General features: G+C 40.0%; 5 gene segments (V, D, J or C); all 5 read right to left on the bottom strand.

The window, feature by feature from the left end:
* Positions 1-18,569: 18,569 nt before the first annotated feature.
* LOC133255502 (T cell receptor delta variable 1-like) lies at positions 18,570-20,053 on the bottom strand. The segment is given in 3 exon segments: positions 18,570-18,647; positions 19,244-19,665; positions 19,881-20,053. Coding segments are annotated over 3 exon segments (576 nt in total).
* Positions 20,054-25,733: 5,680 nt separating this feature from the next.
* Positions 25,734-26,435, bottom strand: LOC133255503 (T cell receptor alpha variable 23/delta variable 6-like). The segment is given in 2 exon segments: positions 25,734-26,164; positions 26,305-26,435. Coding segments are annotated over 2 exon segments (483 nt in total).
* Positions 26,436-37,629: 11,194 nt separating this feature from the next.
* Positions 37,630-38,510, bottom strand: LOC133255504 (T cell receptor alpha variable 8-3-like). The segment is given in 2 exon segments: positions 37,630-37,976; positions 38,089-38,510. Coding segments are annotated over 2 exon segments (393 nt in total).
* Positions 38,511-40,542: 2,032 nt separating this feature from the next.
* Positions 40,543-42,069, bottom strand: LOC133255303 (T cell receptor alpha variable 21-like). The segment is given in 2 exon segments: positions 40,543-41,468; positions 41,666-42,069. Coding segments are annotated over 2 exon segments (474 nt in total).
* Positions 42,070-55,653: 13,584 nt separating this feature from the next.
* On the bottom strand, positions 55,654-58,436 carry LOC133255890 (T cell receptor alpha variable 19-like). The segment is given in 2 exon segments: positions 55,654-57,765; positions 58,010-58,436. Coding segments are annotated over 2 exon segments (369 nt in total).
* Positions 58,437-72,089: the final 13,653 nt, after the last annotated feature.

The raw sequence follows: 72,089 nt of genomic DNA on the forward strand, positions 1-72,089 counted from the left end.
AGAAGATGTGATGTATATATACAATGAAATATTGCCCAGCCATTAAAAAGAATGAAATAATGCCATCTGTAGCAACATGGATGGACCTAGAGCGTTTCATACTGAGTGAAGTAAGTCAGACAGAGAAATATCATATGGCATCCCTTGTATGTGAGATCTAAAATGAAATGATACAAATGAACTTACTTACAAAACAGAACAAGACTCACAGACTTAGAAAACAGACTTATGTAATCAGGGGAAAAGGATAGTTAGGGAATTTAGGATGGTCATGTATACACTGCTATATTTAAAATAGATAACCAACAAGGACCTATTGTAGTACATGGAACTCTGCTCAACATTACGTGGATGGGAGGGGAATTGGGGGAGAATGGATACATGTACATGCATGCCTGATCCCCTCACTGTTCACCTGAAACTATCACAACATTCTTAATTGGCTCTACCTCAGTACAAAACCAAAAGTTCAAAAGAAAAAAAAAAAAAACTTAGTTGTAAAACCTTTGTACTCACCTGTGTTTGCTTAGCCATAAATTATTTTTAACTGTTTTATTTCAGTAAAACCCCTATTATGGTTCTCCATTGTTGACGTCTCTTTCATTTTTCCATTTGTCTTTAACCTTCCCATATTTAAAGGTTACTTCAAAAGTCCACATAATTCAAGCATTTATAAGAGAGGTTGTTACAGTCTGGAAACTCAAGAATGTTTCCTGAGTGAATAGTTGAATCTTTATTCATGAATTTAGTGAAAGAAAGAAATTGTGCTGAGCCACTATTCTGAAAACAATCTTCCAATTTTATGGAAAGCATGTTAAAAAGACTCTAACAGGATAAATAAAGGGTTATAATTATGGGCAAGTTCAACAATAGGGAAAAAACATTCAAAATCTAAGATGGAGGAAAATTATATTCAAGACATGGGAGTAAACATCATGGTAATCATGCTTCATTCATTTAACAAATATTCATAAGTATTCACTGGGAGCCTGTTCTGTGGTAAATCACACACACACACACACACGTCAGCCAACAAGCACTACTAATGAAAATATAAGAACAAATAAAAATGAATTATTTAAAGTAAGTATGAGTGTATTAGTTTAGTGTCTGCCTGGAATGCCCGGAGACACGGGTTCAATCCCTCAGGAAGATCCCCTGGAGAAGGAAAATGGCAACCCACTCCAGTACTCTTGCCTGGAGAATCCCATGGAGGGAGGAGCCTGGTAGGCTACAGTCCATGGGGTCGCAAAGAGTCGGACACGGCTGAGCGACTTCACTTTCACTTTCATTATACTAGCAAAAAGCAGAAGAAAAGCAATTACTAGTACATTTTTTGTTTGTTGGGTTCTTCGCCTTTGTTTTTAGAAGATGGTAAAAACCACTACCAAACGTCCTTTGAAACAATACTGAAAAACAAAAATTACTCTGTATGACCATGAGGAATCTAAAAATGTATTCTTGACTATTGGCTCTTTTCAGAGTTCTTAATTTTATAGGATTATATCTCTAAGACCATATGAGGTGAAGTTATCTTCCTTTGCTTAATGAAAACCAAAATAATGCCCATAACTTACTTTCAGAAAATCCAGATGACTTGACAAAAGGCTAATACCTCTGTATGATGAATACTTTTAACAGTCCAGAAATGGAAGAGAAATTCCTGAATCTAATAAAGAGTATCAATGAAAATATCAAAAATCAATACTAGTCTCTAAAGGATCACAAACAAGACAGGTAGACTATCACTGCTTCTATTCACCATCTTCCTGAAGGGCCTGGCATCAAACCAGGAAAGGCAATAAGATGTATTAAGGCTAAAAAGGGAGAAGTAAACCATTTTTATTCATAGGTGCATGTAGAAGATGCAAAGGAGTCTATAAGCAAACTACAGTGCTAGAACCAATAGGGGAATTAATACAGTCACTGCTGCTGCTAAGTTGCTTCAGTCCTGGCCGACTCTGTGCGACCCCAGAGACGGCAGCCCACCAGGCTCCCCCGTCCCTGGGATTTGCCAGGCAAGAACACTGGAATGGATTGCCATTTCCTTCTCCAATACATGAAGGTGAAAAGTGAAAGTGAAGTCGCTCAGTAGTGTCCGACTCTTCGCGACCCCAGGACTGCAGCCCACCAGGCTCCTCCATCCACGGGATTTTCCAGGCAAGAGTACTGGAGTGGGTTGCCATTGCCTTCTCTGATACAGTCACTATAAACACAAATGTAAATTTTATTTCTAGATACTAGTGAAATCACTAGAAAGTGAAATATAAATTTCATTTATTAAATACATGGGAATTAATTTAACACAAAGGTATACAGTCCTCTACCAAAAAAAAAAAAATAGACAGGATCTACATAAAAGGGAATAACATAAGACTCCATATATCAAGATGTAAATTGTCCAAAATGAATCCATAAATTCAACACAAGCCCAATCTAAATATTAGCAATGATTTTTGGTAGACGTTGAGAAGCTAATTCTATAAGTTTGGTGGAAATTCAAAGACCTAAAATAAACCTTGAAAAAGAAGAAAGTTTGAATTGCATTTCCATATATCAAAATGTATATGAAGCCCCAGTAATTAGGACAGAATGTTCTGTTGGAAAGAGGATAAAACAAAGATGAGTAAGCAGGATCATATCCAAAAATAGGTCCATATGTACACATCATCAATTGATTTTCTCCAAAATTGTCTATGCAATTCTATGGGGAAAAAGATGGTCTTTCTGGGATAATAGCTAGTGTCAGTTGCTCAGTCATGTCTGAGTGTGTCTGATTCTTTGTGATGCTATGAACTGTAACTAGTCAGCCTCTGTCCATGTGATTCTCCAGGCAAGAATACTGGAGTGGGTTGCCATGCCCTTCTCCAAGGGATCTTCCTGACCCAGGGATTGAACCCAGGTCTCCCACATAGCACGTGGACTCTTTACCATCTCAGCCACCTGGAAAGCCCCCACCTTGTGCTGCTACCACACAAACACTAGAATGTGCTCTCAGTGATATCTTATTGTGGTTTTAATTGCATTTCTGGCAACTGGCTATTTGCATCTTTTGAAAGTACCTTGACTCCTTCCTCATAACATAAAAAAATTAACTCTAGATGGATACAAGATCTAAATGTGATCATGAATCTATGATTCTATATCTATATATCTATATATATATATATAATGAAACTATAAAACTTCTTAAAAATACAGGAGAATTTCTTTATAAATTTGACAGCTTAGATTCCTTCAAAAGCACACATACAAACCCAATCAGAAAAGAAAAAATATTAAATTTCACTCTTTCAAAATTAAATATACCTGTTCCCCAAACACACCACCTAGAGAATGAAAACACAAGTTATAGACTGGGTTAAAATATTTTTGTTATGTATATCTGATAAGGGCTTCCCAGGTGGCTCAGTGGGTAAAGAATCTGCCTGAAATACAGGAGATACAGGAGACGTGGGTTCAGTCCCTGGCTTGGGAAGATCCCCTGGAGGAGGGCATGACAACCCACTCCAGTATTCTTGCCTGGAGAATCCCCATGGACACAGAAGCCTGGCAGGCTACTGTCCATAGGGTGGCAAAGAATAGGATATGACTGAAGTGGACTGAGTGCGTATGCATGCATGTATCTGATAAACAACTTGAATACAGAATTACAAACATGCCTATACATTTTACAATGGTAAAAATAAATAATCTACAACCTAAAAATACATAAGCAAATGATGCAAAGTGAAACTTCTCAAAAGAAATCACCCAAATGGCCAATAAGCTTAGGAAAATGTGTTCAACACCATTCAGTTCAGTTCAGTTCAGTCTCTCAGTCATGTCTGACTCTTTGTGACCCCATGAATCACAGCATGCCAAGCCTCCCTGTCCATCATCAACACCCAGAGTTCACTCAAACTCATGTCCATCGAGTCAGTGATGCCATCCAGCCATCTCATGCTCTGTCGTCCCCTTCTCCTCCTGCCCCCAATCCCTCCCAGCATCAGGGTCTTTTCCAATGAGTCAACTCTTCCCATGAGGTGGCCAAAATATTGGAGTTTCAGCTTTAACATCAGTCCTTCCAATGAACACCCAGGACTGATCTCCTTTAGGACAGACTGGTTGGATCTTTTTGCAGTCCAAGGGACTCTCAAGAGTCTTATCCAACACCACAGTTCAAAAGCATCGATTCTTCTGCATTCAGCTTTCTTCACAGTCCAACTCTCACACCCATACATGACTACTGGAAAAACCATAGCCTTGACTAGACAGACCTTTGTTGGCAAAGCAATGTCTCTGCTTTTTAATATGTTGTCTAGGTTGGTCATGACTTTCCTTCCAAGGAGTAAGCGTCTTTTTATTTCATGGCTGCAATCACCATCTGCAGTGATTTTGGAGCCCCCCAAAATAAAGTCTGACACTGTTTCCACTGTTTCCCCATCTATTTCCCATGAAGTGGTGGGACCAGATGCCATGATCTTCTTTTTCTGAATGTTGAGCTTATGCCAACTTTTTCACTCTCCTCTTCCACCTTCATCAAGAGACTTTTTAGTTCCTCTTCACTTTCTGCCATAAAAGTGGTGTCATCTGCATATCTGAGGTTATTGATATTTCTCCTGGAAATCTTCATTCCAGCCCAGCATTTCTCATGATGTACTCTGCATAGAAGTTAAATAAGCAGGGTGACAATATACAGCCTTGACATACTCCTTTTCCTATTTGGAACCAGTCTTTTGTTCCATGTCCAGTTCTAACTGTTGCTTCCTGAGCTGCATACAGGTTTCTCAAGAGGCAGGTAAGGTGGTCTGGTACTCCCATCTCTCAGAATTTTCCACAGTGTATTGTGATCCACACAGTCAAAGGCTTTGGCATAGTCAATAAAGCAGAAATAGATGTTTTTCTGGAACTCTCTTGCTTTTTCAATGTTCCAGCGGATGTCAACACCATTACTCATCAACCAATGTAAATTAAATCCACCTTGCACGCCTTCTCTCCTCCCTGAGTCACTCAGTTTTGTCCAACTCTTTGCAACCCCGTGGACTGTAGTTTGCCAGGCCCCTCTGTTCATGGAATTCTCCAGGTAAGAATACTGGAGTGGGTTGTCATTCCCTTCTCCAGAGGATCTTCCAGACCCAGGATCTAACTCACGTCTCTCACACTGCAGGCAGAACCGTCTCAGCCACCTGGGAAGCCCCCACCTTGTGCTGCTACCACACACACACTAGACTGTGCTCTTAGTGATATCTTATTGTGGTTTTAATTGTATTTCTCCAGTGATTTATGATGTTGAATATATTTTTATATGCTTATTTGCTATCTGTATACTTCTGTGGTGAAATAACTCTTTGCCCATGGTCTAAGTGAAATGTTTGCCTTATTTAAATACTGTTTAGCTTTGAGAGTTATTTATATATTCTAAATATTACTTCTTTGTGGAATATATGGTTTCCAAATAATAGTTTTTCACAATTGGTAGCTTGTCTTTTTATGCTCTTACAATTGTTTTGCAGGGCAAAGATCTTAATTTTAAAGTCTAGCTTGTCATTTTTAAAAAATTTTATAGACTGTTGTTTTGTTGTCAAGTCCAAAGGCTCTTGGCCCATACATATATCAAACTTTTGTCCTGTATTTTTTCCTAAAATTTTTTATAATTTAATGTTTTACATTTAAGTCTGTGATCCATTTTAAAGAATGTATGTATGAAGTGTGACACCTGAATCAAGGTTAATTTTTCCTGCCAATGGATTTCAACTGTCTCCAACACTATCTGTTGAAAGGGTTATCCTTCCTCTATCGAATTTATCTGGCACTTTGCCAGAAAAGGTCAGTTGGGTATATTTGTGTGGATCTATTTACGGGTTCTCTGTTCATTTCCACTGAACTGTGTGTATATCCCTGCACCAGTACCAAATAACCTCGATGACTCTAGCCTGAAATCAGATTGACCGATTGTTCTGACTTCTTACTTCTTCAAGATTTTAAAAATTATTCCAGTATCTCTCCCTGTACATATAAATTTTAGAATAATCTTGCCTGTATTTGTTTTTTAAAATCCTGATGGGTTTTAGCAGGAGTTTTATAACATGTGTATATAAATTTGGAGAGACCTGTCATGTTTAGTGCTTTGAAACTTCCAGTTTGCAAACTCATTATGTCTCTTCATCTGTATTCTTTAATTCATTTCATCAGTGTTGTGTAGTTTTCAGCTTAAAAATTCTGTTCAAGTTTTCAGTACAAAAAAGACCATTCAGGGTCTTTTTTCAAGTCATTATAAATGGTATTATACTTTTAATTTTGAGGTCCACATGTCCATTGCTAATATGTAGAAATAAAATTGATTACATACATTTATCTTATTTCCTTATTACATACATTTATCTTATTTCCTTATTGAGTTCAGTGTTGCTGAACTCAATAGGTCTGAGAGTTTTGGCGGGTATATTCTTTGAGATTTTCTATATAGATAATCATATTGCCTGGCATTTTCGCTTCTTTTCTGGTCCAAGACTGTCTTTACATCTGCTTTCTTTATTGCACTGGCTCTGACATTTAGCTCTGTGCTGAAGGAGAGGGATGAGAGTGGATGTGCTTGCCTTGTTCCCAGTCTTAGGGAAACATATACAGTCTTTTGTTAGTAAGCATACTGCTAGCTATGGAGGAACTTCCCCACTCTGCCTGTGTTTCTCAAAGTCTTCACCATAGTTGACTGCTGAATTTTGGCAAAAGTTTATTCTACATAGATTAATATGATGTAATTTTTCTTCTTTTATCCTGTTAATATGGTGAATTTCATCAATTGATTTTCAATTTGAAGTAATGTGCATCCTTGAAAAAAATCCATTTGTGCTTGGTATATTACTCTTAATATAGATGAATTTTACTTGTTAATATTTTTAAGAAACTATATGTCTGTATTCATGAAATATGTTTCTCTGCAGTTTTCTGTTATGATCTTTGATTTTAATTTCAGGGGAACACTAGCTTCATAAAATGAGTGATGAATTCTTTTCTCCTTTTTTTTTCTGGAAGAAATAGTGTATAATTCATGCTAATACTTCAAAAGAATTATCTAGTAATACTGTCTGAATCCAGGGATTTTTTTTTTAATTAAAAATTCAATTTCTTCATAGATATGGTGACATCAGCTTTCTCTGGCCCCTGCCCTGAGGAGAGATGAGGAGGAGCGACCCCTGGAGCCCACAGTGAGGTTTGGGGACAGACAGCAGGTGCTTCCAGAGCACTGTGCCCTGCACAGAAGTAGGTTCCTACATCTGAGAGCTGGGCAGCCGTGAGGTGTAGGGAGCCGTGCTTTCTGGTCTCTCCAAGCCGACCTGTCAGTCTCCGCTCCGTCTTCACTTCTCCACCCTTAGCTAATATCATCAAGAGGACAGGACTTCCCCCAGGCCTCTGCTTATACCACTGTAAGCTGCTTAAAATGCTTGAGGAATTGCAGTACGTGGTGAAGTTCTCTCCTTCTTGTAGAGGCAAGAATTTAGGAATTTTACTTATGTGTTGTCCGTTCACTTCTGTTGAGAAAACAGTGAGAAGTATCAGAGAAAGTCTAATCAGATGTCTATTCTCTCAGCTCCAATGGTCTCTCTCATTCTTCTTGTGTATTTTTCTCCTTCTTTCCATGTCTCCCTGCCCAACTCCCTCCATCTTTCCACTTTTTAGTTTCTGAGTTTTTCTCAACATCCTGCTCTCTATCAGAAAATTTCATTCTTACAGTTTCCTGCAGATAATATTTCACTGTGCAGAATTCTCTGGAAGCAATCAGGGAAACCCCAAACTCAGGTGGTATTTGTATCCATAAGATCAACACTGGTGCTATGAGCAGCATTTCCCTCTTCTCCCTCGTCAGGAAGAGTTGCTGAATCTGCCTCCTCCTAAAGGGTTTCCCTGGGACAAGCTTTTCCAGCCCCACACACGTTTCTGTGGTCTACACTGCCTTTTGCAAAGAAAGGAGTGACTGCCATTTGAGACAGCCAATCAGACTTACCCCTATTTTACTCACACATCTTAAAAAGCAAGGCGGGTTTGCGGATGCTGCCCCGCTGTGGCTGAATCTAAAATTGCTGACTTTATAACCAATTCTTCACAGAATGCTTTCTAATTTAAGTGGTATATATGTTTGTCAAAGCTTGAAAAGAAAGAGTTTACTCACGCTAATATTGTTTGGGGAGGAACAATTTGCCTTTTAAAATGGGATTTTTTAAAATTTAAAACTAGGGCATCAGGGGAAACAATGGAAACCATGAGAGACTTTATTTTAGGGGGCTCCAGAGCAGATGGTGTCTGCAGCCATGAAATTAAAAGACCTTTGCTCCTTGGAAGCAAAGCTATGACCAACCTAGACAGCATACTAAAAAGCAGAGACATTACTTTGCCAACAAAGGTCCATCTAGTCAAAGCTATTGTTTTTCCAGTAGTCATGTATGGATGTGAGAGTTGGACTATAAAGAAAGCTGAGTGCCAAAGAATTGATGCTTTTGAACTGTGGTGTTGGAGAAGACTCTTGAGCAAGGACTCTTGAGCTTGGACTGCAAGGATATCCAACCAGTCAATCCTAAAGGAAATCAGTCCTGAATATTAATTGGAAGGACTGATGCAGAAGCGAAACTCCAATACTTTGGCCACCTGATGGGAAGAACTAACTCATTGGAAAACATCTTCATGCTGGGAAAGATTGAAGGTGGGAAGAGAAGGGGATGACAGAGGATGAGATGGTTGGATCACATCACCAACTCGATGGACATGAGTTTGAGTAAGCTCCAGGTGTTGGTGATGGACAGGGAAGACTGGCGTGCTGTAGTCCATGGGGTCACAAAGAGTCGGACATGACTGAACAACTGAACTGAACTGAACTGAGGACATTAGCAGGAAATAAAATGTTTCATTTCGCATTTCCAGTTTCATCAGAATTATACATGCGTGTCTCTGCATGTTCAAATATAATGTATTAGATCATAGACAGTTGAAGAAGTATAGAAAAGACTCATAATTTATTGTTAGACAACCTAAGATCATGAAATGGAAGATAATAAGTACCTATTTTTCTGTTGTCATACAGATTATTCTGGTTGTGAATTATACAATTTGGAGCTCATATTTATTGTCCCACTGTGTTACTGTACCACATACTAGTGATTTTTAAAAATCAGTATAATTTGACAGGAAGCCTTATCTATCAGATATGACTTTCTCTAAGACTTCCTTAAGCAACACTCTCAGATAGAATACATTCGTTTTCTATCTGAAAACAATTTCCACAGAATTTGTTGCTTATCACAGCACTTACCAGCCCATAGTATGATCTGTTAAATGAGGGAGCTGGCCTCATGATCTAGAGGGTGTGTACTGGATCACCTGCAAGAACTGAGCTGTCCTATACAGCAGCTACTAGCCACATGAGGCTACTTAAATTTAAATTAATTGAACTTAAATAATATTAAAATTTTAGTTTCTCAACCATACTGGCCGTATAACAAGGGCTAAGTACCCACACCTGACCAGAGGTGATCGAATAGTGCAAATATAGGGCGTTTCCACCATCTCATAAAGTTCCACTGAATGGTGATTCTCTACAATGTAGGGTCTATGAAAACAAGGAACTCTGCCTGTTTGGTGTCACAATTAAAGGCCTAGATATGTGGTATGCACTTAATAAGTGTTTGTATATTAACATCACCGTGTTCCCAGAAACAACTTGAATACCTGATAAATAGTAGATACTCTAGTATTTGTAGTATAATACATAAGTGTATGTGTCTGCATGTGTGAGTTTGAACTCAAAATATTCCAAAGATCAGTCTAAAAACACCCTTCCATGACTGTAATCTGGAGTTGCTTGTAGCTATTTAGAAATGTTGCTTTTGGAAAATTTTGTTAAAACTGCAGTTCTGTCATAACAAGTTATCACAGATTTGATGGCTCTTAAAAAAAAGTGGTTCCCTTACAATCTGGAAGGGCTTCCTTGGTAGCTCAGTTGGTAAAGAATCTGCCTGCAGTGCAGGAGGCCTGGGTTCGATCTCTGGGTCGGGAAGATTCCCTGGATAAGGAAATGGCAACCCACTCAGTATTCTTGCCTGGAAAATCCCATGGACAGAGGAGCCTGGTGGGCTACAGTCCATGGGGCTGCAAGAGTCTTAGCGACTAAACCAATCTGGAGGTCAGAAGTCTGAGACAAGGTGTCAACAGAAACATACTCCTTCCGAATGTTCTAGAAGGGAGTTCTTCAGTGCCTCTTCTAGCTTTAGGTGACTCCAAGTGTTCCTTCACTTGTGACTGTATACCTCCAACCTCCTCCTCCATCGAGAAGCCTCACAAGGCTTTCTCACCTGTGTGTTTCTTAAAAGAAAAATTGTCACTGTATTTAGGCCCTACCTGAATAGTCCAGGATGACCTTATCTTTCTATCCTTAACTTTGTTTACTTTTACAAAGTCTCTTTGTCCAAATAAGTCACATTCACAGTTTCTGTGAATAGAATGTGGGCTTATCATTTGGGAGCCTGCTCTCCATCGCACTACAGGGTTTTTAACGTCTTTGCAGAATTGTCATGAAAATATATGAATGACAGAAATCTCAACGTTTCTTTCAGAGTCAAAAGTGAATCTGAATCTGAATTACTGCATAATATGGAAAGAGAGAGAGAAGCAAGTTTAGGATGGCTGGAAAATGAAAATACCATGAGATAAAGTTTTTTGAAATGCACACTGTTGGGAAAACTTTTTCTTCTCAGGCATGTGGGATTTGGACACCAAAATGAAGACAAATCTAGCAATGCTATGTTAATGAAGGCTTCTGCCCCATCCTAAAAGAGCAAGGGGTCTGGAGAGCACTTGGGGTTGCTTTTACAGTTCCCTGACGTTCATGCACATCAGGAGCCCTGCTGCAGTTTACACAGAAGGATGCAAACCAAGACAGAATGGTCACCCACTGGAGAAGGTTGCCCTTTCCCAACTCACACCATTGTATTTACTGTATGTTATCTCTGGATCTTGGGGTGAGAAATAGAAATTTGCTAAATGAAGAGAAAGAGACCTAGCTTTGCTTTGGTCTATGGGCAAAAAGGGATCTCAACATACTTAGTAGGAAATGACTCTGCAGAATACATGTATAAGATAGCCCTTATTCGCTAATATGCTTGTCAAAGCAATTTTAAAAGAGGACCAGACAGAAGAATATTTATAATAAACTGTTACAATTATTATCCTATGAGATTTTAGATAAGAAACAAATAATGCTGCTGCCTGAACCGACCTTGAATAATGAATACACATGTTCATTTTCACGATTACATGAAAAATTCATTCTAGCCAAAGAGGACAGCATCTGCAAAGGCTTTGATTTAGGAAAGAGTTTAATATGTCTATAAATGGTTAGAATTTTAAAGTGGTTGATGTACGTTAGAGAGTATGTGGTGGAAAAGGGGGAATGACAAAACTAGAAGTAATTTAGGGGAAAACTGTACATTGTCTTTATTTCTTAATATAGAATTTTATCTTTATATCTTCTAATGGTTCCTCATTACCCAAAGATGAACAGGAAGTGATAAGATTATATATACATTTTATAATAACTCTATGGTCATGTACAGTTCAGTTCAGTTTAGTCGCTCAGTCGTGTCCAACTCTTTGCGACCCCATGAACCGCAGGATGCCAGGCCTCTCTGTCCATCACCAACTCCCAGAGTCCACCCAAACCCATGTCCATCGAGTTGGTGATACCATCCAACCATCTCATCCTCTGTCATCCCCTTCTCCTCCTGCCTGCAATCTTTCCCAGCATCAGGGTCTTTTCAAATGAGTCAGCTCTTCCCATCAGGTGGCCAAAGTATTGGAGGTTCAGATTCAGCATCAGTCCTTCCAATGAACACCCAGGATTGATCTCCTTTAAAATGGACTGGTTGGATCTCCTTGCACTCCAAGGGTCTCTCAAGAGTCTTCTCCAACATCATAGTTCAAAAGCATCAATTCTTCGGCGCTCAGCTTTCTTCACAGTCCAACTCTCACATCCATATATGACCACTGGAAAAGCTATAGCCTTGACTAGACGAACCTTTGCTGGCAAATTAATGTCTCTGCTTTTTAATATGCTGTCTAGGTTGGTCATAACTTTCCTTCCAAGGAGTAAGCGTCTTTTAATTTCATGGCTGCAATCACCATCTACAGTGATTTGGGCGCCCCAAAAAATAAAGTTTGAGACTGTTTCCACTGTTTCCCCATCTATTTCCCATGAAGTGATGGGACCAGTTGCCATGATCTTAGTTTTCTGAACATTGAACTTTAAGCCAACTTTTTCACTCTCCACTTTCACTTTCATCAAGAGGCTCTTTAGTTCCTCTTCACTTTCTGCCATAAGGGTGGTGTCATCTGCATATCTGAGGTTATTGATATTTCTCCCAGCAATCTTGATTCCAGCTTGTGCTTCTTCCAACCCAGCGTTTCTCATGATTTACTCTGCATAAAAGTTAAATAAGCAAGGTGACAATATACAGCCTTGACGTACTCCTTTTCCTATTTGGAATCAGTCTGTTGCTCCATGTCCAGTTCTAACTGTTGCTTCCTGAACTGCATACAGATTTCTCAAGAGGCAGGTCAGGTGGTCTGGTATTCCCATCTCTTTCAGAATTTCCCACAGATTATTGTGATCCACACAGTCAAAGGCTTTGGCATAGGCAATAAAGCAGAAATGGATGTTTTTCTGGAAATCTTTTGCTTTTTTGATGATCCAGCGGATGTTGGCAATTTGATCTCTGGTTCTTCTGCCTTTTCTAAAACCAGCTTGAACATCTGGAAGTTCACGGTTCACGTATTGCTGAAACCTGGCTTGGAGAATTTTAAGCATTATTTCACTAGCGTGTGAGATGAGTGCAATTGTGTGGTAGTTTGAGCATTCTTTGTCATTGCCTTTATTTGGGATTGGAATGAAAACTGATCTTTTCCAGTCCTGTGGCCACTGCTGAGTTTTCCAAATTTGCTGGGCATATTGAGTGCAGCACTTTCCCAATATCATCTTTCAGGATTTGAAAGAGCTCAACTGGAATTCCATCACCTCCACTAGCTTTGTTCATAGTGATGCATTCTAAGGCCCACTTGACTTCACATTCCAGGATGTCTGGCTCTACGTGAGTAGTCACACCATCAGGGTCGTGAAGATCTTTTTCGTACAGTTCTTCTGTGTCTTCTTACCACTTTTTCTTAATATCTTCTGCTTCTATTGGGTCCTTACCATTTCTGTCCTTTAATGTGCCCATCTTTGCATGAAATGTTACCTTGGTATCTTTAGTTTTCTTGAAGAGATCTCTAGTCTTTCCCATTCTATTGTTTTCCTCTATTTCTTTGCCTTGATTGCTGAGGAAGGCTCTCTTATCTCTCCTTGCTATTCTTTGGAACTCTGCATTCAAATGGGTATATCTTTCCTTTTCTCCTCTGCTTTTCGCTTCTCTTCTTTTCACAGCTATTTGTAATGCCTCCTCAGACAGCCATTTTGCTTTCTTGCCTTTCTTTTTCTTGGAGATGGTCTTGATTCCTGTCTCCTGTACAATGTCACGAACCTACATCCATAGTTCATCAGGCACTCTGTCTATCAGATCCAGTCCCTTAAATCTATTTCTCACTCCCACTGTATATTCATAAGGGGTTCTATTTAGGTCGTACCTGAATGGTCTAGTAGTTTTCTCCACTTTCTTCAATTTCAGTCTGAATTTGGCAATAAGGAGTTCATGATCCAAGCCACAGTCAGCTCCTGATCTTGTTTTTGCTGTCTGTATAGAGCTTCTCCATCTTTGGCTGCAAATAATAAAATCAATCGGATTTTGGTGTCAATCAGCTGGTGATATCCATGTGTAGAGTCTTCTCTTGTGTTGTTGGAAGAGGGTTTTTGCTATGACCAGTACGTTCTCTTGGCAGAACTCTATTAGCCTTTGCCCTGCTTCATTCCGTATTCCAAGGCCAAATTTGCCTGTTACTCCAGGTCATGTATAAGTTAGATTCAAGGAGTTGAGAGTAAAGCCAGGAAGAAACCTAAGAGGTCCCTGCAGTTATACAAGAAAGATGTACCAAATGGCTGAATTAGAAGAGTAGCAAAGAGTTTAGAAATGAGGAAATGGATGTGGGTGCTATACAAGAGATAAGCTGACATGACCTTGATGTTTATTGAAGGTGTATGTACTTCATTACACTCTGGTACCCATCTGCCATAGACAGTATGTTTATTCTAATAGGGCTATTTAAAAGGGCATGGCTGTATCTCTATTAATTATCAAAATTAAACAGTCTGTTTCAATTTCACATCTACTTGAGGATCTATATGCAGAACAACCTAGGTATATTTCCAACAGCCATGGCATTCCTGCAGCTAGTAAAACAGAATTCTGAAGCATAAAAATTATTAAGTCACTTTCCCAAGATCACTCAACTAATGAGTGGCAGATCTGGAAATATAACCTAAGTTGTTGTGTTCTGCTAACACAGCACATAAGTATCTAATCATGTTCTTATTGTTAATGGGAAGTTTGTTCATTAGAGTGCTATGTTGAGAGATTGGGTGTATTACTAATATTATAATATTAAATAAATATACAAAGTCATGTTTGCTATGATTGTTTATTTTTTTCCCATTATTGAGTCCTGCTCCCACTTCTCAACATATTTCTATACTACAAGAGAGACAGAGCAGTAGACAAAATTCACTTTTCAGAGGAAAAAACTCCCACCTTGTGCAACAATTCCAAACTTTCTGTCCAAGGTAGCTTATTACTCTCCAGGTTCAATATATCATTTGAAGTCAATCAAGTTCACATCTGGCAGGCAAAAGATTAAAAAGCAGCCAGTGCTCCTGAATCCCCTCACTCCTGATTTCTGCATTGCCGAAGTTTACTAACTGCTTCAGCAATGGCAGCTCCTATGGTGACTGGGCTTCTGCACAATTTGACCCATGATCACTGTGGGGAGCAAGGAGGCTGGTGTAGGCCCCACAAAGTGTTTGAGTGGGACACCAGGTGGCAGTGCTTCAGCTTTCATGCTTGCTGCATCCACTGTGCTGGAACCTGATTCTCTAGGAGGGAAGATAGAAACATTTAGATAAAGCATTCACCAAAGGGTGACATTCCGGTAAAGATGTAAGGGAAGTTCAGAGATACACCATGTAGGTGTTTTGGGTAATAGCGTTACAGTAGAGAGAGCAAAGGCAAGGGACACAGGTCTTGATATAGAAACATGTTTAAAGTGTTTAAGTAATAATATCTCTTCTTTCTCTGAGCCACTTATTCTTCCTAGGACACTATTGCATAAGAAACTTGCTAAAGCATTCAGCTGAATATTCATTGGAAGGACTGATTCTGAAGCTGAAGCTCCAGTACTTTGGCCACCTGATGCAAAGAGACAACTCACTGAAAAAGACTCTGATGCTGGGAAAGATTGAAGGCAGGAGGAGAAGAGGACAACAGAAGACGAGATGGTTGGATAGCATCACCGACTCAACAGACATGAGTTTGAGTAAGCTCCGGGAAACAGTGCAAGACAGTGAAGGCTGGCGTTCTGCAGTCCATAGGGTCGCAGAGTTGGGCACGACTGAGCAACTGAACAAGAACAAAGCATTCAGCACTGTTAACTGGTTAGTGGATGATTTCCTCATATACTGATCCTGGGGCAATTGTACCTATGGTTTGGCATCTTCTTTTCTGGTTCCCTTTAACTTCCAGTTTTAACCAGAAATGTCACCACCATTAAGACATCCAGCCACCCTGGGGTCAAGTGCCTCTCCATAGTCCAAGTCTTTCTCTTTAGAAGCCCTCTAAGATGTTACATACTGCCTGGCAATAAAAATTAGAGATGCTTATCACAGTTAGAAAAATTATGTCGCATTTCTCACAGATTAAAAACTTGGGAACAATAAAATCAGAGTTTTGATATTTAAATTAGATAATGAATCTGAAATGCATCCTACATTGCCTGAATTATAGTAAGCACAATAAATATCAACTTTCTTTTTTCTACTAAAACCTACCTTTCCTTCAATGTCCAGCTCTGTAACCTTCTACTCCTTTTTTTTCCCCTCCATATCAGGTCAGTGATGGGAGTTTCTAGAAAGATACTTAATCACTTATTTTCCTGGAGACTCATTACTCTTCTCTATATTTTTAGGGTTATATCTACTAGCTACACTGATGCATTGACACTCTCAGCATGCAGAAAAGACACGAAAGGAACACCCAGAGGAGGTAGGTATTATTTTGATTTCTCTAATGAATAATAAAATCAAGGTCATTTTTGTATGTTTACTGGCTATTGGATATAATATTTCTAAATTGAATCTCCAAGATTTTTCCATTCTGTTTAACTATTTTCTTTTCTTTTTGATTTATGAGCTTTTCATATATCCTGCACTTGAGTTCTTTTTTAGAAATATCCATTGCAAATATGGTCTACCAGTCTGGAATTGACTTTCTACCCTCTTGGCAGTTATTTTTTTAATAATGACTATTTAAAAATACACTTTTGTGTTCATAAGAAGCTAGCTTGAAAGTTTTGTTTGTTTTCTTTAAGAACTGTAGAACTGCTTTCTTTGGGTGACTGCTATTGCTTCTGATAAGACAACAGGTATCATTCAAATGATGTTTCCCAGAATACAATATATCAATCTTCCATGAGTATTGGAAAGATTATTTCCACTTAAATAGACCCTGGGATTCTTCTTCAATGTCTTGCAAACTTCTGCCAAAACCATGATGGCCCTCCTGCAGAATTCCTTATTCATCTTTATGGCATTTTACATAACATTGCTGCTGAATAAGGTGCTTGTTGTAGAGGAATTCAATACAGCAGTGAGTGGAGATGCTTCCTATATATAAGCAAATAGGTTATGGAATGGATAACAGAAGTAGTTATAAATACCAGCTACAGTTATGTGGTCATTTGCAGTAACAAAAAATGTTAATGTTTTTTCATTTTGATATGAATATATTCACGTATACATTCAGTTCAGTTCAGTTCATTTGCTCAGTCATGTCTGACTCTTTGTGATCCCATGAAACGCAGCACACCAGGCCTCCCTGTCCATCACCAACTCCCGGAGTTCACTCAGACTCACGTCCATTGAGTCAGAGATGCCATCCAGCCATCTCATCCTCTGTCGTCCCCTTCTCCTCGTGCCCCCAATCCCTCCCAGCATCAGAATCTTTTCCAATGAGTCAACTCTTCACATGAGGTGGCCAAAGTACTGAAGTTTCAGCTTCAGCATCATTCCTTCCAAAGAAATCCCAGGGCTGATCTCCTTCAGAATGAACTGGTTGGATCACCTTGCAGTCCAAGGGACTCTCAAGAGTCTTCTCCAACATCACAGTTCAAAAGCATCAATTCTTTGGTGCTCAGCTTTCTTCACAGTCCAACTCTCACATCCATACGTGACCACAGGAAAAACCATAACCTTGACTAGACAGACCTTTGTTGGCAAAGTAATGTCTCTGCTTTTCAATATGTTATCTAGGTTGCTCATAACTTTTCTTCCAAGGAGTAAGCGTCTTTTAATTTCATGGCTGCAGTCACCATCTGCAGTGATTTTGGAGCCCCCCAAAATAAAGTCTGACACTGTTTCCACTGTTTCCCCATCTATTTCCCAGGAAGTGATGGGACCAGATGCCATGATCTTCGTTTTCTGAATGAAAGCTTTAAGCCAACTTTTTCAATCTCCTCTTTCACCTTCAAGAGGCTTTTTAGTTCTTCTTCACTTTCTGCCATAATGGTGATGTCATCTGCATATCTGAGGTTATTGATACGTATACATTAATTATTTTTAAATCCCCTGTCTCATTTGCTTGCCTGTAGTAACATAAAATGTGCTGCTGCTGCTGCTAAATCACTTCAGTCGTGTCTGACTCTGTGTGACCCCATAGATGGCAGCCTACCAGGCTCCCCCGTCCCTGGGATTCTCCAGGCAAGAACACTGAGTGGGTTGCCATGTTCTTCTCCAATGCATGAAAGTGAAAAGGGAAAGTGAAGTCGTGTCCTTAGCGACCCCATGGACTGCAGACTACTAGGTACCTCCGTCCATGGGATTTTCAAGGCAAGAATACTGAAGTAGGGTGCCATTGCCTTCTTCAATAAAATGTGCTAATATCTCATTGTATCTCAGTTATTAAGATACAGGATTCAATGCAAGAATGTGATTCAGCTAGAAGAGGAAAGAACATCACCCAAAAAATGGATAAATGAACTTGGTATAATCTTTGCAGGAGGGAGTTAACTTATATTGGTTGAATTATTTCATCATATCAGCAGGAAGAATAGTTTTCCTGTTGACTTTATGACAAAGTTGTGTTGTTAAAAGAGGTACTGATGGATGCCTAGTTAACAAATCAATTAAATAGTTAAGCTGTTGCAGTAACTTTGTACTGCCCTAACCTAACTATCTAGAAATCTATTTGGAAGGTACTTGTCATGAAGTAGCCATATTTTAAATTCTGCTGGTTGGTACAGGGCTCCAGGCACTGTGGCAACTCACACACGTTGCTGCTGATCAACTACATCATCTTATTGATGACACACAACTCTTCCACTTCCCACCAGATCTTCAAATCTTCTGTTCATCCTGGGCCAAGTATGCATGTAGCATAACAGCAGGTGACACTCTTCTCCTCAAGGTCCCTCGTTCTTGTGAGACACTAAAGGAGGTGAGAGACAAGTTTTAGTGTGTTATGCAGGTTCTATTATCCTCATGGTTCTAGTATGTCCTTATGAGTCACAGTTCATCCATGCTTTTGTCTGCACCCAACTTTCCCTCAAATGTTACTCTTGCTGGCTAACAGTGAATTCAGCCTCAACACCAGATACAAAGATAACAGCTTTGTATAGACTCCTCCAGCTCTAGCAATTGCCTGAATTCTAATCTCGATAACTGATCTCCTATTCGACACCATTAGTGGTTCTGCTTTTCTGACTGTAACTTCAGTGACACAAAGTCTAAGAGGAAAGGACTAAGGAAATGATTTTCATGGTGATTCCAGATAACTATGACTAGACCCATGTTTGTCATGTGAGGGTCTTTAGGTGAAGCTGCCAGTTTGATGTATTATGGGGCAAGTATTTAACTTTAGACAACGCATGTTCCATATGATTGTTTGAAAGTCAAAAATTCAAGACCGAGAATGTATTAGTAGAAAGTTACTCTGGACACCTGTTTCCAAATGACATGGAAGGAGTTTTTCTTTAAAATTAAATCCTCTAATCTAGACCACAGATGAAGCAACCACAGGAGTACCATTTCTTGTCTGAGGTCTGCAGGTGTGCATTTCAACTGGGGTTCTGCAGCAGGGGAGCTCTCTCTTATTAAGCTCTGGGGTTTTTGTACAGCTTTTCTCATTACTTCAAGCACTGTGAGTTCCCAGACTGCACAAAAGTACTTTGCAGAGTCTTCCAGCTGTAAGGCTGAAATGGTGAGGCTGATGGAGTTCTGTGCTTTCTGAAAGTTTACAGAGTAGCGGGCGTTCCTTGCATTTGGGCCAGAAGATTCCTGACGAATAAGGAAAGTCATCTCTCCACTGGGAAGCTGCTTGTACCAATAAAGGTAGTGCGTGTACCGACTCAAACTTACTTCATACCGACAGTTCAGAATGACAGATTGCCCTATTTGACTGGTTACGTATGGCTGGTCTTGAGTAACTTTCTGGGCCACACCAGATCCTGTGGAAAAAAATCAGAAAACTGAGCTGAAGTAGTGAACAAAATAATGTAGGAATTAGGCTAATTTGGCACCCAAAGAAAACCCAAATTGAAATCATAATAAATATGCTTTTCCCCAAACCTCCTTTCCTCCCCAAGTCCCTGTGAAGCTCCACATGTCTGTGTGCAGGCCTTTCACCCCAGACACTCGCACGCATGATTGGAAGCATCCCTACCAGAGAAGGTGACGGCCAGGAACACCCAGAGCAGACGAGAGAGCGGCATGAGGCTCTCTAGAAGAGGAAAGAACATCAACTCTGCCTCAAGCTGAGAGTTCAATGTCTTTGAATGCCTGGCAGCCCAAATACATAGTACCCAGTACCTGTGTGACTCCCCCCAACAGGAAATAGGAGTTGTCATGTTTATAGACCACGTGGTCTGTGCACAGATGAGAAAAAGTCTGACTCACCACAAACCTTTATTTTGTCTACTTGTCTTTCTCTGGTCATGAATTACCTGGTAACTAATGACCTATGCATATCTGAAATGGGCCTGAAAAAAACAATCCTCATGAAAGGTTTGAGTTGAGCAGAACAGAAGAATAAACAAGTTGACATGTATTGGTAATTATTCAGCAGAATAACTTTACCAGCCCATTTAAAACATAATTTAGTATATGCCATGAACCCTTCTTATAATCTATTTACTGGTCATCACTTAGCCTATGCCTACTGTCCTCCATCCAGAGTCTAATGACTCTTTTAAGAAGCTCATAGACCTTCAGCTTTCTTGGTGAAAGGCAATCTTCTCCAAATAGTATATCTCTTGTTTACTGGGTTCTAGGGCTCTAGTTAGGTTTTCCTGTAAATAAGTTACTTCAAGATCAAACAATAACAAATCAGTCCTTCTGACTTTCAGAATCTATTCCAATATCTATGCTTTTATGAAATTATAACAGGAATAAAATATTTTTTGTACAGCTTTTCCCATTACCTCAAGCACTGTGAGTTCCCAGACTGTACAAAAGTACTTTGCAGAGTCTTCCAGCTGTAAGGCTGACATTGAGTCTTACTTATTAGACTTTGAGAAGGATCAGGGGATTCAGACCTGCTGCCTCCCAAACTAGAATCATACTTCTTAGATCATGTGTGCTAGAGTTGTCCTCACGTCACGTTTTCTATGTCATTGGCCCAAAGAGTTCAGTCTCACTTGTTAGTGGCTCATTATTTTTCTCTTTGTGAAATAAAGTCAATAGAAGCATGCCAGATCTTTCTGTGACACAATGCTATAATGCACTCCTGCCAAACTTGGTATCTACAGGCTGCAGACACTTAGTACCTGTCAATACCACAGAAGCTGGTGACTGAAGTTCTGTATACTGTTACAGGATCATATAGAATGAAACTGTCAATCTTCCATCTGGTTTCTTTGTTTTAATGGAAGAATTAACATAAAATAGTCAAAGGCAAATAGACAAGTAGAAAGGAAAGTACAGACAAGTTCTCTAAAACAGTGCCAGTCCTTTAATTTTAAGACAAGATAACTAGTGATGCAGGAATAAAAGTGTATATTTAGTTGAGATGTCTACTCCTCTGTCTCATTTCACCTCGGAGTGCTGACAGGCAGCTGATGCCCTGGTTTGCAATTATTTATAACTAAGTAGAAGAGACCATGATGCCCACAGCAGCCTAGGCAGTAGCATGATAAAGTGAAATATATATATATATATAAACAGAATAACTACAGATATAAATTTAAAGAAATTGATATTGATAAATTTTTATCAAAACACAGAACTTACTCTGATTTTACAGGCACTTTTTTGATGCATAACTCTATGAAATTTTATCACATGTGGGTTCTTGTAACTGTCACAGAAATGAAAATACAGAACTTCCATCACTCTAAAAATTGTCCCTTTGCACGCATTCTCACCCCTGCAATCCCTGATCACCCCTGGCAACTACTGATCTCCTTTTCATTTCTATAGTTTTCTTTTTAAGAATGTCATGCAAGTAGAATTATACCTTATGTATGGGATCATTATGGATGATAACCATACTATCCAATGTGTTATACATCAAGCAGCCTTCTGAGATAGACTTTTTTCCACTCAGCATAACACTCTTGAGGTCAGTCTAGCTTATTGCATGTCTCAGTAGTCTGTTCCTTTTAATCACTACAGACTTTTCCCAACTAAGGATGGTTTGACTTGTGCTTATTGACTTTATGGTGGTGAGAAAGCCATATGCATTCAGTTGAGAGCATACTTTGAATTTTGCTATTTTCCTGGGCTAGCACCATGCAGCATGATATTCTCAGGTGATGCTGGGAGTGAGCTGAGCTTCTGCTGCTGCTAAGTCGCTTCAGTCATGTCTGACTCTGTGCGACCCCATAGATGGCAGCCCACTAGGCTCCTCTGTCCCTGGGATTCTCCAGGCAAGAACACTGGAGTGGGTTGCCATTTCCTTCTCCAATGCATGAAAGTGAAAAGTGAAAGTGAAGTTGCTCAGTCGTGCCCGACTCTTAGTGACCCCATGGACTGCAGCCTACCAGGCTCCTCTGTCCATGGGATTTTCCAGGCAAGAGTATTGGAGTGGGCTGCCATTGCCTTCTCCGAGCTGAGCTTCTAGTCAGCCCCAAAATCAGGAGCATAAACAGCCTTTCTGTACCCATACAGCCTTTCTGTTTTTCACTCTCAGCTCAGCAGTCAATAAATTACATGAGATTTTTCTATACTTTACTATAAAATAAGCTTTGTGTTAGATGATTTTTCCCAACTCTAAATTAATGTAACTGTTGAGCCTAATAAAGCTAAAATAAGATGTTTGGAGGGTTAGATGTAGTAAATGCTTTTTCTCCTTAATACAATATTTTCAACTTACAATGGTTTATTAGAACGTAACTCCATCATAAGTTGAGGAAGATCTATAAATAATATGTTTATTCATCAGTTTACCCAATGATGATGTTTCCAGTTTAGGGCCATCACAAATAGAGCTACCATGAATATTCATCTACAGATTTTTGTATGAACATAAGTTTTTTGTTTCTCAAGCATTAGTACCACAAGTGTGATGGCTGAGTTGTAAGGAAAGTGGATATTTAAGTTTATGTGAAAGTGATGTACCGTCTTCTAGAATGACTATACCATTCACCCACCAGCAATGCCTGAGTGATCCAGTTTCTCTGCATTGTTGCCAGAACTTGGTATGGTCAGTACTTTTAGTTTTACCCTTTATGACAGTTGTGGAGTGCTATCTCATTGTGTCTCTAATTTACATTCCCTAACTGCTACTGATGTTGAACATTTGTTCATATACTTATTTATATGCTTTTATCCCTACTACATATCCTCTTTGGTAAAGTGCCTGTGTTAGTCTTTTGTTCATTTCACAACTGGATTGTTTGTTTTCTTCCTGTTGAGTTTAGGAGTCCGTTATATTCTGAATACCACTCTTTTGATGGAAAAATAGTCTGCAAACATTTCCTGCCATTCAGTGCTTTGTCTTTTTCATTCTCTTAATAGTAACTTTCACAGAGCAATCGTTTTTCATTTTAATGAAATGTAATATTTTTCATGGATTGTACTTTTGGTGTCATGTCAAAAATCTTTTTGCCTAACCCTACTTTATAAAGATTTTCTCTTATGGTTTCTTCTAAAATATTTATCGTTTTACATTTGAATGTATGATCCATTTGGAGACTGAATTCAATGTTTTATATAAGATGTGAGATTTAGGCCAAGTTCCAATTATTTGCGTATAAATATCCAATTGTCCCAGTAGCATTTCCTGATAAAACTGTCCTCTGTTCAATTGTCTTTGCACCTTTGTAAAAAAAAATCAATTTTCCCCACTTGTATGGGTTGACTTCTATACTCTTATTCAGTGACATGAACTTGCCAATGATTTTTTAATTATCCTTTTAGCATCTGTAGCATGGTTTACTTTTTCATTCCTTATATTCATAATTTATGCTTTTGCTTTTTTTCCCTTGATAATTCTACCTAGAAACAGATCAATTTTATTAATCAGCTTTCTCCCTTTGTGAGTCTACTTCTATAGTGTTACCCAGCAGCATAAATTTATTAATAATATTGCTTTATTACCATTTTCACACTGCAGAATCTGCATATGATTTTCTCATGTGTATAATTCGTGTTTTCTTTTATTATATTGATTGTTCCCTTGATGATTCGAGCTAGGAATAGATCAATGTTATTAATAATATTAATAAAATTAACTATATTAAATGGTTATTTCTGTTGTTTGCTTTAGAGTTCACCAATCTGAATTTTAATTTTTATCCTTCTTTTAGATTATATTGGGTTTTATTTGTTCCATTTCTACCTTCTTTTGTTGAAAGGTTAGAAAATTTTTTTCAACCTTTTTTCTTTGGTAATCAGTTCAGTTCAGTACAGTCACTCAGTTGTGTCCGACCCCTTGCGACCCCATGAACCGCAGAAAGCCAGGCCTCCCTGTCCATCACCAACCCCCAGAGTCCACCCAAACCCATGTCCCTCAAGTCAGTGATGCCATCCAACCATCTCATCCTCTGTTGTCCCCTTCTTCTACTACCCTCAATCCTTCCCAGCATCAGGGTCTTCCCAAATGGGTTAACTCTTCGCATCAGATGGCCAAAGTATTGGAATTTCAGCTTCACCATCAGTCCTTCCAATGAACGCCCAGGACTGATCTCCTTTGGATAGACTGGTTGGACCTCCTTGCAGTCCAAGGGATGCTCAAGAGTCTTCTCCAACACCACAGTTCAAAAGCATCAGTTCTTCAGTGATCAGCTTTCTTTGTAGTCCAACTCTCACATTCATACATGACCCCTGGAAAAACCATAGCCTTAACTAGACGGACCTTTGTTGGCAAATTAATGTCTCTGCTTTTCAATCTGCTGTCTAGGTTGGTTATAACTTTCCTTCCAAAGAGAAAGTGTTGTTTAATTTCATAACTACAATCACCATCTGCAGTGATTTTGGAGCCCAGAAAAATAAGGTCAGCACTCTTTCCACTGTTTCCCCATCTATTTGCTATGAAATGATGGGACCAGATGCCATGATCTTAGTTTTCTGAATGTTGAGCTTTAAGCCAACTTTTTCACTCTCCTCTTTCACTTTCTTCAAGAGCCTCTTTAGTTCTTCTTCACTTTCTGCCATAAGGCTGGCGTCATCTCCATATGTGAGGTTATTGATATTTGTCCCAGCAATCTTGATTCCAGCTTGTGCTTCTTCCAGCCCAGCATTTCTCATGATGTACTCTGCATAGAAGTTAAATAAGCAGGGTGACAATATACAGCCTTGAGGTACTCGTTTTCCTATTTGGAACCAGTCTGTTGTTCCATGTCCAGTTCTAACTGTTGCTTCCTGACGTGCATACAGGTTTCTCAAGAGGCAGGTCAGTTGGTCTGGTATTCCCATCTCTTTCAGAATTTTCCACAGTTTATTGTGATCTACACAGTCAAAGGCTTTGGCATAGTCAATAAAACAGAAATAGATGTTTTTCTGGAACTCTCTTGCTTTTTTGATGATCCAGTGGATGTTGGCAATTTGATCTCTGGTTCCTCTGCCTTTTCTAAAACCAGCTTGAACATCTGGAAGTTCATGTTTCATGTACTGCTAAACCCTGGCTTGGAGAATTTTAAGCATTACCTTACGAGCGTGTGAGATGAGTGCAATTGTGCGGTAGTTTGAGCATTCTTTGTCATTGCCTTTCTTTGGGATTGGAATGAAAACTGGCCTTTTCCAGTCCTGAGGCCACTGCTGAGTTTTCCAAATTTGCTGGCATATTGGGTGCAGCACTTTAGAAAGTACTTAAAAAAGATAAATTTCCTTCTATGTATTATTTTAGCTGTGCCTCATACATATGTTTGTGTTCTCTCTATATTTCTTTCAAATACTTTTTAATAGTCATTGTAATTGCTTATTAAACATACATATGAGTTGTTTTAAATTTAGTGCCAAAATTCCAAATGTTTGGGAGTTTTTAGAGATTTATTTTCACAATTGATTTTCTATATCAACTCCATTTTGGTGAAAGAATAAATTCTGTATAATTTCAATTTTCTTATATTAAGACTTTTTATGCACAAACAAACTGTATATGTCTGTGTGAATATTTCACCTGCGCTTCAGGGTGTGTCTGGAGCCTCAGCTGCAGGTTTGGGTACAGGCTGCAGGTGTCTGGGGAGCTCTGTGTACTTGCTGCACAGAAGTAGGTGGCTGAGTCTCCAGGCTGGGAAGTTGCGATGTGCAATGAGAGCTGTTTGGTACTCTTATTGAGGAAAACTGTGAGTCTTCCATCCTTCATTTCATTCACAACTGAACGTATGGCTATGAAGAATGCAGGGCCTTTACCAGGATATTGCCAGTACCATGGGAAGTAGTCAAATGCACTCTTCTCATAACTACAGCTCAGAATGGAAATCTCTCCTTCCTGGACTGTCGAAGGTTGAGGGCTCTGTTTCACCTGCTCTTGGTCACTTTTTTCCTTCTGTTGTCCACTCACCCCTGCTTAAAGAGATAAAAAGTCATTAGGTCCACAAACTGATATTTCCTTCTTAAAGTTTATATCTGCATGAATTTGTCCATACTCCAATTTTCTCATTCCCTCAAATTATGAGATATCCTAGGGTTTCTCCATCATAACTCACAGTCTACTTGAAGACACAGAATTAAGAATGATGCTTCCAATATCTTGTTCATTGTTCCCGGCACCAAAGTTCAATGACAGCTCAGGTTCTTCTTCTGGTCTACTCAGCCAGCTAGAACTCTGACTTAAGATTCACATGAGCTTTAATTCTTTCAAGAGGCCCCACCTTCTCACAAGTACTTTCAACTAAAGCTATTTTTTTCAAAGCAAGCACTTCTCAATTTTCTCTATCTTAAACTTGCTCAAAATTACTTTCATTGAAAAGCAGAAATCCCCTCCTTACACATGGAATATGATTAGTTTAGAATTTCTCTCCTCTATTCCTCATCTTCTTTTCCTTCACATTTCCAAGAAGGTTAAAAATCATGTAGCAGGACAACTTGATATCTTAACAGGGATGACATTATTTTACAATGGAGAAGAGAGGGGCTCCCATGAAATCACAAGATGAGCATTTCTCTTTTTTTTAATTACAAATACAAATTAAAGTTTATTGAAGATATCAGTTCAGTCACTCCGTCATCTCCATCTCATTGCAACCCCATGGACTGCAGCACACCAGTCCTCCCTGTCCATCACCAACTTCTGGAGTTCACTCAAACTCATGTCCATTGAGTCAGTGATACCATCCAACCACCTCATCCTCTGTTGTCTCCTTTTCCTCCTGCCTTCCGTCTTTCCCAGCATCAAATGAATCAGTTCTTTGCATCAGGTGACCAAAGTACTGGAGTTTCAGCTTTAACATCAGTCCTTCCAATGAATATTCAGGACTGATTTCCTTTAGAATGGACTGGTTGGATCTCCTTGAAGTCTAAGGGACTCTCAAGAGTCTTCTCCAACACCACAGTTCAAAAGCATCAATTCTTGGGTACTCAGCTTTCTTTATAGTCCAACTCTCACATCCATACATAACTACTGAAAAAATCATAGCCTTGGCTAGATGGACCTTTGTTGGCAAAGTAATGTCTCTGATTTTTAAAATTCTGTCTAGGTTGGTCATAACTTTTCTTCCAAGGAGTAAGCATCTTTTAATTTCATGGCTGCAGTCACCATCTGCAGTGATTGTGGAGCCCCCAAAAATAAAGTCTGACACTGTTTCCACTGTTTCCCCATCTATTTGTAAAGTTAAAATAAATAAGGAGCACATGTTTTTGAAGCCCAGAATTTTGTCTCTGTATTTGATGTCATCTCAAATTCAATCAAAGAAAATATCATTATAGTCCAACAGGAGAAATAATAAAAGTTCTCATTCCTCAGTCTAATCCCATCTACCCCATTATTCAAAGGGGAACTTTTATTGTTTGTTAGACTTCTGATGTTTTCTTTTTAATTTATTCATTCATGAATGCATCTGAATATATATTTAGTGAGTGCTGCTAAGTGACTCAGAGAAGGTAATGGCACCCCACTCCAGTACTCTTGCCTGGAAAATCCCATGGGCGGAGGCGCCTGGAGGCTGCAGTCCATGGGGTCGCGAAGAGTCGGACATGACTGAAATGACTTAGCAGCAGCAGCAGCAGCAGCAGCTAAGTGGCTACTTAATATTCAATACTTGGATCTCAAGAAGGAAAGAGACAGTTCCCATCTTCAGTCAACTGAGGCCCAAGACTCAAGTACAATCAGGTAAAAGCTACTAAGGAGAAATGTGTATCTCTAAGATATGACAAAGAAAAAAGTAATAAACTCTGCCTCTTAACTCAGCCAGATAACAGTTTTAATGGAGGCGATACTTGAACTGGAACTTACACCACTACTACATTTCCCATAAAGATGGAGGACATGAACTCTAGGCACAGATTAACTAAGTGTGGTATATATTTATATTAGAGAAGCTAAATGTGGCCATATCCTTGAGGACAACATGTATCATTAAGAGAAGTGTTGATTTTCAAACCCATATTTTCAAACTATTAGACTACAATATATATAGATACTACCTAGGTAGAGGGATGAATAGATAGAAACATACATACATTCATACATGATTGATAGATGTAAATGGAACCATAATAGGAGATAATAATTTAGTAGATTTTGAAAGGATCCTTTATGGCTATTTGAAGAATATGTGTTTGTGGGACAAGCATTACAGTAATCTCCGAAGCAGCATTGCCCCTTTGTGGCCATAGAAAGAAGTTACCCAGAAAAAGATGTATATAGCTTCTTAAAAATTCATGTTCATCACCTATGAACATCAATCAGAGCACTGAAATAAGTAAGCAAGTCTTCATCTTGAACCAGTGATTTCTTGAGACAGAAGGAGATTTTGCTTTTTTGAAATATTGACCCTCAGACTGAGTCACTGTAAGGAGCTGTCTTTCTTCCTGTAATGGCAACATCAAATCAAGAAGAGCCCTTTATACTGAAGAGATCATGTCTTTAAATAGATTCTAAATTAATACTGCTTAATACACACTTAATACTGCTGTCTTTTTATTTTTTGTTTGCACACTGATGACGTGAGTTCAGCTTGTTTTTGTTTTTGCATTATTTATTGAATCTATTATTGAGACAGCAACTGTACAGAAATATTTAAGACCCCAACAGAATGAAACAATAAGCAAGTGAACTAGAACTATTCTAAAAAGACCCTTTGTAATCATACATCATGATTATCTAGGATTTATTCCAGGCATGCAAGGATGATTCAGTATCCTCAGATAAATCAATGTGATACACCACAACAACAGAATGAAAGATAAAAACCACATAGTTACTTCAGCAGATGCAGAAAAAGCATTTGACAAAAGTCAATATCCACTCATGATAAAAGCTCTCAATAAACTTGATATGGGGAAAATGTACTTCAAAATAGTGAAGGTTATTTATGACAAACCAACAGCTAACATCACAATCAATTGTTTTAAAAAATGAAAGCTTTTTCTCTAAGAACTTAAACAAGACAAGTCTGCAAATCTCACCACTTCTCTTTAACATAATACTGGAAGTCCTAGCCATAGCAATCAGATATGAAAAAGAAAGAAAAGGCATCCAAATTTGAAGAAAGAAACTGCCACTATTTGCAAATGACATGATGTTGTGTACAGAAAATTGTAAGGTACTATCAAAAAGCTATTAGGATAAATAAATGAAAGTAAAGCTCAGTAAAGTTGCAGAGTATGAAATTAATATATAGAAATCTTTTGCATTTCTATATACTAATAATGAATTATAAGAAAAAGAATTTAAGAAAACATCCAATTTACAATTGAATCTAAGAGAATAAAATAATTAGCAATAATTTCAACAAAGGAATTGAAAGACCTGTACTTTGAGAACTTTAAGAATTGATAAAAATGATTTAAGACGATACAAATAAATAGAAAGATATCTCATGTTCATGGACTGGAAGAGTTAATATTGCTAAAATATCCATACACCCAAAGCAATCTACAGATTCAATGCAATCCTCATCAAATTACCCATGATATTTTTCATAGAATTAGAAAAAATAATCCTAAAATTTGTATGGAACTATAGAAGACCTCAACAGCCAAAGCAATTTTGAGAAAAAAGAGCAAAGTTGAAAATACTACATTCTCTGATATGAAAATATGCTACACAGTCATAGTAATCCAAAATTGTATGGTACTGGCACAAAAACAGACAAAGATAAATGGGACAAAATAGAACCAAAATAAACCCATGCACCTATGATCAATCAATCTATGACAAAAGGGGCAAGAATATACAGTGGGGGCAAAGAGAGATTCTTCAATAAGTAGGTTTTGAGCAAACTGAACAGCTACATATAAAAGAATGAAACTAGGAATTTTTCTCACAGCATGAATAAAAATAACTCAAAATGTTTTAAAGACTAAAATGTAAGAGCTGAAATCATAAAACTCCTAAAAGAAAATATAGACAGTATGCTTTGTGACATTCATCTTTATAATATTTTTTTTTCTAATCAAACTAAACTCTTGCACAGAGAAGAAAACCATTAACACAAAGAAAAGGAAATCTGAAAGGGAAAAGATATTTGCAAACAACATGTTGACAAGGATTTAATATCCAAAATATATAAAGAACTTGTACATTTAATATCAAATACATAATCTTATTTTAAATTAGGCAGAGGACCTGTATAGGCATTTTACCAAAAAAGGTATACAGATGGCCAACAGGCACATGAAAAGATGCTCAATGTCTTTAGTCATCAGTAAAGTGCAAATCAGAACAACAAATGAGCAAATCACTTTACTAGGGCTGTCATCAAAAAGGCAAGAAATAACAAGGGTTGGTGAGGATGTGGAGAACAGGGAATCTTTGTGCACTGCTGGTAGTAATATAAGTTGGCAGCCTCTGTGGAAAGCAGTATGGAGATTCTCCCGCTCTGCCCTCCCTAGATTAAAAGTGGAATGATGCCTGCGACCTGGAGTCTTATCCTTCCTCAGATGCTCAGAAAGGAGGCAGAACCTTTGAGGGGGAGAGATAGCCACTGGGATCCTATCCAGTTTTGGTGGCTGTGGTGGGAAAGATAACAGCAAACTGACTGACAATTTTTTTACAAAAATTAAAACTAGAACTACTACATGATCCAGAACTTCCACTCCTGGGTATTTATCCAAAGAGAACAAAAGAGCTAGTTCAAAAATAGATAGGCACCCCATTGCTCACAGAAACATTATTTACAATAGTCAAGATCTTGAAGACATCTTAGTGTTCATTTGTATCATAGACAAATGCATAAAGATGATCTAGATGAGAGATAGATCAATACAGTGGCAGATTCATTTTGATATATGGCAAAACCAATACAATATTGTAAAGTTAAATAAAATTAAATTAAAAAATATATATAGATATAAATAGTGAGATATTACCATAAAAAAGTAAAACCTTGCCATTTGGGACAAATGGATAGACCCAGAGGGTATTATACTTATTGAAATAAGTCAGAGTGAGACAAGTAAACTGTATGTTTTAATACATACATGTGGAATCTGAAAAAAAAAACCAAATATAACAAAACAGAAACAGACTCATAGACATAATGAAACAACTAGTGGTCACTGATGGGAGAGGAGTGTAGGTGCGAACCAGGTGAGAGGAATCAAGAGGCACACACTCTCAGGTATAAAATAAACAAATTGCAAGTTTGTAATGCACACCAAAGGAAATATGATCAATATTTTAAAGTAATTTTGTATGGTATGTAATTTATCAAAAATATCAAATGACTATGCTGTACATCGGAAACTAATATAGTATTGTAAGTCAACTATGTTTCAATTTTAAAAGTTTTAGATTAAAATGTGGCAAAGTAGACTTTGGGTGTGGAATTAGTTGAAGGATCTTGATATGAATTATTCCGGATTATCTGGGTAGATCCTATACATAACCATGCATCCTTTGCTGACATAAAAAAAAAAAAAAGACTACCAGATATTTCTCTAGAAAGACGAGTTTATTTGGGATCAGCAAAGGATTGTAATTTGGGGTCAGCAACCATGGCAAGCCTCATGCAAGTCCCCACAGGACAAGAGAAAAGAAAAGGAAGTTGGGAGGGCTACTGTAAACAGACGTTTACATCTGTTTACTTTGGGATGTCCCTGGTGGTCCAGGGCTTAAGAATCTGCCTTCCAATGCAGGGGATGCGGTTCAATTCCTGGTAGGGACCTAAGATCCCACAAGCCGCCAGGCAACTAAGCCCATGTGCCATAACTAGAGAGCCCATGTGCTGCAACCACTGAGCCCATGCACTCTAGAGACAGTGCTCCACAAGAGAAGCCCCTGCGCACACACACACACACACACACACACACACACACACACACAGAGTGAATAGAGTCCATGGTTTTTCACTGGCTCAGTGTTTGCCTGGAAAAGAGGTGGCATATTTCTTCAGCCCTTTAATCCTGTTATCTTCACAGAGTATGAGAGCTCCCCTTGTCTCCCAACTCTATTTAAATGAGTTTCTGTTTATTTACTAATTTCCTACACCTTGGAAGCAGAAGAGTATTTGACTCCAGAAGAGAAAGGAGCTGAGGTGGTAGAAGTGAGAGGTTGCAGTGATTCAAGGAAGGGCTATGACCCAAGGAATCCAAGTGACCTCCAGAAGCTAGAAAAATGCAAGGAAATGGATTCTTCCTTAAAGCCTCTGCTACTGCTGCTGCTAAGTCACTTCGGTCGGGTCCGACTCTGAAGGAACCAACCAGCCAAGATCATGACTGTAACCAGTAAAATTGATTTCATACTTCTTCAACCCAGAATTATAAGAGAGAGAATTCATTTGTTTTAACTTATCAAGTTCATATTAAACATTGAGCAAACATTTTTTGTTTGCTTTTCACAGTAGTAGGATGGCATGTAAATATTTGCAGTTGTCTCGGAACACTTCATGGTGAGGCAGATGTGAACATTCTGGAGAAGCTGGATAACATCTTTATTGGAGTGATTTCATTTAATTCCTTTCACTTTTTAACATTTTTGAGTTCAGCAAGAATGCTCTGTCACTCAGTCATGTTCAACTCTTTGAGACCCCATGGACTGTTAGCCTGCCAGGCTCTTCTGTCCATGAGATTTCCCAGTATTTCCCAAGAATACTGGAATGGGTTACCATTTCCTCCTCCAGAGGATCTTCCCCACCCAGGGATCAAACCCATGTCTCCTGCGTCTCCTGCATCAGTAAGCAGATTCTTTATCACTGAGCCACCTGGGAAGATGTGGTTAAATATTTATTTTAATTCTATCCTCTTATCAACTACTCTGATGGTTCCCAGTTAGAAGTTTCTAGTGCAGAAGGAGACACAGATTGAGAAGGGAAGATAAAGACTAAAGTCCGTAATCTGTAGGGCCAAAAAGTATCTGTGGTTTAAACTGTACTGATGTAAGTGAGTAACGTTAAGCACTGCAAATGCCCTGTGGTGGCCTCATGGTGTGACTGTGGCTGGAGGAGGGGCTGAGCCCCGCGGAGGGTTTGTGTAGAGGCTGCAGGTGCCTGGGGAGCACTGTGCTGCACAGCACAGAAGTAAGTGCCTGAGTCTGTGGTCTGCAAAGAGGAAATGTGCAGTGAGCTGCGGCGTTCTGTAGGGACTGTCGTGGTGTTTAATCTTCCATCTTGCTTTGTCCCTGAAGGAACGTAAAACAGGTGGATGAGGCGGCCCGCGGGATTCTGAAGATACCACTGCACACTGTCTGCGAAGGTGGAGAAGTTACACCGCAGAGTAGAGCTGGCTCCCTCCTGGAGACTCAGGGCTGGGGGACTCTGCGCCACATCCATCCCTCTCACACTTGATGAGAAGGAGAGAAACAGTCACAGGTGAGGGTCACAGAGCTCCTGCAAAACCCAGAAAGTACACCCCCAACCCCATAAATGATAAGGATAGAAAGTCTGCAGGACTTGTCAGCTCCTCTCCCTCCTTCAACAAAAGAGAAGCTGCTCATTCCTTCAGATTCCCCTGTGGGGCAGCCCCAACTCACAGCAAACCTGGGCAAACAAAAGCCCCAGTACAGTGTCCACTAGCCTTTTCATGACTCTTTGCCTTGTTGCTGGAAAACATTCACAAAATACATAGCAAACCCAGGGTGGTGTGTGTCATGATTTGTCTGGATGTTTCAGCTCCTGCAGCCAATCAGCTTAGCCAACAAACCCTGCTCAGCTGACACTCTGTGACAGGAAGCCCCACCCTTTCATCTCAACTGAACTAAAAACAGATTAAAGAGGGGTGAGAGTGGAGGAAAAAGGTGACATTCAATGTTTTACACATAATTTTGAACTTGTGAAATGGACGTTCGTATTTTCTCCTGATATATATTAATAAATAAATCTTAGGCAATAAAAGTGGAAAAAAATCAGAAAAAGCTGATACCTATACTTCAAAATTTTCCATCTAACCTTTTGTTTATGAGTTTGGTATGAGTCCCTGTTTGATCCAGGGGACTTTCCTGAGAGCTATGGTTAAAGATAATGACATAGATAAAGATAATAACAATCAATACAAATATAGATATTTTGCATTGTGGTCATAAATGTCTAGTGCTTGAATCAAGAATAAGGCAGAGCTATTAATTGAAAGGAATATTCATCCAAAAGCATGCTTCTTATATGCCGATAATGATTTAGCTTTCCTTCACACAAAATTATTCTCTATTATTACTAACCCCCATTTGAAAGAGTTTTCCAGGGGATGGAGCGGTAAAGAATATACTTGCCAATGCAGGGGACGAAACAGATGGGGGTTCGATCCCTGAGTTGGGAAGATCCCCTGGGAAATGGCAACCAGCTCCAGTATTCTTGCTTGGAAAATCCCATGGCCGAGGAGCCTGGTGGGCTACAGTCCACAGGATGGCAAAGAATAAGACCCGACTGAGCGACTGAGCACTCGAAAACTCAGGATGAGTTTCGGAGGCAGGAGGTAGATGGGCCCCTGGGCTAGACAGCTGGTATGTGTCAAGCAGAGTAAAATTCAAGCTTTGTTTTTCCTACACACTCCAAGCACTGAGGGAAGAACCAATTCTACCTGTTGGAACTGTTCCTTTGACTTGCTTTTCATTGCTTTTGTTATTATAATCATACATAATGGGCGGCCTCAGAGAATCAACCCCTCTGCCTGACTGCTAAAGTGCTTTTGTTCATGGCCTGTCCACCTGTGGATGGTAGGAAAGAAGAAATTAATACATCCCCTGCCTGAGGCTTGCCATTCTAGGAGATGTTTGCCAGATTAATTTTGCCTTTTTGTTTCCTCATCTTCCCCTTCCCTGTTCTGTAAAAGAACCTGGCATTCAGACCCAGACAAGATGATTATTTTGAGACATTAGTCTGCCATCTTCTTGGTCAGCCAGCTTTCCAAATAAAGTCCTTGCCCCAACACCTCGTCTCTCAGATTCATTAACCTGTCATGCTAATTAGACTCAGTAACGAAGACAGTTGGATGTTAGTTCTAAAAGTCTTGTAGGTCTTCATAGAACCGTTCCGCTTCAGCTTCTTCAGCATTACTGGTTGGGGAATAGACTTGAATTACTGTGATATTGAATAGTTTGCCTTGGAAATGAACAGATATCATTCTGTAGTTTTTGAGATTGCATCCAAGTACTGCATTTCGGACTCTTTTGTTGACCATGATGGCTACTCCATTTCTTCTAAGGCATTCCTGCCCGCAGTAGTAGATATAATGGTCATCTGAGTTAAATTCACCCATTCCAGTCCATTTTAGTTCGCTGATTCCTAGAATGTCGACATTCACCCTTGCCATCTCCTGTTTGACCACTTCCAATTTGCCTTGATTCATGGACATAACATTCCAGGTTCCTATGCAGTATTGCTCTTTACAGCATCAGACCTTGCTCCTATCACCAGTCACATCCACGACTGGGTATTGTTTTTGCTTTGGCTCCATCCCTTCATTCTTTCTGGAGTTATTTCTCCATTGATCTCCAGCAGCATATTGGGCACCTACTGACCTGGGGAGTTCCTCTTTCAGTATCCTATCATTTTGCTTTTTCATACTGTTCATGGGGTTCTCAAGGCAAGAATACTGAAGTGGTTTGCCATTCCCTTCTCCAGTGGACCACATTCTGTCAGACCTCTCCAGCATGACCCGCCTGTCTTGGGTAGCCCCACACAGCATGGCTTAATTTCATTGAGTTAGACAAGGCTGTTCTCTGTGTGATTAGATTGACTAGTTTTCTGTGATTATGGTTTCAGTGCATCTGCCCTCTGATACCCTCTTGCAACACCTACCATCTTACTTGGGCTTCTCTTACCTTGGACTTTATTTTTGGGGGCTCCAAAATCACAGCACGTGGTGATTGCAGCCATGAAATTAAAAGATGCTTACTCCTTGGAAGGAAAGTTATGACCAACCTAGATAGCATATTCAAAAGCAGAGACATTACTTAGCCAACAAAGGTCTGTCTAGTCAAGGCTATGGTTTTTCCAGTAGTCATGTATGGATGTGAGAGTTGGACTGTGAAAAAAGCTAAGCACCAAAGAATTGATGCTTTTAAACTGCAGTGTTGGAGAAGACTCTTGAAAGTCCCTTGGACTGAAAGGAGATCAGTTGGGGTGTTCTTTGGAAGGAATGATGCTAAAGCTGAAACTCCAGTACTTTGGCCACCTCATGCAAAGAGTTGACTCATTGGAAAAGACTCTGATGCTGGGACTGATTGGGAGCAGGAGGAGAAGGGGACGACAGAGGATGAAATGGCTGGATGGCATCACTGACTCGATGGACATGAGTTTGAGTGAACTCTGGGAGTTGGTGATGGACAAGGAGGCCTGGTGTGCTGCGGTTCATGGGGTCACAAAGAGTCAGACACGACTTAGTGACTGAACTGAACTGAACTAAGACAATTAACAGCAAGAGCTGAGCTCTGCTAGAGTAAAAAAGTGATGACTTCTGAGGTCAAGAGGTCAAGGAAAACTGCACAGGCACAGAAATACTCCATGGTGCTCAAAAAGGAGGTGGCACCACCTCATAACAGACAATGCCAAGCATCCCACAAAGCTCTGTGCTGGGATCCAGCACAAGATGCAAAAGATGCCCATGCATCTTTCCAGAGTGTCCTAAAACAGGTCTGATGTGGGAAAAGGAGAGAGATATCTGGCCAAAGATAAACACAGACCCAGAAGAACTGCCCCATAAAGATGATTTAACCACCTCTTCACTGCACTCCTCGTCTTCCTCCTCATTAGGGAGGATGCCCTTGTGTCTCCTGCATTGGCAGGCAGATTCTTTACCACTGCACCACCTGGGAAGCTTATTACTGGGGACTGATAATAAAGGAAGCCTTTTATTGTTTCACACTATACTGTTTTTGGAAAGGTCACTGATATACATTCTTTAGTGCCAGCAGTAATTAGCTGCACCAGTCCTAAATGCTTAGTCAAAGAGTTGAAGTCCTTTAAGGAAAGAAGCCTCTAAGGATACTAGAAAAGTAGTCTGGAGATAATGCAGTTAGAAATAAGCCATTGTCCTGGGTTTTTTGTTTGCTTGAGAGATGAGATCAATATTGTAAAGCAAATTTTCTGACTTGTGTTATATCAACTCACATGGCCAATCTCAAACTATTATAACTCAGCCCATCACTATTCCAAATGACACCAGAGTAAGTAACTTTCTCCAGCTTGTTGAAAATTCTATGGCCTCATTTTCCTTAGAATTCTGATTCTGGAGGACAAATATTCCAAATTTCAGAAAATAGGAGTCCTTTCTTTGTAAAATGATAAAGAAAAAAGAAGAGAAAAAAAAAAAACAAGAAAAAATGAAGAAAAGAAAAATCTAAGATGCCCATGGGAACCAAACACTTCCAGGATTCTGTATTGTCTGTACTGTTTGCCTTCACAGAGCATGCCAACTTCCTAAATATAACAAAGACTGAGCTACAGTGTCCCAGGAGGTTTGTGTTCAGCTCCTCCTGCAGTCCCAGGCACTGTGTCACTCAGAGCACAGAAGTACTTGGCCGAGTCTTTCCAATGAGCTGGTATTTTCCTCAGGTGGAAGGACGTCTCACTGTTCCTAAATTCAGCCTCAAAACCTTTGATGCCTGAAACAACATTGTCTCCAGGCATGTACTTCAGGAGAAGCTGGAGTCCTTGATTGGGGTACTGCACGTACCAGAAGAGATACGGTGAAACAGAAGATGAGTAGTTGCACTTCAGCTCCAGACGGGCTCCTTCAGAGACAGCAATGTGGTCATCAGGCTGGGTCACTGACTGGGCTCCAGCTCCTGCTGAAACACCAATGCTGAATCAGTGAACTCAGCTAAAACAAAAAGTCTCTATTCAACACGGAGCAATATTCCACGTGCGGACAAAGGAGTAAAATGGAGTAGTACTCACTCAGAAACAGGAGCATCTCAAGCATCAAGGTGAACACCAAGGTCATAGTGGAGCAGTGAAGCGGCAGTGAGCTCCTTTCTAACAGGTTCCCCACAAATAAGTCTGAAGACTGGCTGACTTGAACCCAGGTTTCTCTGAATAAGAATGACAAAGGATTTATATTTCTTCTGATGGAGGTTGTAGGGAGGTTGTTAGGAAGAGAAGTTGTCTTAACAAAATGCCTACCTCTGGTGTCTGAGGTGCTTTACATCTCACTGTGTAAAAAATGATCAGAATATCTCTTTAAACCATAGGGGTTTTGTGAGGTTCTTATGATCTTTTACAGAAAAGCAATTTCCAATTTAAGCAGCAGTGCCCTCCAGAGGCCAAATAGAGAACTACGGAGAAGTTCACTGTTTTCATTAACACGCCCCACCTTTTTATTTCCCTTCTGTGGTTGAATTCCAAAGCATTATGATTATGTACAGAAGAGGATTTATATGTTGTCAGCCTTGAACTGTATTAAATTTGGCTTTTTTAAAAAACACAGAATTGTGATTTTAAAATTCCCTGTGTTACTGAATAGCACAGGGAACTATATTCAATATCCACGGGTAAACCATAATGGAAAAGAAAATAAAAAAGAAAGTCTATATATGTATAACTGAGTCACTTTGCTCTACAGAAGAAATTAGCATAACATTGTCAATCAGCTATAATTCAACTTTTAAGTGTTGGATACAAAATAATTTTTAGAATGAAACAAAATCACAATGTTACAATTTTTTTAGTTTCCAGATTTAACTATGAGTCAGAAGGAAATACCATTAATCCAGAAGACTTCACTAATAAAGGTGAAATTGAGACATTCTCAGATGAAGGAAAACTAAGAAAAGTGGTCACCAGAAGACCTATCCTAATAATGTCTAAAGGAAGCTCTATAAACAGAAATAAAATTATAAAAGAAGGAGTCTTGAAACAACAAGAAAGAATAAAGAATACAATAAGCAAAATTATGGATAAATACAATAGACTTTTCCTCTTGAATTTCCTCAATTATATTTGGTGAAAATACAGCATATTATATATATAATAATATAATTATATATCTGGTATAAATTATAACACTGTCTAATGAGGCTCTAAACGTACATGGAGGAAATAATAAAGAAAATTATTTTAGAATCAGATCAGATCAGTCGCTCAGTCGTGTCCGACTCTTTGCGACCCCATGAATCGCAGCACACCAGGCCTCCCTGTCCATCACCAACTCCCGGAGTTCACTCAGACTCACGTCCATCGACTCAGTGATGCCATCCAGCCATCTCATCCTCTGTCGTCTCCTTCTCCTCCTGCCCCCAATCCCTCCCAGCATCAGAGTCTTTTCCATGTGAAGAGTCAACTCTTTGCACGAGGTGGCCAAAGTACTGGAGTTTCAGCTTTAGCATCATTCCTTCCAAAGAAATCCCAGGGCTGATCTCCTTCAGAATGGACTGGTTGGATCTCCTTGAAGTCCAAGGGACTCTCAAGAGTCTTCTCCAACACCACAGTTCAAAAGCATCAATTCTTCGGCGCTCAGCCTTCTTCACAGTCCAACTCTCACATCCATACATGACCACAGGAAAAACCATAGCCTTGACTAGATGGACCTTTGTTGGCAAAGTAATGTCTCTGCTTTTGAATATGCTATCTAGGTTGGTCATAACTTTCCTTCCAAGGAGTAAGCGTCTTTTAATTTCATGGCTGCAGTCATCATCTGCAGTGATTTGGGAGCCCATAAAAATAAAGTCTGACACTTTATTTTTAAGGGTCTGACATGGGACCAGATGCCATGATCTTTGTTTTCTGAATGTTGAGCTTTAAGCCAACGTTTTCACTCTTCACTTTCACTTTCATCAAGATGCTTTTGAGTTCCTCTTCACTTTCTGCCATAAGGGTGGTGTCATCTGCATATCTGAGGTTATTGATATTTCTCCCAGCAATCTTGATTCCAGCTTGTGTTTCTTCCAGTCCAGCGTTTCTCATGATGTACTCTGCATACAAGTTAAATAAACAGGGTGACAATATACAGTTTGAATAGGGAAATGGGAACTCTTTCTGAGCTCAGGAAGAAAGAATAAAAACCATGATTAAGGTTGCACAGGAGAGAATAAATACCCTGGTGACCCACATGTAAAACAGACTGTAAACAAGAGAGTGAGATTTGAGGTTAATGGAGGGTCGTCTGGCCCAGGCCACCGTGTGTCACAAGGCCGAGTGGGCATTAACAGCGCTGTCCACCTGGGGGTGAGGGTCAGGGGTGGGAGGGTGGGAGGCGTCGCTGCAGCAGAGTGGCCTGGGCCTCAGCAGGACAAAACATAAGCTGCTGCTGAAGTGGGGTGGGACAGGGAGCCAGCCCTGGCTTGGGCCTGCAGAGAGAAGGGAGGCAGCAGGAATCAGGCCGCTGGGACAGTGTTTGTCGTACAGGGAGGGCAGCAGCAGACACTTGACACTTGACAAATTCCTTTTCCTATTTGGAACCAGTCTGTTGTTCCATGTCCAGTTCTAACTGTTGCTTCCTGACCTGCATACATGTGTCTATTCTTTTTCAAATTCTTTTCCCATTTAGTTTTTAAAACTATTATTTAAGTTGAAGTTGATGAAAATCTAATGATCAAAGTATTCATAGTATAATTTTAGATCATTTTATCAGATTTTTAAAAAATTAATTTATTTATTTTAATTGGAGGATAATTATTTTACAATATTGTGACGGTTTTTGCCATACATCAACATGAATCAACCACAGGTATACCTGGGTCCCCACCATCCTGAACACCCCTCCCACCTCCCCTGCCACCCTATCCCTCCGGGTTGTCCCAGAGCATGGGCTTCGGGGGCCCTGCTTCATGCATGGAACTTGCACTGGTCATCTATGTTACCTATGGTAATGTACATGTTTCAGTGCTATTCTCTCAAATCATCCTACCCTTGCTAATTGCCTCTGTCTGGAAGGAAAGTCAACGTAGAAAACCCCTTAATGGAAAAAGTTTCCTCAGCGCCAAGACAGGACGTGGTTGGAGCCCCATCTGCAGTTTCAGTACTGGGAACAGGTTCCCTCTGAGCACTGTGCCTCACAGCACAGAGGTAGGTGGTCGAGTCACTGTGCTGAGAAGTTGCAATGTATAAAGCACTGTGTCTTGAAGACTTATCCAACGAGACTGTAATTCTTCCACGTGCTTGCTCTTTCTGATTCGCCTGAACTGACAGTAGAGATGTGAGCCCTTTCCCGGGATCCTGCCGGAACCACTGAAGAAAGTACAGAGCGCTGTCAGTGTAACTGCAGTTGAGAACCACGCTGTCTCCCTCTCTCACGTTCAGAGCTTCAGGACTCTGACTCACGTCCTGTTTACTGCTCACCCCTGTTCAGAAAGAGAAAACAGACAGGCTGGTTAGTGGCTGATTATTCTTTGAAAACTAATTTTAAGTTTACTTTTTCGCTGTCTACAGGAACTCCCAGAAACCATGCAGGTACAACTCCCAGACTTCCTCTCTTCCCTGGGGAGGAATATCTGGTAGTTGCCCATTCTTTGCCCATTTCCAAATCCCTCTAACTCACATTCTAGTTGTAACCAAAGGATGAGCAGGCTTAGGGATTTGTCCATTCCTTCTGTTATGTAGACTCACTGAGAACTGAGTTCTTGTGTCTGTAAAATGTTCAAGGACTCATAGGATAAAAGATCTACTTTGCTGCCTCTTGTTTTCAAAACTTTCTACAGGAAACACAGCGTCAGCCCAGCCAATCAGAGCAAGTCACATAGACATGGAGGAGGCCAGCACCAGAAGCCCATCTGCCAAGAGTGGGAGGTTGCAATGGAAACACCACCATCTCAGGACCAAGCCCAGCCTTGCCAGACAAATGCTTATCTCTTTCCCTCCTCCTAGGGAAAACAATTTTTAACACATCAGATTTGTAGAATGTGGTTAAGTATGTACATAAAGGGGCTTCTCCGATTGCTCAAACAGTAAAGAATCTGCCTGCAATTCAGGAGACCGAAGTTCGATCTCTGGGTGGGGAAGATCCCCTGGAGATAGGAATGACAACCCACTCCAGTATTCTTTCCTGGAAAATTCCATGGACAGAGGAGCCTGGTGGGCTACAGTCCATGGGGTGGCAAAGACTCAGACACTAATGAGTAACTAATACACACAGGTACCTAGAGAGAAATGTAAGCGTAGGTACAGGGAGGGAGGAGAGAGGGGGGTTCGGGATGGGAAATATGTGTATACCTGTGGCTGATTCATGTTGATGTATGGCAAAACCAATACAACATTGTAAAGTAATTAACCTCCAATTAAAATAAATAAATTTATATTTTTTAAAAAAAGAAAAAAATTACACAGTAAAAAAAAAGTAAGTTTGCAATTTGAAGTACAAAAAAAAAAAAAAAAAAGAAAAGAAAAGAAGAAATCATAGGTTTTACTGCACAGCTGTAGCTGAACCTCTTCAGATTCCTGTAACTGCTCCCTCCTCTTGCCACTTCAGTTCTTAAGAATTATTTTCTTTAATTCACACTTTCTTGAAAATCCCTTTCTATCATTTCTCAGCCATCAAATTGCAAAAAGAGTTAAGAATCATAATATTCACATTCAATGTGTGTGATAAATCAGGAAATGGGCACTTTCACATCCTATAACTGAAGCACAATAAACTGTTGGAAATTCTGAAAGAGATGGAAATACCAGACCACCTGACCTGCCTCTTGAGAAACCTATATGCAGGTCAGGAAGCAACAGTTAGAACTGGACATGGAACAGCAGACTAGTTCCAAATAGGAAAAGGAGTAAATCAAGGCTGCATATTGTCACCCTGCTTATTTAACTTAGGTACAGAGTATATCATGAGAAACGCTGGGCTAGAGGAAGCACAGCTGGAATCAAGATTGCCGGGAGAAATATCAATAACCTCAGATATGCAGATGACACCACCCTTAAGGCAGAAAGTGGAGAAGAACTAAAGAGCCTCTTGATGAAAATGAAAGTGGAGAGTGAAAAAGTTGGCTTAAAACTCAACATTCAGAAAACTGAAATCATGGCATCCTGTCCCATCATTTCATGGGAAATAGATGGGGAAACAGTGGAAACAGTGTCAGACTTTATTTTTCTGGGCTCCAAAATCACTGCAGATGGTGATTTCAGCCATGAAATTAAAAGATGCTTGCTCCTTAGAAGGAAAGTTATGACCAACATAGACAGCATATTCAAAAGCAGAGACATTACTTTGCCAACAAAGGTCCATCTAGTCAAGGCTATGGTTTTTTCCTGTGGTCATGTATGGATGTGAATGTTGGACTATAAAGAAAGCTGAACGCAGAAGAATTGATGCTTTTGAACTGTGGTGTTGGTGAAGACTCTTGAGAGTCCCTTGGACTGCAAGGAGATCCAACCAGTCCATCCTAAGGGAGATCATTCCTGGGTGTTCATTGGAAGGACTGATGTTGAAGCTGAAACTCCAATACTTTGGCCACCTGATGCAAAGAGCTGACTCATTTGAAAAGACCCTGATGCTGGGAAAGATTGAGGGCAGGAGGAGAAGGGGACAACAGAGGATGAGATGGTTGGATGGCATCACCAACACAATGGACATGTGTTTGGATGGACTCCGGGAGTTGGTGATGGACAGGGAGCCCTGGCGTACTGCAGTTCATGGGGTCGCAAAGAGTTGGACATGCCTGAGCAACTGAACTGAAGTATAAGCTAAATAAGATTCATAGGTGTTATTTACATATCACTGGCCAGAAATTTCACTTGTCTGAGAATTTTTTAAGAAATAGCCTAATAAATACATTATGAAATTGCATATTGTATGCAGCAAGGATATTTAAATATCCTTCAATACAAATATTCAATACATGATGATAGACTGGCCCCGGTGGGCAGTGGTGGGGCTGAGGACACAGAGGAGGAAGGGATGGACGCCAACAGAGGGACCAAACTTTTGCCAGCTGTGGATATGAGGACAAGAAGGCACTGCCCAGGGACAGAGCTGCCGTTGGCTGACATGGGGCAGGCAGAGGCAGAAAAGGCTTGGAGCCAGTCAGAGGCTGGGTTTGGGTGATGTCAAGGGAGAGGGGCCCATGAGAGTCCACGTGGAGTGTGAGGGAGGCAGCTGGGAAGGTACAAGAGACTGGTGTTCAGGACTGCCCTCTGGGCAGGGTTATGAACTGGGGATTCATTGCTTTGTGGTGGTGCTCCAGGTCTAGAGGGGGCAAGATACTGTATAGTTGTCAAAAGAGTAAGTAGACTTATTTCTGACTTGCAAAGATTTTGGGGACTTATCCAAACTGGTTATTTACATTTTAAATTAATTCTTGTTGGAGTATAGCTGATTTACAATGTTATGTTACTTTCTGCTGTATAGCAGAAATACTTTCAAACTGTTTAACTCTGGAGTTTTTGTTTTTTTTAATTGTCATTTTATGTTGCCTGCCACATTTATCTCAGAAATCCCTTCATCTTTAAACATGTTTAAGGCTCAGTTTCTGTACCTGAGGATAGATTAATATTACTTTGTGGGTTTTAGATTGCAGAAGGAGTATCTAAAGTGCTGAGCAATGGACTTGGCATATGGTAGTGGTTCAATAAATGATAATAAAGACTCTGATGTTGAAGATGAGAATGACAAAAAGACAGGTAGAAATAAGAATCTCATGATAATTCTCTGATCTATTCCACTGAAGACATTGGGCAGACTATAAAGCTATAAACCCAAAAGATTAAAACTGAACAAAACCAGATGGTATGGATAAGAATACTTGTGTCTCTCTCCATGAATCAGGAAGCTTCCACTTCTTCTTCCCTTCTTTGTAAACCTTCTCTCTTCTTCTACCCACAAAGGAAGAGTGAGGAGGGCTGATTCTGTCATTCAGAGTCCATTTATGAGTAGGATATTGAAAAAAAAAGTGAAAATCCTAGTTGTTCATTCATGTCAACTCTTTGTGACCCCATGGCCGGCATCCTGCCAGGTTCCTCTGTCTATGGAATTCTCCAAGCAAGCATACTAGAGTGGGTAGCCAATCCCTTCTCCAGGGGATCTTCTTGACCCAGGGATTGAACCTGTGTCTCCTGCACTGCAGGAGGATTCTTTACCATCTGAGCCACCAGAGAAGCCCAGGAGATCAGTTCTCAGTTAAACTTAAAACATAGGACTCCAGAGTCCACTTATTCTGCTAATAGCTCCTGCATTTTGAAGTCTTTGCCTACCTGTGATAATGCATTTCTATAGAGGGCTAATTTAGTGCCCTGGGAATGGCTGCCTCTTCTTTCTCTTTCAGCCCAGATGCCTGAAAAGTAAATCAACTCTTGGCCAATTTGAGGTGTGTCCTATCATTCCACCTCATCCTTATAGGAATTCTGAGCTTGCTCTTCTGGATTCAGAAGAAAGTAAAAAATTCTACTTAGGCATGAACCTCAGACCCACCTTTCCTAGAGTTAATCAGAGGACCAGTGATATTAGGTCCTGGAGGAAATTAGGTCCAGGGGTCAGCTAAAAGTCTTTCTTCACTTTCTGTTTGTATTAAGCCTATATATACAGCATCTTCAGGAATCTTCCCAGTGGTGAGCAGGGCAGGGTTTGGCCATTCTTAGGTCCCTGACAATATCCCCATAGGATATTAAATCCCCACTTCAAATGCAAATATTTTAGTTGAATAATAATGAATATATGACATATCAAAACATGCAAGATGCAGCAAAAGCAGTACAGAAAGTCCCTGACTTATGGCTTTCCAACTTTACAATGGTACAAAAATAATATGGATTCAGTAGAAACTGCACTTCTAATTTTGAATTTTGGTCTTTTCATGGGCTAGTATGATGCTGTCTTTTAATGCTGAACATCAGCAGCAACTTGCAGCTCCCAGTCAGTGACTCGATCACAAAGGTAAACAAGCAACACACAACCATCCTGAACCTAGACAGCCACTCAGCATTTCATCTTCAGCACAGTGCCGAATAAATTATATGTGGTAGCCAGCATCAAATTATAAGATAGGCTTTCTATTAGATAATTTTGCCCAACTGTTGGCTAATATAAGTGTTCTGAACATGTTTAAGGTAGGCTAGGCTGAGCTATGATGTTCAGAGTTCAGGTGTATTAAATGAACTTTTGACTAAAGATATTATCAGCTTATGATCAGTTTTTGGCACATAACACCATTGTAAGTCAAGGAATATTTGTAATCAGAGACAAATTTATGAATTTAAATTATATTTGTCAGGAAAGAAGAAATGTTGAGAATTAACAGGCAAAGTTGCAACTAAAAGAACTAGAAAAAGTAGCAAGTTAAAATAAAAGAAAGTAATGGTAGCAAATAATAAAACATGAGCAGAAAAAAACACAGTTTATCAACCATCATAAGAGAAAAATAAATATATAAATAACCCTTTATCTGTTAGACTAACTGAATCCATAATAAGGGTTATTAAGTTTCTCCCATAAGGCTATGCTTACATGACCTCACTATAGTGAACTTTCTGAAAATTGTTTCTAAATTAATTCTAAATTAAAAACCCTACACAAAGTCTTCTATAGGTAGAAAAGAAGCTTTAAATTGCAGGTTACCTAATGAATCATTACAATCTTGATACCAAAATCTGACATTAACATGGAAAAGAAAAAGTTGAATACTAGTATCATTCAGGAAAATGGGGGGAAGTGCTCAATAAAATAATAGCAAATCAATGTTTCATTATGTAAAATGGACAAAACAACATTCCTAAGAGCACTTAACTCTAGAAGTGAAAGTTGGTTTCACATTTAAAAATCAATTTAAATAAATAAAGAATATTTATCAAAAACACTATAATTAATAGTCACAGTGAAATAGTGAATGCTTTACCTCTGAGTTTGGGAATAAGAATTCTATTCAACATTTTATAGGTGATCTTAGCCAGTTAAGTAGGACTTGCTGCATCATTTGTGGGATGCAGTTGAAATGAAAATGCAGAAAGCCAAGTGGGCTGGGGAGTCATCTCGTAGGACCACTGCCCAGACCCCAGACCTACTGAAGAGCTTTCAGTCGGTAAACACACAGAGGTGCTGGGCGAGTGGTCCCTGGAGAGGACACGGAAGCTCTACAGTTCCACTCACAAACCTGACCCTACACGCCTCTGCCATCTGGATATTCACCTGTATCCTTTATCATAGCCTTTTATAACAAACAGGTGAAAATAAGTGGAATATTTCTCCTAGTTCTGTGAGTCACTCTAGTGAATTAATTGAGCCCAGGGTTTTGTTTTGTTTTGTCTTATCTTGATTTGGGAATCTTCTATCTACAGTCTTTTGTTCAGAAGCACAGTTGATCCCTTGGGCTTGTGACTGTCATGCTTTTTTCAAGTAGAAAGTGTCAGAACTGACTAGAATGATAGGATACTCGGGTGGGATTGCAGATAATTGCTTGGTGTGGGAAAATACACATTTGTTGACCAGAAATGTTTTGTGCAAGTAGTAAAGGAGACTCATAGGAAAGAAGGACATAACAGGGCAGAACTGGATTTTTCCCTACACAAGAAGGAAAAAAAATGGTTTTTTTTTTTTCCCCTCACACACAGCTTTTTTCACAATAGCACAAAACTGTAATCAATCCAAACAGCCCAAATATCTATTTTTGGGAGGATGGATAATTAAATTGTTAGATATTCATATAGAGGAACTCTACACATCAATTAAAAAAAGAACAAATAAGACATAAGCAAAGTGACACCAATGAATTGCAAATATATTATTTTGAGTGAGGAAAACCAGATATAATATATACTATGCATGTAGATATTAACAAGTGTAAAATTTCATTGAGTTCTAAGCTTCAGTTTTGTACACTTTATTATATGTACTGTAAGAGTTGGATTGTGAAGAAAGCTGAGCGCCAAAGAATTGATGCTTTTGAACTGTGGTGTTGGAGAAGACTCTTGAGAGTCACTTGGACTGCAAGGACGTCCAACCAGTCCATTCTAAAGGAGATCAGCCCTGGGTGTTCTTTGGAAGGAATGATGCTAAAGCTGAAACTCCACTACTTTGGCCACCCCATGCGAAGAGTTGACTCATTGGAAAAGACTCTGATTCTGGGAGGGGTTGGGGGCAGGAGGAAAAGGGGACGACAGAGGATGAGATGGCTGGATGGCATCACCAGCTCGATAGACATGAGTTTGAGTGAACTCCGGGAGTTGGTGATGGACAGGGAGGCCTGGAGTGCTGTGATTCATGGTGTTGCAAAGAGCTGGACAAAACTGAGTGACTGAACTGAACTGAACTGAACTGAACCTCAGTTACAGAGAGAGAGAGAAGAGAAAGCCAAGAATCATTTTGAATGTTGAGATAAATGTCAGTGTCATCACCTGAGGAGGCAAAAATAAACTATGTAGAAGAGTGGGAAGAAAAAGAGAGCACTATTTGATTTTGTAAATAAATGAGAGTATTATTTTGATTAAACAAAAAGAAATTTTATTTTTAAAAAGGATGAGAAAGTGAGAATCTCAGATGAGACAAGGTTGAAAAATAATCATTGGCTTTATCACCACCAAAGCCACGGGTTTAAGTGAGAGCATCTCTGAGAGTAATGTTCACAGAAGTCAAGTTCAAGGAGGGGAGGACTGGACTTGAAGAAATGGAGACAGTAAGTCTATACAGTCAACTAATTTGATTATTAAGGAGAAGAGAAATGTAGTAATAGGGCTGGTGGAGATATGACCTTCAAGAATATATTAAAATGGGAAGATTCTCTTACACACATGTGGCCAGATTATCATAAGAGAATGCAAAAAAACTTATTTCAGGGAAGAAGGTAAATTCCTGTGGCGTCTTTTCAAGGGGCCCAAGACTGGAAACCAAGACTCCATACCACCACTATCCCTTTTGAATCTATACGAGGGAAGCTCTGGGCTGTTTAAAAGAGCAGACTGATCCATGGACACACAGGGGGCACTGTCTAGGATCCTGGACAGAATGCCCAGTAATCTCTGCTGTCTGGCTGCGTCACAAGAGTTCGTTCTCCATAGGACCACTTGGGAAGAGGCTCTGGGTGCTCAGGAGGAAGGAAAACAGCAAAGACACCCTTATTCTAGAGCCCCAGCTTCAGGGTTTGGGTACAGTCTGCAGGTGCCTGGGGAGCATTGTGTCTGCACAGCGCAGAGGTAAGTGGCTGAGTCTTCGGGTTTTGGGGCTTCGATGTGCAGAGAACTTCCTATCTTTAACAAGCTGGCTCTCAGTCTTTCTTTCTGCTTTTCATCCCCAACTGAGTAAAGAAAGAAGAGGAGTTCAGGGCCCTTCCCGGGATCTTGTCTGTACCACTGTAGCCCTCTAAAACTGCTGTAGCTGCAGTTGAGACTGAGACTGTCCCCCTCCTGGATTCTCAGGATCTGAGGACTCTGCTCCACTTGGTCTTCACTACTCAACCCTGTTCAGGAAAACAAAATCAGAAACAACACAAAGCTTTCAGTTCAGCAGTACTTAAAAATTCCAACACAAAGCCTGGGATGAGCAGTGTCTAAACTCCTCTCTCTCTCCTCCCCATCTTTGGGAAAATGTGCCCATAGGGTCTCATCTCTTAACCTGCAACTTACATCCAAGCTGAAGCCACAAGACTATGAATGCACATTCCAGCATGTTCTCCATCCTGCCATCTCACTCTTGATGCAATCTTAATGATTCCAAATCTTCTCCCCTGAAGAGCTGCTCCTGTGTCTTAGTTCTTCTCTAACGCAGAGGAGAGCCTTTCTGTTCCGGGCTCAGCCAGTCACGAGCAAATCCTCTAGTAGCTGTCATGCTTTTGACTTTTAAGGCACTGGAAAAATGAAAGGAATGGAATCACTGCCACCTGGTGGTCACAAACACAAACATCTCACAGGACCAACTATGCCACCCACAAAGACAAATATTGAGGGAAGGACATCTTTTATGTTGGTGGCCACAGTACATAGGAGGTCTAACACAGTAATCAGAAAAGCCTTCTCTGCCTGCAATTTTAATCATGTCATTGTTCCTTGAATGTACTTTAAAGCTAAACTGCTACCAAGGGTTATAGGAGTTGAGCCCAAGCATCACTGTAATGGGGCTTACCAGGTGGCACTACTGGTAAAGAACCATCTGCCAGTGCAAGAGATGCAAGAGACATGGGTTCAGTCCCTGGGTCGGGAAGGTCCCCTGGAGGAGGGCATGGCAGACCACTCCCATATTCTTTCCTGGAGAATCCCATGGACAGAGGAGCTTGGCAGGCTACAGTCCATGGGGTCGCACAGAATCGGACACAACTGAAGGGACTCAGTAGCAGTGGCATTGGTGTAATGGATTGTGTTTCCCTCTACGGTACACAAGAATCTCAGCAGGTGAGACCTTATAAAGACTAGAGTGCTGAGAGAAGCAGAGGGATACAATAGTTGTGCATCTGACTGGAAACCTCTTTGACAGAGAATTGGGAATATAAATTAAGAAATCTATTTCTTCAAATAATTTTATGCCTGGCTTCAGGGACCAAGCATAACTAAAACTCAGGGTCAAGAACTCAATAGATCTTAGGAGGACAGAACGGGCTACCATGCAGAAGGAAAGAAGAGCTCTCCAATATAGACATCAGACAGGTCAGAAAGTCACAGGGCAGAGTGGGTAGCAGAAGATAAGTACAGCAAAACTAGCATTGCTCAATGTGCCTGGTTCTATGACACCCCGTTGGATTTTGTCACTGAACGTGTGTCTCTGTTGTGGAGTTGACCACCATTTTTAGGAGCTTTCTTAAGACTTGTCTGAATGGCACATTCTGCCCTAACCCCATTAGCTTCAATGTGGAAAAAGAGCATCAGCTCTCAGCTGCACTGTTTTGATGTCACCTTATCCTTTACCCACTCAGTGACAAGAAAGAATAAGCAGCACAGAAGTTCTTACACTAACAGTGTTTGGAGTTTGTTGTTCTTAGACTTTTTATTTGAAAATTTGGTAATTTCTCAGTGATTTAAAAGTCACTGAACTAACTTATATCCATTGTAGCATCCTTTGATTTAATTCATTTTAACCACACTTAGCAAGCTCTCTTACAATCATATTTAGAAGGCAGCTTTTCTTTGCTCCTGAATGTGTATCTCAGAAAGAAGATAAGAAAGATAACTGCAAGATAAATGCAGGAGCTTTTGTAGAATAGACACTAAATGAATCCAGGAGCTGGATGAGGAATTTGTAACGAAGCTCAAGAGATGATTTACAGTTTGAAGTTTATGAAAATTGCATGTCATTTTTAAAATACTTTTAATTTGAAATCACTATAGATTCATGGAAGTTTCCAAAAATGTACAAGGAGGCTCTGTGTACTCTTTACCCGGTCTCCTCCATAGTGTCTACACCAGGAAATTAACATTAGTAAAATCCACAGGTTTCAATTTTAGATTTCCCCAGTTTTGCATGTAGTCATGTGTGTGTGTGTGTGTGTGTGTGTGTGTGTGCTTGTGTGTCACTCTATTCAATGTTACACACCTACAGATTCCTGTATTCATGTATATCACATGTATAGGTTCATCACCACAATCAAGATGCACAACTGTTTCATCATAACAAGGTTTCCCTAGGCCATGCACACCTTTGTAGCCACACTGACCCCCTTCCCTAATCATTAACCCCAGACAATCACTAATCTGTTCTTCATCCATACAATTTTGTTGTTTAGTAATGTCATAGAGTGGCTTCCCTGGTGGCTCAATGGTAAAAGAATCTGCCTGCCAATGTGGGAAATGCAGGCTTACTCCTTGGGTCAGGAAGAGCCTCTGAAGAAGGAAATGGCAACCCACTCCAGTATTCTTGCCTGGGAAATCTCTTGGAGAGAGGAGCCCAGAGGGAGTCCGTGGGATTGCAAAGAGTCAGGCATGACTTATCAACTAACCAGCACCAATGCCCTAGAAATGGAATTATATAGAAGTAACCAATGAGATTTTTTTCACTTAGCATAAGTAGTAAAATCATGAGATCTATCCAAGTTACTGTATGTGTCCAACTTGTTGGTCTTTGTATTTCTGAATAGTATTCCATGGTATAGATGCGCCAGAGTTTGCTTAGCCAGTAACCCCTGAGGGACACTGGGTTGATTCCACATTTCGGCTGCTGTGAATAAAGCTGTTATGAATATTTAGGCGCAAGTTTTTATGTGAATAAAATCTTTTATTTATTTAGAATAAGTGTCCAAATGTGTGACTGCATGTTTAATTTCATGAGAAACTGCCAAGCTATTTTCCAGAATGCCCGTATCATTTTATATCTTCATCAGCAATTTGTGAATGATTGAGTTTTTCCCACATGTTTGCCAGAATTTAGTGTTATCACTATTTTTTATTTTAGCCCCACTGAGATTTGTGTAGTGATATTTCATTGTGGCTTTAATTTGCATTTCTCTGACTGCTAATATTGTTGACCATCTTTCAGGTGCTGATCTGCAATCTTCATATCCCCTCTTTGGTGAAACACCTGTTCGAATCCATTCCCCGTTTTCTTCCCTTGCAGCTCGGTTGGCAAAGAATCCACCTGCAAAGCCGAAGACCTAGGTTCGATCCCTGGGTTGGGAAGACCTACTGGAGAAGGGAAAGGCTACCCACTCCAGTATTCTGGCCTGGAGAATTCCATGGACTGTGTAGTCCAAGGGGTCGCAAAGAGTCGGACATGACTGAGCGACTTTCACTTTCACCCCCAGTTCTGTAACTTATCTTTTCATATTTTAACAGGGTCTTTTACAGAGGAAAGGTTTTTAATTTTGATTCAGTTTGGTGTGTGCATGTGTGTGTGAGTGTATCATGCTTTCAGTGTCAAATCTAAGATTTACTTAGCTGCAAGCCTGAAGTTTTTATCTTATGTTTAAGAGTTGCACAGTTTTATATTTTAAATTTAAGCCCATCATCCATTTTGAGTTAACTTTTACAATGTATATATTTTTAAATATTTTTTAAAAGGGCTGTGTCTTCATCTTTGTTTCAGCCTTTACCTATTTGCTGTTATCAAGTAACTAGTTCAAAGCAACATAACCAAAATGTGGACTGAGGACTTCTCATAGGAGAGTGAAAAAAAATTTGTTCTTTGAGCCTGTGACTTTCCCTTTTTATACTCACTGTGATTTCTCTACCTAAAGAGTAAAGTTAAAACTGTAGTAAAAAGCCAAGCCCTTCTCGATTCATCGCCTCTGAAATCCTCTTTCATGTATTATAGGGCAATGCTTTCTAGTATAGATTCAGAAAATGGTTACATCTGTCTTATGATTGAAGACAACTGTAATCTCTTCTAGCATTCACATTTCTTTAACTTTAAAGTTCTCTGAGAAAAATGCCTATCAATCTTTAAGTCATCAAACTGAGCTAAAAGTCAGAATCTCCTTTATTGTCTAAAACTTCTTTCCTATAATTGAGCATGTGTTTCTTGAAGAAGAGAATACTCTTTACAAATTGTCCCAAGAACAAAAATTCCCTTTCTGTTATTACTTTTTGAGAAAATTACAGGCTTCCATGGACCTTGTTTTCACAGACAGCATTCCAAGGTCAAACAGCTCATTTCTCCAAGGATGTAGTGATTCTTCTTTCTACTGTCCCAGGGGCAGAGTCTTTTAAATAACTATTTTTTTAATACAAATATTACAATTGAGGATAACACTTTCTGAAAATTTTCTTAAGGGTTGTGAATCCAGGAGCTTAAAATTGTTCTTGATCAAAATAAGTCAGCCCTTTAAAACAGAAACTAGAAAAACAGACAAGGCATTTTTCTTGTCTTAGGCTAGGACTCCCAGTGGTAGGAGTATTTATCCCTAAACTAGGTCTTTAGATTTGAAAGAAAAAAATATACAAAGAAGCAGCAAAAGTCACGGCAATGGTAAAGGTAAATAGAAACAGATAGTTTGACACCATCCAGCTGTACTAATGGCAATATATAGTGTATGGAGAACACCTGTTATACAAGGGTCATTTCCTTTGAACCCTAGAAACTAGGATGGAAAGGGAAAGTATTGGGACTCAAAGGGAACTAAGGTAGCTATGACTTTCAGTCTGGACCACTGCTCCCTCCTTGCGCACTACCATCCTTAGCTTAATAGGATTCATATCTGTAGCCACAGCAAGTAAATATTTGAGGCTAAAATTCACAGATTAAAAAGTCTAGAGATGAAAGCAGAAAAGAGATAATACAGGGGTACATTAACATTGGCTGAAACCTAGGAGAATCAATGATAAGAGGGACTTCCAAGTTTACAAGAGAACAAGTCTATATACCTTACTATAGACTCACTCAGGTGATTAAGATGGCTCTGTCTATTCCAACAGGAGGGAGACCATTTAATTTAATTGCAAGCCTGAAAATAGTACCATATGAAGAAAATCTGTTCAAACAGAAAGGGAACCTATGACACATATAAACAGAAGTATTCTTAAGGTGATGAGAAATGAACTACAAGAAATAATAGATCTGCAATTACCTAACAGCATCCAAAGGGTAGAAGCTCTATATCTGTTGATTTTATGAATTAATTCTTCTTCAGTCAACCAATATTTAATGTGTAACCACTATGTGCTCTGTACTGTGTAATGTACAATGCATTCACGTTTCCTGACCCTGTGGAGCTCACAGTTATAGTCATAACAGAGACATTACTTTGCCAACAAAGGTCCATATAGTCAAAGCTATGATTTTTCTGGTAGTCATGTATGGATATGAGAGTTGGACCATAACGAAGGCTGAGTGCCAAAGGACTGATGCTTTTGAAGTGTGATGTTGGAGAAGACTCTTGAGAGTACCTTGGACTGCAAGGCTATCAAACCAGTCCATCCTGAAGGAAATCAGTCCTGAGTATTCATTGAAAAGATTGATGCTGAAGCTGAAGCTCCAATATTTTGGCCACCTGATATGAAGAACTGACTCATTGGAAAAGACCCTGATGCTGGGAAAGATTGAAGGAGAAGGGGATGACAGAGGATGATGGTTGGATGGCATCGCTGACTCAATGGACATGAGTTTGAGCAAGCTCTGGGAGATAGTGAAGGACAGGGAAGCCTGATGTTCTGCAGTCTATTGGGTCACAAAGAGTCGGACATGACTGAGCTACTGAAAAACACAATACATAATTATAGATATAGATGTAGATACATAAAAGCATATTAATTTCAACATCCCTTTTGTCTTGGGATGATGTCTTTGAAGACAGCCTGCAATACATGAGAACACATGGAGAGAGACCACAATACAAGCTTCAAGATACTTGCAAAACATTTATAAGCCCACTTTTTAACTTTCGTTAGCCTATTCTGCACAATAATGATATATGAGAAAACTGATAATTCACTAAAGAGTTAGACTTCACAGGTGGTACAGTGGCTAAGATGCTGAACTCCCAGTACTAGGGACCTGGGTTGGACCCCAGACAGAGAATTAGATCCCATGTGCAGCAACTAAGAGCTGGCACAGCCAAATAAATTTTAAAAATATTAAAAACAAAAGAGAAAAAAGTGAAGCTGTGGTGGTATGTATTTTTTTAATCTTCCTCAAGTTAGAGGAGATTCAAAGGATTGACTCAGAGTTTGAAATATTCCCCTGGAGTCTGGAGGATTTTGAAGCTCACGTTAGGTTGCAATGACAACCTCTCTCACTTTACTGTGGTAAAGAATCTGACTGCCAATGCAGGAGATGCAAGTTCAATCCCTGGGTTGGGAAGATTCCCTGGAGAAAGAAATGGCAACCTACTCCAGTATTTTTGCCTGGGAAATCCCATGGACAGAGGAGCCTGGTAGGCTACAGTCCATGGGATTGCAAAGAGTCAATTCTAGGATACATTTTTCTTCTTTCACATGTTTGATTTATTCCTTGAAACTACTTACATCTATTTTCTTCATTAAAAGTTGATCTCTAGATAACTTGACTTCCTTCTTACCAATACGTTTTACATAATTCAACTCTTTTAACTAGTTAATTACTTGATGACTTGGCTATATAACTCTATTGTCTCTCTCTCTCATCTCTCTCTCTCCTTCACACACATGCACGTCGCAAACACACACACATACACACACACACACATATACTTTCTTTTCTGGAAAGTTGCTCTTTATTGGGATCATTGTTATTTGTACAATAGGGATAGAAAATCCTTACACAAGGAAGAGCATCTTCCTTTTTGGAATTCCAGACGAAAGCAAGCCCACTAAGTTAATTCCCACCTAATATCACAGCAATAGTGCAGAGACTGAACTCTTTAGGATGTTCTATGACAGCTATTCTGCACATCCGTGGTGCAGACATCCAAAATTAAAGCCATCTGGAGTTAATTGGGACTAAAGTATAAAGCAAAGCCTTTGTATAAAAGAATTTTGTGAAACAAGAAAAATATGACTGTTTAGTAATTGCAGAGTGAAAATGCTCTATTCTCCAGGGTCACAGAAATGAGCAGGGAGCCACATCAGAAAGATTTAATAGTAAACTATTAAACTCCTAGGAGTCGTCAAGAAAACCACCAAATACCTTTGTGTTTATTCCAGTATTGTTTACTACAGTGAGTAAAACAATCTAAAAAGCTAGTAAAATAGAAATAGCCCAAAAGTATGATAAAATCACACATTGGAATATCACCATTAGAATGTGTGATGTTGACCTGTAAATAATGTTGTGAAATAATTATTTCACAATATAGTGTCAGGTAAAAATTCAGACTAGAAATATCCTATAAGGTATGAATCTCTATTAGAGTTTTTTTTTGACTAGTAAAATTGGTGAGTTATTTTGTTTTTAGCATTCTTTCTTTGCATATTCTATTTTCTATGTTAAACATACATAAGTTTGTAATCACACATAGGGAATGTGACCAGGTGATGACGTTAGTTCTGAGCAAACTGTAGGGTTTCATTTCTCCTTGGGGTGAAGATCTATGGTAACAGTTACTCTATGCACATCATTCCAAGTGATTCACGGCACAGGGGAGGCAGGGCACAGGGAGGGTCCAAGAAGTGTCCTTTCAGAGATATTTCAGATCCACAATGATGGCCAGACTTCGCAATGCATAAGTATTTGTGCAGTGAACCTAAAACTCTGACAACTCAGGTGCAGATTTAATCAAGTACTATTGAATTTTTTAAAGCCAAATTTCATACTTTAATAAAATCACTATTTAAAAGTTAAAAAAAAATTGGCAAACCATCTTCTACAAGATAAAGAATTGAAGATAAAGGTATTTTTGATGAATGACACTTTGAGATATGCACTCTGAGCTAAAGATAGCATTTTCCTTACAGTGAGGTTTTCACTTCTAACCCCCCTACCTTTTCCTGACCTTACCGAGAATCTCACTAAGGTGTTCATAGCTCGGGGACTCCACATGTTGACATCTGAGGTTTCTGTGGGGCTCCCTCAGGCAGCGGCATCACTGTGGTCTCTCAGAGCACAGAAATACACGGCTGAGTCCTCGAGCTGTGAGCCTGAGATGGTGAGGCTGATGGAACTCGTTGCTTTCTGGAAGTTCAAAAAATACTGATCTTTTGTTGTATTCAGCTCATTGTAAGAGTCCTGATGAATAAGGAAAATAATTTCCCCGCTTGGTGGTTGCTTGTACCAGAATAAATAATAAGTATAGCTATTAGTTTCATATGCACAGTTCAAGGTTACATCCTCCTTCTCCAGCACAGAAATTTCTGACTGATTTTGAGTTACTTTCTGGGCCATGATGGATCCTAGAGAGAAGAAAAAAATTATATAAATATGAGAGAGAAAGAGAGACAGAAAGGAAGAGGCTGATTCTTCTGGTGGAACTCAGAGGGCTTCAAGGAACGAACAGGGGATTAAGAGTTCTTTCTAATTCCTCTGCCAGTTAACCAACTCTCCTAAACCCCAACAGACAATAATAACCTGCCCTACCTCTACACATGGAAGCTGAGCAGAGCTGAGTCTGTTTGCGGTCATCCTTACCAGCCTTACCAAGGCAGACAGAGGCTATGACAGCTCTGAGCAGGCCAGGGAGCCCCATGCTGGATGTTCTTCCTCTGAGTGAAATGTTCTGTTCTCTCTCAAATTCGGGTCGAGATGCCTGACCTGTGCCTGCCAGGGCACATGCACAGTGACTGAGCTGTGAGATGCTTCTGCATCAGAACAGGAAATGTAACTGGCTGGTATCAGTTTGCCTGTGTCATGCCATGGCTTGTTGATGTGGTTGATGATTGTAACCTGCCTATTTAGACTTAAAAGTCACTTGGTCATATCTGACTCTTTGTGACTCCATGGACTGTAGCCCACCAGCCTCTTCTGTCCATGGGATTCTCCAGGTAAGAATATTGGAGTGGGTTGCCATGCTGTAATTAAATTAACAACAGTTACATCAGGGCTGCATGCGTATTCAGTCAATGCATCTAGGATAGACATACATTTTGTGACAAAACAATTTATTATGATCACAGTGACCTCTGAGAACAAATAGTCATCCATTTTTGTATAGCTCCTTTTTGGGGGGCGGGATCTGCAGCCCAAATTTACAGTGAAATAAGCTCACAAGTTTTTCTTTCGTACAGAAGATAAAACTGTTTACTCTCAATCATCACAACTTCTCTTCCTACACTCTAAGGCATAGGTTTCTGGGGAAATTTACACTGGATAAAGGTCCTTGTCTGTTTAATGCAATCATAGCAAGTTTCCTGGTGGACAAAATTTGTCCAGCTTTATGTGTCTAACAATAATCAATAATGTGTGCTAAAATAATCTTGCTTTTAAATATCCACCCTATAGTCAAAATGAAGACAAGCTCACCAGACCATACATTCTTAATTCCTTATATCAGAAATGTAGCCCTAGAGGCTGCGTGCCACAACTCCTGAGCCCGTGCGCTGCCACTACTGAAGCCCGTGTGCCTGGAACCTGTGCTCTGCAACGAGAAGCCACTGCACTGAGAAGCCCATGCACTGCAGTGAAGAGTGACCTCCACTCACTGCAACTGGAGAGAGCCCAAGTTCAGGAACAAAGACCCAGCTGAAGCAAAAATAAAATAAACAAATAATAAAAGAAACATAGCCACTCAAAAGTCACAAATGCTTTTTCATCCCATGGCTGCAGCAGCTCCAGTTCAAAGGCTTTCACTGAAAACAGCCCCTCAACAGCGTTACGTCTCAGCCACATGCAGGCTGGTATGTGATTTGCTTGGTGCCTCTGTGTTGGTTCATGATTATGATTCAGATGATGCAGCTTTTAATCATCTATTTCTTTTCTCTAAATGAATTATTAATTCTGTGGCATCTAATATCCATCTTACATTATGAGAAAAATAGATTTTTTTTAAAGTCAGTCTAGAGAAGAGAGGAATCTTTCTGGCTGAAAAGGGGTCCTTCTGGGGATTGGATCTTGGGTCTTCTTTAAGACTGACATCCACCCTATTATCCCTGTAGAGCAATTCCCAACCCCCTGAGTTTCTAGGATTAGACCTGAGCTTGACTGGTTTTCCTGAAAACTCTAAATGTAAACTAAAATCTGATCAAGGAGAGAATATACCTCTTCCTGACTTCAGCCCCCTGCTTCCCTTAGGTTTCTGCTCAGCTCCCCCGCAGCCCTCTCTCACTGTGTCACTCAGAGCACAGTAGTACACAGCCGAGTCTGATACTTGCACTGCCCGTTTCTGCAGGTGGAAGGAGCTGTCATTGTTAACAAGAGTGGCCTGAAAACCTTCATGCTCTGGCCTCTGGTTTGTCATTGAGCCCTTCAGGAGGAGTTGAGGAGCTTTGTTGAGATGGTGGACATACCAAAAATGATAGGAATCTGAATACGTGGTCTGGTAAGTGCAGTTCAGGGTCAAGAGAGCCCCCTCTGAGACAGTCACTGGGCCTTCTGTCTGGTTCACTGAGTCACCATTGGTCCCTCCTACAAGAGAATCACTTTGTTATCATAGAAATGTACAGGAGGAGTTTTCAGCCAGAGAAGAAAAATAAAACTTACCTGTTATCATAGGAAAATGAAAAATCATTTTAGGACAAAATACTGCTGCTGCTAAGTAGCTTCAGTCGTGTCCAACTCTGTGCGACCCCATAGACGGCCTCCTACCAGGCTCCTCTGTCCCTGGGATTCTCCAGGCAAGAACACTGGAGTGGGTTGCCATTTCCTTCTCCAGTGCATGAAAGTGAAAGTGAAGTCGCTCAGTCGTGTCCGACTCTTAGCGACCTCATGGACTGCAGCCTACCAGGCTCCTCTGTCCATGGGATTTTCCAGGCAAGAGTACTGGAGTGGGGTGCCATGCTACTTACCAAGTATTAAGAAGATGACAAGAACTGAGTGAGTGGCAGAAAACATTCTGGCAACAGTCCTCGTTCCCTAGAAACATCAAAGCTAACAAAGATAGTCTCTGGCTGGATGTTACAGAAGCTCCTCACTCAGAAACTGGGAACCCCTTTCTGCACAGCAGCAGTCATCTGTCTTGTGGCTACAGAGTAGGCAAGTCAAACCAGCTCCTGAATACAAAAAGGAATCGCATCTGAAGGAAGCCCCGCCCTCTGGTGGTGATCTTAAAGATTACACCACAGTCATATCGGACCTCAGTTCAGTTCAGTCACTGTCGTGTCCAACTCTTTGAGACCCCGTGGACAGTAGCAGGCCAGGCTTCCTTGTCCAACACCAGCTCCCGGAGCTTGCTCAAAGCCATGTCCGTTGAGTTGGTGATGCCATCCAACCATCTTATCTTCTGTCGTCCCCTTCTCCTCCTGCCTTCAATCTTTCCCAGGGTCTTTTCCAATGAGTCGGCTCTTCACATCAGGTGTCTAAAGTATTGGAGCTTCAACCTCAGCATCAGTCCTTCCAGTGAATATTCAGAACTGATTTCTTCTAGGACTGACTGGTTTGATCTCCTTGCTGTCCAAGGAGCTCTCAAGAGCCAAGTGGCTCTCTTTTGAAGACCACAGTTCAAAAGCATCAATTCTTCGGCGCTCAGTTTTCTTTTAGGTCCAACTCTCACATCCATACATTACTACAGGAAAAAGCATGGGTTTGACTATATGGACCTTTGTCAGCAAAGTAATGTCTCTGTTTTTTAATATGCTGTCTATGTTGATCATAGCTTTTCTTCCAAGGAGCAAGTGTCTTTTAATTTCATGTCTGCAGTCACCATTCGCAGTGATTTTGGAGCCCTAGAAAATAAAGTCTGTCACTGTTTCCATTGTTTCCCCATCTATTTGCCATGGAGTGATGGGACAGGATGCCATGATCTTAGTTTTTGAATGCTTAGTTTAAAGCCAGCTTTTTCATTGTCCTCATCCTGACCTACTCCTGACCTAGTCCTCCTGATAGTTTGCGGGGTACACACAGGAGAATGGGGCAGGACTCTAAGAGGAGAGCCCTAAACACAAACATGCTTTGGGAAACATCCCATTATTACATCCATCATTTTCTGTATGGTATGGTGTCTCTAGCTTTGCAAATAATGCCAATAATAATTTTTAGGAGGAATAGTCAGAGGGTTTCTTCTTTACATATGTCTCCATGATTCCCATGGGTCAGGAAAGGCCCCCTCCGCATGGAAAGAACTCCCTCTTTTCCCTAGACCTTCACCTGAATTCACTCTATTCATTCCCAAGACACAGCCCACATGCTGCTGGAATGTTGGAATGCTGCATGATGTTGGAAATATTATCTCAGTCAGGTCTCAAATAACGTGTGGCTGAGTGACCAGTAACTACCCCTGTGCCATGTGCTCTGCTCAGCTGCTCAGTCGTGTCTGACTATTGTGGCCCTAGAGACTATAGCCTGCCAGGCTCCTCTGTCCATGGGTTTTCCAGGCAAGAATACTAGAGTGGCTTTCCATGCCCTCCTTCAGGGGATCTTCCCAACATGGGGATTGAGCCAGAGTCTCCTACATCTCCTGCTTTGCAGGTGGACTCTTTACACATCTGAGCCACCAGATCATTTAAGGCAGATCTCATCTAATGTGTGGTTGAATGAGCAGGTTATTACCCCTATCCATCATAAAATGACATATTTGTAAAATTAAAAAATAAATTGCTGTTACTTCTTTTTACTGATAAAGGTAGAGTTGACCTTCCAACTAGAAAACTGGGCAAAATATATGAAACAAGTTGTGGATCTTGGACATCAGGTGGCACAGAGATAAGGAAAACAGGTGAGATGAGCCAGGACATCGCCCAGCTCTCTTCACGGAGGCAGCTTCTAGGCACCAGTGCATGAGGGATTTAACAAAAATGGCCCAACTGTCTCACTGTGAGATGGAATAATATTTTGGGGATCCTGAGGAACCTAGAAATTTGTGGACCAGTGTACCAGAGAGGAGGGATGTGGGCAAAAGAGAGAGAGGGAGAGAGATGAGGGCAAAGAGGTTGGGGGGGAGGCGTCACTGTGAATCTTGGACTGAGTACTGATCTGTAACTAAAAAGAGAAGACTCCATGAGTTTGGTAAACCTCCCTGAAGGGGCCGCCTTTGGGGCCCTGGACCCTACTTGGATGACAAGCCACCTTACACCTCTAGCCTCATGAGAGACAGGTGACCTTACTTAGATAACCTGGTTCTTGAAACATCTTTTTACTTCTTGTCACATTCTTGCTTTAGTTCAACTAAGTATTTTTTTTTTAGAATGTCAGGTTTAGATGGTTAGTATATTAGCTGGGCACTCTTCATTTCTGAGGCGCGTGTGTGGCATCGATCTGTCTTCTGTTTGTTTATTTGTTTTCTTAGGGATTCAGGAATCTCAATGGAAAGAACTGCTGGCTCAGTGTCTGTCAGCCTGTTTGCATAGTTTCTTGTGCAATTATTTGTGCCAGTGAAGCAAACCCAGCAGAAGATTTAATGGGGTCATTTCATAGCTTGTTCTTTTCTCTAGGATTGGGTTTATTTTATGCAAAGTCTGACTATATTATGGTAAGAATTGTTGCCATTGTTCTTTGCTGACATAAACCATTTTAAGGCATGGGAATGTGTGGCTGCAGACAGCTGTGAGGTTGCCTTACACGGGCTCTCAGGGCAGCATTGTCAATCCAGTAACAATGGCTGTGACTGAGTCAGTTAAACTCAAGAACAGTCTTCTTCAAATGTGACTTTTTCACCTACAGAGATTTTTTTACCAGTTAAAATGAATTTTGTTAGTTCTTACCAAAGCTGGGATCATTTTAAATGCACATCTGTTTGCTGAGCTGTTCTTTTTGTTTGTTTTTTGTCTGCACCAGGTCCTAGTTTAGGCTTGTGGGATCTGTGTGTTGATTTTATATACTGCAAATTTACTATATTCATCGATTAGCTCTAGTAATTTTCTGGTGGAGTCTTTAGGGTTTTCTATGTAGAGGATCATGTCATCTGCAAACAGTGAGAGTTTTACTTCTTCTTTTCCAGTTTGGATTCCTTTTATTTCTTTTTCTGGTCTGATTGCTGTGGCCAAAACTTCCAAAACTATGTTGAATAGTAATGGTGAAAGTGGGCACCCTTGTCTTGTTCCTGACTTTAGGGGAAATGCTTTCAATTTTTCACCATTGATGATCATGTTTGCTGTGGGTTTGTCATATATAGTTTTTATTATGTTGAGGTATGTTCCTTCTATTCCTGCTTTCTGGGGAGTTTTTTTTTTTTATCATAAATGGATGTTGAATTTTGTCAAAGGCTTTCTCTGCATCTATCTAGATAATCATATGGTTTTTATTTTTCAAGTTGTTAATGTGGTGTATTACATTGATTGATTTGTGGATATTGAAGAACCCTTGCATCCCTGGGATAAAGCCCACTTGGACATGGTGTATGATCTTTTTAATGTGTTGTTGGATTTGATTGTTAGAATTTTATTAAGGATTTTTGCATCTATGTTCATCAGTGATATTGGCCTGTAGTTTTCTTTTTTGGTGGCATCTTTGTCAGGTTTTGGTATTAGGGTGATGGTGGCCTCATAGAATGAGTTTGGAAGTTTACCTTCCTCTGCAATTTTCTGGAAGAGTTTGAGTAGGATAGGTGTTAGCTCTTCTCTAAATTTTTGGTAGAATTCAGCTGTGAAGCTGTCTGGACCTGGGCTTTTGTTTGCTGGAAGATTTCTGATTACAGTTTCAATTTCCATGCTTGTGATGGGTCTATTAAGATTTTCTGTTTCTTCCTGGTCCAGTTTTGGAAAGTTGTACTTTTCTAAGAATTTGTCCATTTCTTCCATGTTGTCCATTTTATTGGCATATAATTGCTGATAGTAGTTTCTTAAGATCCTTTGTATTTCTGTGTTGTCTGTTGTGATCTCTCCATTTTCATTTCTAATTTTATGGATTTGATTTTTCCCCCTTTGTTTCTTGATGAGTCTGGCTAATGGTTTGTCAATTTTATTTATGCTTTCAAAGAACCAGCTTTTGGTTTTGTTTATTTTTGCTATGGTTTCTCTCTTTTTTTTTTGCATTTATTTCTGCCCTAATTTTTAAGATTTCTTTCCTGCTACTAACCCTGGGGTTCTTCATTTCTTCCTTTTCTAGTTGCTTTAGGTGTAGAGTTAGGTTATTTATTTGACTTTTTTCTTGTTTCTTGAGGTATGCCTGTATTGCTATGAACTTTCCCTTTAGGACTACTTTTACAGTGTCCCACAGGTTTTGGGTTGTTGTGTTTTCATTTTCATTCATTTCTATGCAAATTTTGATTTCTTTTTTGATTTCTTCTGTGATTTGTTGGTTATTCAGCAGCATGTTGTTCAGTCTCCATATGTTGGAATTTTTAATACTTTTTCTCCTGTGATTGAGATCTAATCTTACTGCACTGTGGTCAGAAAAGATGTTTGGAATGATTTCAATTTTTTTGAATTTACCAAGGCTAGATTTATGGCCCAGGATGTGATCTATCCTGGAGAAGGTTCCATGTGCACTTGAGAAAAAGGTGAAATTCACTGTTTTGGGGTGAAATGTCCTATAGATATCAATTAGGTCTAACTGGTCTATTGTATCGTTTATGTTTTATTTTTTTGTTTGTTTGTTTTTTCTCTTTTTTTGTTTCTTTTCTTTTTTATTGTATCGTTTAAAGTTTGTGTTTCCTTGTTAGTTTTCTGTCCGTAGGTGTGAGTGGGGTATTAAAGTCTCCCACTATTATTGTGTTATTGTTAATTTCCCCTTTCATACTTGTTAGAATTTGTCTTACATATTGCGGTGCTCCTATGTTGGGTCCATATATATTTATAATTGTTATAACTTCTTCTTGGACTGATCCTTTGATCATTATGTAGTGACCTTCTTTGTCTCTTTTCACAGCCTTTGTTTTAAGATCTATTTTATCTGATATGAGTATTGCTACTCCTGCTTTCTTTTGGACTCTATTTGCATGGAAAATCTTTTTCCAGCCCTTCACTTTCAGTCTGTATGTGTCCCCTGTTTTCAGGTGGGTCTCTTGTAGACAACATATGTAGGGGTCTTGTTTTTGTATCCATTCAGCCAGTCTTTGTCTTTTGGTCGGGGCATTCAACCCATTTATGTTTAAGGTAATTATTGATAAGTATGATCCTGTTGCCATTTACTTTATTGTTTTGGGTTCGAGTTTATACACCCTTTTGGTGTTTCCTGTCTAGAGAATATCCTTTAGTATTTGTTGGAGAGCTGGTTTGGTGGTGCTAAATTCTCTCAGCTTTTGCTTGTCTGTAAAGCTTTTGATTTCTCCTTCATATTTGAATGAGATCCTTGCTGGGTACAGTAATCTGGGCTGTAGGTTATTTTCTTTCATCACTTTAAGTATGTCTTGCCATTCCCTCCTGGCTTGAAGAGTTTCTATTGAAAGATCAGCTGTTATCCTTATGGGAATTCTCTTGTGTGTTATTTGTTGTTTTTCCCTTGCTGCTTTTAATATTTGTTTTTTTGTGTGTTTGATCTTTGTTAATTTGATTAATATGTGTTGGGGTGTTTCGCCTTGGGTTTATCCTGTTTGGGACTCTCTGGGTTTCTTGGACTTGGGTGATTATTTCCTTCCCCATTTTAGGGAAGTTTTCAACTATTATCTCCTCAAGTATTTTCTCATGGTCTTTCTTTTTGTCTTCTTCTGGGTCTCCTATGATTCGAATGTTGTAGCATTTAATATTGTCCTGGAGGTCTCTAAGATTGTCCTCATTTCTTTTAATTCGTTTTTCTTTTTTCATCTCTGATTCATTTATTTCTACCATTCTATCTTCTAATTCACTAATCCCCTCTTCTGCCTCTGTTATTCTACTATTTGTTGCCTCCAGAGTGTTTTTGATCTCATTTATTGCATTATTCATTATATATTGACTCTTTATTTCTTCTAGGTCCTTTTTAAACCTTTCTTGCATCTTCTCAATCCTTGTCTCCAGGCTATTTATCTGTGATTCCATTTTGATTTCAAGATTTTGGATCGTTTTCACTATCATTATTTGGAATTTTTTATCAGGTAGATTCCCTATCTGTTTCTCTTTTGTTTGGTTTGGTGGGCATTTATCCTGTTCCTTTTCCTGCTGGGTATTCTTCTGTCTCTTCATCTTGTTTATATTGCTGAGTTTGGGGTGTCCTTTCTGTATTCTGGCAGTTTGTGGAGTTCTCTTTGTTGTGGGGTTTCCTCACTGTGTGTGGGTTTGTACAGGTGGCTTGTCAAGGTTTCTTGGTTAGGGAAGCTTATGTCAGTGTTCTGGTGGGTTGACCTGGATTCCTTCTCTCTGGAGTGCAATGAAGTGTCCAGTAATGAGTTATGAGATGTCTTTGGGCAGCCTGTATATTGGAGCTCAGGGCTGTGTCCCTGTGTTGCTGGAGAATTTGCATGGTATGTCTTGCTCTGGAGCTTGTTGGCCCTTGTGTGGTGCTTGGTTTCAGTGTAGGTATGGAGGCGTTTGATGAGCTCCTGTCAACTAATGTTCCCTGGAATCAGGAGTTCCCTGGAATCAGGCTTTGGATTTAAGCCTCCTGCTTCCGGTTTTCAGTCTTATTTTTACAGTAGTCTCAAAACTTCTCCTTCTATACAGCACCATTGATAAAACATCTAGGTTAAAGATGAAAAGTTTCTCCACAGTGAGGGACACCCAGAGAGGTTCACAGAGTTGCATGGAGAAGAGAAGAGGGAGAAAGGAGTTAGAGGTCACCCGAATGAGGTGAGGTGAAATCAATAGAGGAGAGAGCAGGCTAGTCAGTAATCACTTCTTTATGTTCATCTACAGCTGGACCACTCAGAGATGTTCACGGAGTTGTACAGAGGAAAGAGGAGGGAAGAAGGAGATAGAGGTGGCCAGGAGGATAAAAGGGGGAATGAAAAGGAGAGAGACAGATCCAGCCAGTAATCAGTTCCCTAAGTGTTCTCCACAGTCTGGAACACACAGAAATTCACAGAGTTGGGAAGAGCAGAGAGGGGTTAGGGAGGAGACACAGGCGACCTGGTGGAGAAAAAGGAGAGTCCAAAAAGGGAGAGAGCAGTCCAGCCAGTAATCTCGCTCCCAAGTAAAAATGGGTACTGAAGATTGGGTTCTTAAAGGTACAAAATTGATAACAAATACCAAAAAGCAAAAATTAAAAATCTAGAGTACAGTTTGGAATTTCAAAAATACAATGTTAAAGAAAAGAAGAAGAAAAAGAACGAGAAAAAAAAACATTACAAAAATTATTTAAAAAATATAGGTACAAAATTGATAACAAATACCAAAAAGCAAAAATTAAAAATCTAGAGTACAGTTTGGAATTTCAAAAATACAATGTTAAAGAAAAGAAGAAAAAAAAATAAAAGAAAGAGAGAAAAAAGTCACAAAAATTATAAAAAAATATGTATGAAGTTTGCTTTTAAAAAAATAGGGTCTTTTTTTTTTTTTTGCAAAGTAATAGGTTATAAAAGTGAAAATTAAAGGATAATGGAGGACTTTAATTTTTTTATAATATATATAAAAAAAAGAAAGAATGATCATAAAAATATATCTAGGACTTTCTCTGGTGTTGTTGTGGGTATTGTGGGGTCAGTTCATTTTTGGCTAGTTCCTTGGTCCAGCTTATATTTCTCAAGATCTATAGGCCCCTTCCTATGTAGTCGGTACTAACTACAGGGTTTTAATCTATTGCACCTGTCGCTTCCAAGGCAGCTCCCTCTGTTTTAGCTTCTTCTGTTTGCTGATCTCTTCAGTGTCTGATTTGCACCCTGACACAAAGGGGGCAGTGGTGGACACTTTTTTTTTTTTTTTTAGTCTCACTTGTTCAGTCGCGCTGTGGGGAGGAAGGGATGCTGAAACAAATAACACTGGTGTGTGCTCGCAGTGTCTCAGCCACACTGGGCCTGCCCCTGCTCACAGCACGTGTACCCTTCCTGCCCACACTACTCAGGCTCTAGGTGCTCCATTGGGAACCATCCTATGCCAGCCCTGGGCTGCATGCACCTCCCAGGTCTAAGCCGCTCAGGTTCAGGCACTTGGGTAGTCCTCAGAGGCGCAGACTCCGCTGGGCCTGCGTTTTGTGCCCTTCCCAGGTCCAAGAAGCTCAGGTGATGAGGTGTTCGGCAAGCATGGTCGCTGCGACTTATCGCCTCCCCGCCGCTCGGTTTTCTGGGTGTACAACCGGCGCACCTTCTCAGGCGGATGTTGACCATGCAGAACCCCAAGAAGTCTTAGTTAGCAAAGAAGCCTGCTTACAGTTTTGTAGATAATGTCTCTCTGGGGCTGCGATTGCCCCCTTCCGGCTCTCGCTGCCTGTCACCAGAGTGGGGTGGCCTGCAGCTGGCTATCTCTGTTCAGTCCTTTGTTCTGTGGGAGGGCCTGGCGGTGTCTTAGGTTAGGGCTGGCTTTTTGCGTGGTAGTTATCCCACAGTCTGGTTTGCTAGCCCAAGTTAGTTTGCTCAGATAGCACTCGGGGCATTCAGGCCAGAGCCTTACTCTAAGCGATGCATCCTGTACCTCCCTGCCCAGCCCCCGCTTGCTAGTGGGGGTGCAGGCATCTGCGCTGCTTCTCCGCTGGGGGAGTTACCGTTGGGCTCGTAAGCTGTGGGTTTTAATTGTTTATTTATTTTTCCTCCCTGTTATGTTGCCGTTTGTGCTTCCAAGGCTCGGCACAGACTTGGCAGTGAGAGTGTTTCCTGGTGTTTGGAAACTTCTCTCTTTTTAAGACTCCCTTCCTGGGATGGAAATTGCAATCCAAAAGTCTATAAGCAATAAATGCTGGAGAGGGTGTGGAGAAAAGGGAACCCTCTTACACTGTTGGTGGGAATGCAAACTAGTACAGCCACTATGGAGAACAGTGTGGAGATTCCTTAAAAAACTGGAAATAGAACTGCCTTATGACCCAGCAATCCCACTGCTGGGCATACACACTGAGGAAACCAGAATTGAGAGAGATACATGTACCCCAGGGTTCATTGCAGCTCTGTTTATAATAGCCAGGACATGGAAGCAACCTAGAAGTCCATCAGCAGATAAGAAAGCTGTGGTACATATACACAATGGAGTATTACTCAGCCATTAAAAAGAATACATTTGAATCAGTTCTAAAGAGGCAGATGGAACTGGAGCCTATTATACAGAGTGAAATAAGCCAGAAAGAAAACCACCAATACAGTATACTAATGCATATATATGGAATTTAGAAAGATGGTAACAATAACCCTGTATACGAGACAGCAAAAGAGACACTGATGTATAGAATAGTCTTTTGGACTTTGTGTGAGAGGGAGAGGGTGGGATGCTTTGGGAGAATAACATTGAAACATGTATAATATCATATATGAAATGAGTTACCAGTCCAGGTTCGATGCACGATACTGGATACTTGGGGCTCTTGCGCTGGGACGACCTAGAGGGATGGTACGGGAAGGGAGGAGGGAGGAGGGTTCAGGATGGGGAACATGTATATACCTGTGGCGGATTCATGTTGATATATGGCAAAACCAATACAATATTGTAAAGTTAAAAAAGAAAATAAAAAAGAAAAATAAGGAGAAACTTTGTGTTATAAAAAAAAAATGACATGAATGAAAATCTGATGTAGGTACTGGAGCAAACTCTGCCTTTTATATTAATAATGGTCATCAGTGAGTGATCCCTGCTGTATCAAGATGCCATAATATGTACCTGTGCTTAAATTTTTATTTCTATAAAACACACAGGCAAGTGTGTTTCTATATAATTTAATTTTATAATGATTTTAAACAGATAGAGATGTATAGATGATTTTGATTCTTAAGTCCATGAAGTAGGTTCTATTATTGCCATTTTACATATGAAGAAACTGATGCCAAGAGAGGCTAAGGAGTACCTCAAAAGTCATGCTGTGATGCAGATGACAGGGTTTGAATCCAGCTAATTTCAATTCATCATTTTATTAAGGATGATATTAAATGTCTTTATGCCTATGTTCCTATACTGGACACCACTACAGCCCCCTGGAACATGAGCTCCATCAAAGCAGACCTCACATCTGTCTTGCCAACTAATGTTTCCCCAATGCTTACCAGAAAACTAAGAATTAATGAATAAACTATACTGAAATTTCTCACACTGGGATCCATGCTGTGATGATAAAAATTACAGGGAAAAAAACAGGTATATTTCCATGAGATGTTAATTCCAATTTGTTTGCTTTGTGGATCAGCTTCTATATTAGGACTAATAATTTAAAATTTTATTTTTGGGCTATTCATGTTGTAAGTGGTAAATCTGCATAGATTTTTAAAGAAAAAATGAGTCTATATCAAAGGCGTTATGCAATCAAACATGACTTTTGACCTCTACCCCAGAGGATGTTGTACTCTTAGATATTTTTATAGAGAATCTAGAGATCCAGTTTTCAATGTGATGTCTGATTTTTAAATAACAACCATAATTACCAGCTTCATATACACAGTCCAAGGTTGCGGACTCCTTCTCCACCACAAAAATTGCAGACTAGGTTTGAGTTACCTTCTGGGTCATGCTAGATCATGCAGGAAAGAGCCTTTACTTACAACCATGATGGTATAGGGGATGAAGTGGCTTAGGACATAATGCCGCAATTCCATTGCCCATTCCCCTTCCTTTCAAGATGCATCAGATAACAATGGTCTGCCCTCCCCACAACCTTGGCACTGAGAGAGGGGCATGAGTCCTGTGTGTGGCCACCCTCACCAAGACAGACAGAGGCTCTGCCTGTCCTTGGTGCACTGGCAACCAGCATATGGGCAGCTCCTCCCTACAGTGACACGGCCTCTGCTCCATTTCAGATCCAGATCTGAATTCTGCACCCTGTGCTCAAGAGGTCCAGGCAGAGCTCCTGGGCTGTGTGATGCTTCTGCCCCACGCAGGAAACTGAGTCAGCAGCTGGAGGGTCGTTTGTCCATGTCATGTCACATGCTTCCTTTATAGGAAGGAAATGCTAGACTTCTGCACATCAGTTTGTCGAATCAGAACACTATCAGACTAGAAATAAACAGTGGTAAACGGAATCATGTTCAGTTCATTCTCCTTTGGATCAGAGAATCCAAAGTAACACTGGGGTTTCGACTCTAACAGAAAGGCAGAATTTTTCGCATCAATCTCTGTTCCCATCTCCTATAGAATCTGGTAAAAGTTACCTGTGAAATATTTTGTTGTCTATGAGAGATTTCATATCATGCCTCTGTGTCACAAAATCTGTCAAGTGTGTGCCATGTTAAATAGCAGCAGAAGGAGTAATACATGTATATGTGATCACAATTTACATGTATGTGTGTGTAAACAAAAGTAAAATCAGAAATTTTTAGCCAGTGCCTAAATATAAGAACTCTTGTTAAAACTCAATACATATATTTCTGAATCACCCTCAACACTTCCAACCACACATATTAATTGTGGTGGAAATTGGGATAGGGAAAACCCTAAAAATACACAAATCCGGAGCCAAAGCATTATCAAAAGCAATAGATATCCTGTTAGAAATGCCAGCAGAGTTCAATCTCCATTGACATCTGTTCCCTGCATCATAGTCTTAAAAGTCTTTGCCATCTTAAATATTGGGAGTTGTGTCTCACTGCTCTAGACATAGGTCCATGAGAACATGTAAGACCAAGGTCATCAAAATTTTAAATGTTATTGCTCTTCATAAGGGCTTTGCCTGGTGGCTCAGCTGGTAAAGAATCCACCTGCAATGTGGAAGACCT

Source organism: Bos javanicus, chromosome 10 (assembly GCF_032452875.1).
Source record: "Bos javanicus breed banteng chromosome 10, ARS-OSU_banteng_1.0, whole genome shotgun sequence".
Classification (NCBI taxonomy): Eukaryota; Metazoa; Chordata; class Mammalia; order Artiodactyla; family Bovidae; genus Bos; species Bos javanicus.